At 36.2% G+C, this 55,639-nt stretch overlaps 2 protein-coding genes across 2 annotated transcripts; one reads left to right on the forward strand and one right to left on the reverse strand.

The window, feature by feature from the left end:
- Positions 1-1,964: 1,964 nt before the first annotated feature.
- On the forward strand, positions 1,965-34,361 carry LOC144445437 (nuclear receptor-binding protein-like). The gene is made up of 13 exons (XM_078134982.1): positions 1,965-2,197; positions 9,168-9,290; positions 11,789-11,890; positions 12,577-12,707; positions 13,488-13,582; positions 21,063-21,146; positions 21,645-21,805; positions 25,775-25,907; positions 26,477-26,585; positions 27,183-27,233; positions 28,559-28,748; positions 29,694-29,813; positions 31,544-34,361. The coding sequence occupies exons 1-13, from the start codon at positions 2,084-2,086 to the stop codon at positions 31,628-31,630; spliced, it is 1,500 nt and encodes a 499-aa protein (XP_077991108.1). The 5' UTR covers positions 1,965-2,083; the 3' UTR covers positions 31,631-34,361.
- Positions 9,284-46,597, reverse strand: LOC144445438 (uncharacterized). The gene is made up of 5 exons (XM_078134983.1): positions 46,324-46,597; positions 44,407-44,597; positions 42,972-43,143; positions 12,555-12,624; positions 9,284-9,298 (listed from the first exon to the last, which is right to left on the reverse strand). The coding sequence occupies exons 2-4, from the start codon at positions 44,584-44,586 to the stop codon at positions 12,614-12,616; spliced, it is 363 nt and encodes a 120-aa protein (XP_077991109.1). The 5' UTR covers positions 44,587-44,597; positions 46,324-46,597; the 3' UTR covers positions 9,284-9,298; positions 12,555-12,613.
- Between the last annotated feature and the right edge of the window lie 9,042 nt (positions 46,598-55,639).

The following is a 55,639-nucleotide window of genomic DNA, read 5'->3' on the forward strand; positions in this document are numbered from 1 at the left end:
GTTTACTGCTCGTCAGTGTTTTAACTCAAAATTTGCAATGATGTCTTGCATGGTGCACTAGTTTTGTCGTCGTAATTAAGGCAATGCGCAGTGTGTATGTTTCCACTGCCCCGCTGGCCAATTCGCAAAATGTCGGAAAATTGGAGAGCCTTTTTTTCAAATTCAAGTTCATTATACACCGGAAGAGCCTGGCAAATTAGCCAACTTTAGAATGCCAAATTGCATATTTTATCAACGTCTACAAAAAAATCATACATCGAGACCTTCCAGTGCAGTGATATTTCTTCTCTGTTTCTTTGTAAAACTTTGTGTCAAAATTGATTTGCAATCTTTGTAGTCATTTGTAGCCTACGTACCTGTCAGCGATATTCAAAATAAAAATATAATGTCAGTTAGGATGGCAAATAGCGTAGTAGGGCTAGTCCTTCGAATCTAAAGGTAGGCTCAGCATAGAGTAAGTCATACAATTTACGGTAAAATGCATGTACACATATACAGGGGACAACTTTCCCTGAAAATAAAAGTTTTTAATACTCTGTAAACTTTGCAATGAAAGTAGTGTATAACGTAGTGTATAATTAGGAATCGGTCGACTTCGTCAGGAACTAGACTAACGCATAATAAGTGAGTGGCACTGTTTCAATAGTGAATGTAAATAGATTTAATTAATTGGGGTGTCTTATTTTTTATGTTGTATGGTGATACGACATTCTACATTCGAGTGTAGATCGTGTCATTTTCTCTGTCGCCAAAATATATAACATATGCCCGTTTTTTTCGACATCCGTAGACCACATTGCTGTTTGACAGTCGATACACGTATATCCAGAATTCTTTTTAGTGCTGTCCGGTCCTGTGAATTCAGTGGTTGTTGTGTTCAATATAAATGAAATTGCACAGCGTGTTGCTTTAAAACTGATGTGACCCCCGGTTGGTATTTATCAAATTGTTTCTTGCCTAGTTGTAAGTGGATTTGACCCCCCTCCCCCTAGGCAACCATTGATTATAATTCTTGGTTGTCTAGGAAATACCGATTTCCATATACTATCGTTACAAGCACATATATTCCTGTTTCATGTGTTTGTTTCTGTCAGGGACACGTGGACATATATATATATATATATATATATATATATATATATATATATATATATATATATATATAATTCCTGTTCTGACTATATACTGATCGGTGGTACTCTATTCAAAATGACGAACGAATGACATTATTTACACACATATATTGATATGTGGTATTATATATATATACACTGAATTAGTATATATATATATATATATATATATATATATATATATATATATATATATATATATATATATATTTATTTATTGTTTATTGTTTTGATCAGGCTCTAGGCCCATATTAAAAAAATACACAAGGAATGAAATAATACTGATGTAAATCCTTAAAACTAAACTATCCACGGAAAAAGAGACAGGCTAACACCCATAAACAAGTAATGGCAGTAATCAGTAAAGAATATCTCTCCAGTGCCTGCACTTGAGAGAATCATTGGTACATACATGAATAAACACACTGTACATAAACATTGCTACTATCTAACACTCTCTTAAAACAAAATTGTAGCCACTTTTCCGGACAAGTTCACCGAAAGACAAAACCTAATAAGAAACAAACATATAAGTTATACGTACACCACCACCTGGACAAATTAAGAAAGTTTCTAAACCAATTATTACACGCAACTCGAACTTAAAATCAGACCACAGATGACAACAGAACAATATATATATATATATATATATATATATATATATATATATATATATATATATATATATATATATATATATATATATATATATATATATATATATATATTATACTCCCAACTTTCACTATGCAACTGAAAATCACGGTCGGCCTGGCCCTTTGAAATTGCGCATGCGTACTTTTCATTTCCGCTGGGTCGTTACGTCTGCAGTTGTGTTCAGTGTTTTGAAAAAGACTTCATTGAAAAGGCCTTCGTCCCAATATTTGAATGCGTGGCATATTCCTGTGATTTTGGACTTTCTGCTGGGTATCACCCGGCTTAGCAATATGTCGAGTGAATCAGAAGACAGAACAGTTAAGGACAGCGGTGATGAGAGCGAAGATGAATGTGAAGTTTTGGAAGAAAGTCCGTGCGGTCGTTGGCAAAAGAGACGGGAAGAGGTAGGGCACGATTGAATCACAGACTGTTGTGTTGGGGTCCCTCCCCAGCGTTGTCGCTATCTTTTAGTGACTGAACTTTGGGTGTAGATGACTAAATGACATTGCGTAAGCGACAGTATTTACTATGGAATTTGGTCATTCAGAAACTGTAGCATTTATAGGGAAGTCAGCTGAACGGCATTCGTGAACATGATGGGGGGATTGACGATATTTGTCTGTTGAGTTGGCTGACTTCCCCCAGTCAATGGGCATGTATGTACTTTCGTGATGTTGTTGGTGTTGATGCTGTCAAAATTTAGTCAAAAATGAACCAGAGCGTGTTAAAACTTTCTTCTTTGTTACTAAAAAAGTGAATTATTATCAAATTAGTGATATTTTTTCAGTACAACAACTATTTTTCAAAAGTCGAACTTCTCCGCCATTTTGACCTACACTACACGTCTACAGCGGTGTAGCTATAGCTGTACATCATGTTAGCGTCGACCGCATGACCGTTTCGCCAATGAAAGACACCCATTGTTGACTAAAACACTCCAACACAGTCCAGTATCTTGATAACCACGCGTTGAACAAAGAACAGGAGCTGCGTTTGTCCGATGTCTTGTAAGAGTGGGGCCCAAGTACAAAGACATAGTGCCAAAAACACGCCTTTCAGAGCGTACGATTTCGATCGTCACTTTTCACAGCTGTTGACGATTCGATATGTTTACATTATGTTCCTTTGACATTGTGCAGTATACACATACCCTAGGAATTGGAAACGGTGTGATTTTGAGGTATTATATTAGCCAGATAAACATTTCAGGCCCATACTTCGAACTAAAGAAGCGATTTTACGCTGTGATATATTTTTATAGGGCTTTAGCGTTTAACAAGATCGATCGATCTGCATACATGCATATTACAGTACACAGTACATCATACTTGAGTATACTCTGGGAACATTGCCAAAATAGCGACACAGTCACTTCATTATCCTTGCATAGTTAATTGACTTATATTAACAAATATACAGAGGGCAGGGATATTTCTCCTGTTTACACACTTCAATCAGAATCATTGATATAAATATTACATAAACTGTAAGTTACTCTGTAAGTACTGTGATGATGGAAAATGTAAGGGGCGTCCAAGTGCTAATAGGTTTATTGGAAATGAGTGCATAGCGCATGTATAGACCATGGAGGTATACATGTACAGTGTCAGTATACCCTCATGCTTAGACATTGGAGACAGAATCCAACATCTCAGTTGCATGTAAACCGGTATTAACATTGAATTTCTCATACACTCATAATTATTAAACATACTGCTGCAACATTTCATCAGACATATTTTCATCGGGAAACAAATATACCATTTGCACTCATCTCCCCTCAATATGCCACTGATGTGCATTTTAAAAATGTCATGTGTGATGTAGTAAAATTTGTTGTGCTCTTATCCCATACAATATACATTATATATACAATGTACACCCAGAGTATGTACAGAGGGAACACTTGTTTTTTTTTATAAATCATTTTGACCTGACAAAATTATATGTCTTTGGTACAGCTAGACAGTCACTAGCCAGTCTATAATAACCCCCCCCCCCCCCCCCCCCCCCCCCCGTAATGTTGACTTGCAGATTTGTACATGTCAAGTGAACAAGCAACAAAATTGTCAGTAATAACTGTACTACATGCACTGTAATCACATTGTATATTAGTTATGGAATTACATCAGTTGAAAAATTAAATTTCACAATGTTCATTAAAATTTCATTCACAGTCTAGACACATATTGGAATGACTAATAACAGACCCCAGTGTTGTTAATCACTAATCAACATTTACAGTATCTTGTATACCAACTCACAGTTCAAAGTTGTATATATATTTTATTATTACCAAGTTATTACTATTTTGAACTCTGCAAAAAAAAACAAAAAAACAATAAAAAAAAAACCACTCAGACTTTCTGATGAACACTCAATGAACTAATTCACACACACACACACACACACACACACACACACACACTTTGTTGCTAATGATGTGTGTTGGTGATTGATTTTTTTGTGAACAATTTGACATTGATCAGGTCATAGGCTATTAGCCTTTTTTAGCTGTACATTACTTTGATATGATATATAATGATCTTGATTTTGTTTTGTCTGATTTTTTTTTTTTACAAATGAAATTGTTTATTTGTCCTTGTTCGATAAGATTTTTATCCTTTCCCTTAAAAAAATTGTTTCGCCAGAAAATTTAAAAAAAGAAAGATTATTGATTATACAGTGATTTTCATCATCAGTAGCCTTAGGCACATGATATGATACTTGTATTAAGTCTTTCGGAACCAGGTGCATACCAACGTTTTCATTTGTCCATGTAACTAAATTTACAAAATTAATAACCTGGAATCCAAGATGTCGTATTTCAGAAGAAAAAATGGAAAGATGTGAATGATTTGAAATTGGTACAGACTGAATGAGTGCAAGCAGTGTCTGTGTAAAAATCGGTGTCACGGTACATGTACATGGATAGACTGTGAGATACACCTTGTCGTTCCACCATCACCGGCCTCCTCTCACATGCTGACTGATGTGTGAGGGTGCCTGTCACTGTGTACATGTACATTTACCTTACAGACTAGCACATGGATAGCCTGAGAGATACATCATGTTGTTCAACCATCACCGGTCACCTCTCACACGTTGACCGATGACCGATGTGTGAGGGCACGCCGTCACGGTGTACCTTACAGACTAGTACATGGAGGAAGAAGAGCTAAAAACAAAAATTAGAAAAATGAAAAATAGTTCCTTTTTTTTTTACTCTATAGGCCTACATGTTGTTATCGTCAAGACATGAATGCTGACAGTTAGGAGACTCCTGTAAAGCTGTATTGTGTTTTCATGGTTTGCACATGTAGATGATTCACTATACACGTGATGAATGATGTTACTATGTGGGATGATAGATACAGGAATAGCATACACATGAGATCATATTATCTGTGGTTTTCAATATCAGGATATCTCTTTTGAAACCACAGATAGCCTCTAGTCTAGAATATAATTTGAATTGAAACACAAGTAAAAGGTGTACAGTTTAGAATGTAATGTCGTTTCTGTTTTATTTGGTCAGTTCTGAAAAAATTAAGTTCGTGAGTACATGTACCAGTATCTTTGGTCACTATTAGTCTAGTACTGTCTGTGGCATTGAATCTCAAGGTCTCTTAGTATGAGATTCAATACCACTGATGGGTAGATATAGTCTAGGTTATGTATATAGAATAAAATAGAGTCTTTATTGCATCCGTTTAAGAAAACTACATTTCTTCATTGGATTTTCTGCAACAAATGTTTGGTGCTAAAACAAACAAATAAATATATAAACTAGAGTAATAATAGTTCATAAGAAATAAGGAAATAATGTTTATGTGAAAGTGTATGTATATATGTAGTGTTGGAGTTTGGAGTAGAAATCTACATTGTATTTGTGATGCCTGTGTACCCTTTGTAATACCTAAAAACAGTGTTATGTAATGAAGTATGTGGGGTATGTGTACACCTGTACATAGACTTCAGAGAATTCTTATAGTCCAGGCCTGGTCAGGTATGATGTGGGTGCATTTGTATGTGTTCACGTGGCATTGGATGTAACAACATGATTGTCAGCTAATTAATCCTTGCTAACAAGTAACTCAATTACCTAGAATAAGAAGAATGTTTCCCCCTGAAAATAAAAGATTTGAGTTCTAAGCATAGTGATTAAGTTTAAAACGTGACTGCTGGGTCTGTTCATTATTTTGTTATTGGCCAGTCTACACAGTGCTGGTCTAGGTTCTAGGTGTGTGCACAGCTTGTAATCAGAGGACAAAGAAGGACTACTTTAGAATTAGGTCCAGACTTCATCTGCAAGTAGGACTAAATTGATCTCTGCTAACAAGCAACGTAATTATCTAGAAATAGTAGAAAAAGAATAAGATTGCTCTCTGAATGAAACTTTGAAAGATCGGATTGTGGTAATGTAAAACTTTGGGACTGGATCTGTACATTATTAAATGTTACATGGTGAGCCTGTACAGTACTGACATGCCATAAATGTACACATGTAGGTTCTAGTTTTGTGCACAGCTTATAATCATATAGTACACAGCAGGACTATGTTACTAATAGTACTATAGAATTGGGCCCAGACTTCATCTGAAAACTGGACTGGACTAAATTAATATCTACTAACAAGCAATGCATGACATCCCATCTACCCATCTACCGTTTTCAGGGTGTACTCTGATATACATGATAGACTAACTCCCTGAAAATGAAAGGATAGGAAGTTCACAGAGATGTAGATAAGAGCTACCTTCAAAGATCGAGGCATTGCTTTTGCTTATATAATGTATTAGTAAAAGTGGACCAATGACTTGATCTTTAAGAAGGGAAAGTGGCAGGCAAAAACAACTGGCTATTCCAAATTTCTTTTCGCCTACCTTTCAAAAACTTGTGTTTATGTAATATGGTTTCAACCACGTTACATGTACATGTACCAGTATCTACTGGCAGACCGATGATTCATGGTTTCCCTTCTAGTTATGTATTACTGCTTAATTTTTCTAATTTTGTTTTACCAGCAAAAAAGTCACGACTGGACTCTAGGCCAAAAATAATATAGATTATGACTTAGTCATTCAATCACAGAGACTATCCTAACAAATCAAATCAATGCTTTGAATAGGGAGACTGCACACATCTTTAAAAATCCAAACAGATTTCAGGCAATTTCAATTACCACTCACAAATTTATGAACGTTGACATGGGTATTTAAAATGAACAATAAAAGGAATGCCATCTGATCACATCGTGCACTGCATGAAAAGTAATTTCAAACTACTGAGTTTTTTTTCCACAGATGATTTTAGTATTCACTGCATACATGTACATGTACTCTGTGAACCTTGTAAGGAAAGATGACATGGAATTTTTGTAAAAGTTAAATTTGAGTCCTGTTACATTTGAGTCCCGTGTGACTGTCTGGTCAAATGCAACCGTAATCTGGATGCCAACATGGTCTTTGAGTGGAAGTGTAAATCGTAATTTAAAGATACCATACAGGAACTAGACTAACGTAATCGTCAACCGCTATACTTTTATCAAATCAACCTCTCGATACTATTCAATGGAGATTTACTGGACTGTGTTGTTTAACTAAAAAATGACAACTTTGTGACAATCTTGCTCTTAAAAGAATTTTCCTTTGTGCACATTCCCCATGATGTTTAGTACCACTAGTAGTAATGTGCTCTCTAATGATAACCAAACTTGTCGCGAGTCAAAAACTGTGATTCCTTGTGAGTCACCACATAGTAAGAGATAGAGGAACATCAAATTTTGGTGTGTCACTAGTAATTGTACAGGCACTCAAATCAAGGTTATGGTTTTAAAAAAAATGTTAATGTATATAGTAAATATTTGTATGTATGTATGTATGTATGTATGTATGTATGTATGTATGTATGTATGTATGTATGTATGTATGTATGTATGTATGTATTTATTTACTTACTTTAAAAAAAAAAAGTATACATTTTAACAGAAAAACCATACACACTGACTTGATTGCCTGTGACAAATTCATTGTGTGCATCAGTGTCACATCAAATTGGCTAAATTTAGTTTAGTACATACTGTTTAGCACATACATGTAATCTGGTTAAAATCTGATCAAACAGGGTGACCCTGTGTATAGAGAAAAAATAGTCTCAAAGGACAAGTAAAGTACACATAGATGGGAATAAGGTATATACAATGTACAACATGTACAGCAAAAAGGAGCCTTGCTCAGATTGTAATCAGATTGAGTACATAGAAATGGTTCAATATGTTACAATTATCAGTCTGTACACATCTGCACAGTGATATGAGTCAGTCAGTAAGTCTAAAGACTGTATGTCTTCTAATCAGTTTGTGTATTTAGATATTATTCGCCAATATTTTTCTTTGTTCAAAATATGGAAAATATGAGTGACCTAAGGGAGCCTTGTTACTACTCATCTAGGGACTTGTAGTGATGGACCCTTAGATTTATAAATATTTTCTGGCTGAATAAGTAAAATATTGGAGGATGAATAAATTATACCTCCTCAAGCATAATTAATGAAAAATCAGTGAACGTAATGATGATTTGTAACTTATTTACTCGTGTCATATTTTGAGCATTCCAAAACTGATGATGTAGACACAGGTTGTCGCAATGTACATTTGTAGAATAACCGGGGTATATAATCCATATTTTCTGTTCAAAGACAATAACTTGGCTTGAGTATGCTATAATAATTAAGAGGATACTATTCTACAATATAAAGATCTCTTTATAACAGAGTGTATAAATATATATCATCTTAATAAAAAGTGTTTAAGTTTCCTAATAAAGTCTAAAAAAAAACACAATTGTTTGGTTCTGGTTACTTGACCCCCACCTTGTTTTTCACTGCTGCCCTGAAACTTTTTTTTTCATAATATTCAAGAAAAAAAAATAAAATCACGAAAATTGTGAAGTCTCGAGAGAAATAGTGGATGTGGAAACTGACAACTTAAAAAGACAATATAAAACTGTTCTTCCAATCTAATGGCTGTACATCTGATGAGAAGAAACCAATAACATGGAGACTACATGTATATGGAAAACAACAGAAACATAACTAATTGAAATTGACACTCACACATAAAAAAGATAAATATGAAAAAAAATAAAATAAAAAATCTATCTACCCCAACTATAGACTACAATTGAGCAGAATCGGAACCACACAATTTTTTTAGGCCTACATTTGTAAGTATAGCGTATCTTAATAACAGTACATATATTTCATACTAAGACAGAATACAAATTAGCATAACCTGGAGGCGTACCATAAAGAAAGATAACTTAGTGCTAATGCAGATATCTTATAATTTGTTGTTTGATGTTTACATTGTAGGTAACACAACGTGATGTACCTGGTATAGATGTTGCCTACTTGGCGATGGATACAGAAGAGGGTGTAGAAGTAGTCTGGAATGAAGTCCAGTTTTCTGAACGACGCAATTTTAAAGCTCAAGAGGTAAGTATCTGCATGTAAATGGAGGACGAAAAGGATTACATTGATTCAAACAGAAAATACAGGATTTATTTTCTTTTTGTTCAACATCATGACTTTGCTTGCATGTATTTACATCATTGTTCTGTGGTGCCTGAAATAGTCATAATGTTCATATTCACCATTATTTTCCATATTTTTGTGAATTTTTCTTTTGACATATTTCCTCTGTCAGTTGGAAAATCTTTGAGGCAAGGATGTGAAAGTGATATTCTATCTATTAGTATTATCTGAAAATCTTCAGATTCGTTCGGGGTTCAAATTTCTCTTCTATGCTTGAAAGTCAGATTTAGCCGAGCGAGCTCTTTCAGTTACAATTATCAGTTGATTTTTAGCACAACTGAACTTGTTCAGTAGTGCTATAGGGATCGCCCGGCGTCTGTCTGTCTGTGTGTGTGTGTGTGTGTGTGTGTGGATGTGTGTGTGTGTGTAAACAACTTAAAGTCAAAAACCGCTGAACCGATTGCCACGATATTTGGTGGGTCCATTACTTTGGGTGTCTAGTTGGGAAATTGTTCAAATCAAAATGATCGCATCACAGGTGTGTGATTTGGGTCAAAAAATGTGATTTTTGGTCAAAAAACTTAAACTCAGAAACTACTGGGCAGATTGGTGCGAAATTTGGTGGGAACATTCTTAAGGGGGTGTAAAGTAAGATTTGTTCATGACGGGATGATTCCATCAGTGATATGCAAATTAGGGCTAAAAATGTGTCTTTTTGGTTAAAAATCTATAATTCTAAAACTACTGAGCAGATTGGGCTGAAATTTAATGGGAATGTATCTAGGGATGTATGGACGAAGAAATATTAAGCATACCATGATTCCATGAGTGATATGCAAATTAGGTGTAAAAATGTGAATTTTGGTCAAAAACTTATATCTCAAAAAGTACTTGGTCAATTAGTCTGAAACTTGGTGAGATGTTTCTGAAACTGTTATTCTGCAGATTTTCTTAAAAACATTTTGACAAAATTGGCCCTAGCGACCATGACCACGCCCTTTAGCAACAACCAAATGGCAGTATATTTTGGTCAAATAACAACATCATCTGGTAAGCAAGTGAGTAAACATTCAAAAAATGTATGCAAATACCCTAGCAACCATGACCACGCCCATAGCAACAGCCAAACGGTGGTGTATTTCACAAAGATAACAACAGGGTTTAATAGATAATTGAATAAACATCCAAAAAATGTATGTAAATTTGCATAGCAACAAGACCACGCCCATAACAACAGCCAAATAATCACGTATATTGCAAAGATAACAACAGGAATAGAAAGACAGATGAATAAACATTCAAAAAATGTATGCAAATACCCTAGTAACCATGACCACGCCCATAGCAACAGCCAAACGGTGGTGTATTTCACAAAGATAACAACAGGGTTTAATAGACAATTGAATAAACATTCAAAAAATGTATGTAAATTTTCCTAGCAACAAGACCACGCCCATAGCAACAGCCAAATGATCACTTATATTGCAAAGACAATATCAGGAATTCATACACAAGTGAACAAAAACATACACAAATGTATGCAAATATATCTAACAACATGACCACGCCCATAGCAACAGCCAAATGATAGCATTTATCGTAAAGATAGCAACATGGTTGGATAGGCAACTGGATAGTTATTCAGCAAATAAACACCTATTGTTAGCATAGACTAGCATATGGATAAACATTTTTAAAAACTACAGTTGTGCTACAACGCCATTGGCGGTATTTTTATCAGACTACTGCCTTATAAATGTGGTAGTCTGGATGCAATGTGTACTAGTCTGTGTGACTACTGTTACATGTAATTTTTGAGCTGTAGAATCCCAATGACTGTTTCAGCTACAATTTTCTATAGATTCCATTGGACTAACAGACCACCACCTTGTAAATTTTGATTGTCTAGATAAGATAGTACAACTGCAGACATCAGACCATGGACAAATGGAACCTGTTACAAACAAGGAAAGTAAACAAATGAATTGGATTAATACCACTCGGCACAGCAGGCTGGAACAACAGAGACTTGTATTACATTTCATGGTTTGATAAGAACAGTGTTATGGCCTCTTTAAGTGTGCATGAAATGTCAGAGGAACTCTTCATTTGTTTGTGGACGTGAACTATATTAGGCCGTACAACTGTTCTTAATGATGAAATATAATATGAGTCCAACATGCTGAGCCAAGTATTATTCATGCAATTCAGTTGTTTAGTTTACCTGTGTGTAAAAGGTTCTGTTTGTCCATGGTCTGATGTTGACAGTTGTATGTGCCCTGCACTACATGTACCATTAATTTTGAGCTCTGCATTGTTGTTAGTCTAGAGGCTATCTGTCGCTTCATATCTCCATCTTTCCTGTGAGAAGAGATTCAAAGCTTCGGACCAGGATAGCCTAGACAATGTTGTTGTACATTTATATCTATGTATAAATACTATTTATTTTACTTTGACAGGATAAAATCAAATTGGTATTTGATAATCTTATACAGTTAGAGCATGTCAATATAGTCAAATTTCACAAGTACTGGGCTGATGTCAAGTCAGAAAAGCCAAGGGTAAGTTTAAAAAATGGCTGTTGATAATTAACAGTGATAATTATAATTTTCATATAGCACTCTCTCATACTGTGTTCACTTCAAAACACTTAGAAAATTACTATTTCTATAGCAAGAACCTATAATCACACAATGTCCATTTATAGTTTCTTAACTTCATTGGGAGCATACAATCCATTGCAACCTCTGTAAGTGCTTAGGATTAAATCATTCGCATTGCAACCTCTATCCTATCAGGTCCCAAAAACCATATTTCGTAGTCTTCCTTATATTGCTTCAAGCCTTGAGTTTTAAAACAGTCGTAAACAACATTTGTAGATGCCTCTGTGTTCTTGATTCTTATTCTATCGAAACAATAGTATGATGGCTATCTATGCCAGACAGACAGACAGACATGATAGTGTCCTATTTGGGTTCTCACTTGCCACTTACTACAACAGTCTGTATGTAAGCCCTAGTCTGTCTTTGATTAAAGAAATAAATGCCATGCAGTACAGTAAAGTAGAAGACTATTCTTCAACTTTGATTCTATCGAACAATGCAGGTTTTCCTCGGGCACTTCGATTTCCTCATGCACCAATACTGAACCTGTGTGGTCCATACTTTAAAGGTATTAGTCACATGTGTAGACTTTCTGACTGATGTCAAAGGTCAATAAATATACGTTGCACTCTTGTTTGTTTCAGGTCATATTCATCACGGAATACATGTCTTCAGGTTCTCTTAAACAGTTTCTGAAAAGAACAAAGAAAAATAAGAAAACTGTCAATGAGAAATCGTGGAAACGATGGTGTACTCAGATCCTATCAGCTCTCAGGTTAGTTATGTAGCCACAGGGTTGTAGGAGATTTATAGGAAAAGTCTGATCAGGTATACAAGAGTACCAGTACATATGTGTAGGTGTTTGTATATATATGTACAATTTTCCAAATTAATGTTGTTGTATGTGGTAGATCGCAAAAGTTGGTGACAGTGTTCCTTGAGGTATGTGGATGTAATAATCTTGTAAATCACACAAGTGTAAACAATGGATTAGATTGAATGTGCAGCCATGTGTTTGAAAACTTGTTATCAGAGCCTGAGATGCCACCGTAATTTAAGTGTTATTACATCAATGCCTAATTAATACGACTCTGGTAATCCAGCCTTCGGTTTACTAAGAATAGTAAGGCCAAACGAGATCTATTGTTCTTCAATGTGGTAGATTTACACAAGTTGGTGATAACAGTTTCTCTGCTGTGCAACTATAATCACCCTGTAATCAAGATAGTGTAAATTATGGAAGTCCCAAAAGAGTACGCTGCAAGTTTATCTAATAAAACCCTGAGATGCCTCCCTACTGAGACTATAATTAAACCAACATCCATTCAATAGCTTATCACTGTTGTATCAACATATATTGCAACAATAATTTTAGTTTGCAGCTATCTTAACAAACAGAAAGCACAATTACCAGATAATAATTTATAACAACATGTTGAAACAGCAGTTCTAGTTAGTGTCTGTCTTAGTTAGTTTGGCGATAGCTTGATTTCCGTAGTAGGGAGTCTATGAATATGTATAATAAAACACTGTTGACTGTTTTGTTTTGTTGTAGTTATTTACATTCCTGTGAACCACCAATTATCCATGGCAACTTAACGTGTGACACAATCTTTATTCAGCATAACGGACTCATCAAAATAGGATCAGGTAAGAAGGCATATCTCTGTCATGTCATTGGTCCACACTATGGGTCAAATCATGTCAACAGTTACATTAAGCATTTTGATTGGTTTGTATTGTGTTGCACCTGTTGAGTGACCAATTAAATAGTCCAGTCTTGTTTCTTGATAAATGTTCAACCGATTGATGATGATTTACATGTCAAATTCAAGTACAAAAGGTTGATGTGGCATGGCGTTCCCATTTTACACCTTGTAGGCAATGTTATACTGTGTTCTGTGATTACATTACAATTTGTTGAGCAGTTGTCACTATTTGGGGAAATAGCCTTCAACATTGTGAAATGTATGTTGCAATGGCGTTATTTGCTCTCATGAATGGTAAAAATGATTGTACAGCCATTCTCAAAATCCTGTTCAGTTCCAGTGTCTGATAAGAGCCACATTGAACTGAGTAACATCATGAAAACTAAGATACGTACCCTCTGTTCAATCAGTGCAAGTAATAAAATATGATAGGTGGCTTCAATCTGACTCTTAATACACAAAGAAAACTTTTTGAATGTGAAATTCAACCAGTGAGCTAAATATCACCTGAGCTTAGAATGAGCATTTCATGCTCACTGTTTACATGATCAGTCTTGTTGTCATGGTACAGAGGGTAAACATCTCTGAACATTGCTGATGTTACTTGATTGAATGTAGATTATGTTGTGTCACTCTGCACTCACTGATGTGCGCTGTCCATGAAACTAAAGGGGTTGACCGATGTGTGAGGGCGCCCTTCATGGGGTACCAGACTAGATTGAATGTGGCTCTTATTAGACATATTTGATAATAGGAACTGAATGGAATTTTGAGAATGGCTGTATATGAATGTTTGTCCAAAAGAGATTTATTACACACACACAGTAGTAGTTTTTGTATCATCTGACTAACCTTCAAATATCTACAAACAGATTTCAAAAAATTATGTCACCAAAAGTAATTGCACACATAGTCTGTATATTATCATGGTATAGACTAAAGTGTACATTTTTCCTTAATAAAGCCTGTATATATTATTTAGTCCATGATGTGAATTACAAAGTTTATAATGCACTAAGTGAGTTTGACTAACGTCTTGTAAAATACCTACCAGTTATCAATTTACTAACACAACCTTTATCCAAATACAAAAAATTCTCAAAACTTTGCTGACATTCTCAAAACATTGTAGACATTCTCACAACTTCGCCGATATTCTCAAAACATTGCAGACATTCTTAAAACTTTGCAAACATTCTCAAAACATTGCAGACATTCTCAAACCTTTGCTGACATTCTTAAAACTTTGCTAACATTCTCACAACTTTGCTGACATTCTCAAAACGTTGCAGATATTCTCAAAACCTACAGACATTCTCAAAACTGTGCTGACATTCTCAAAACTGTGCTGACATTCTCAAAACTTTGCAGACATTTTTACACTACACTACAATATTCATGTGTTGTTGTTTCTCAACTATAATCCCCAGGCCCCTCTAAATTTGAAGCTTTTTTCAGCGATGGTAAGGCTTACATGGTAGTTCTATACATACTAAGTTAACAAGTTTTCTAATGACTTAACATATGTTGAATAACAAACTAACAATACTGACAAGATATATGTAAGTGAGGAAAAGTGACAATTTAACGATAAGTGAAATGTATATTAAGCCTACCTTATTGGAATCTAGTTTTTGAAACGACTTTGACTACGTAGCTTTCGTCTGATTCCAATAAGGTAACTTTACTGCTACTAACTACTATACATATGGAGTCAAGTATCACTTTCTATTCTACTAGAGTAAGCTTGTTTTAACTTTAAGTATTTCTGACAGAGTACATGATAAGAAAATATGTCTATCCACCCCATCTTTCATAAGATTTGGTATACGGTAGTCTTGTTGTACTGTGCTCTAGTTATTTTACATAAAAGCAAAAAATGGGATGGGGAGGGATAGGGGTTTGGAGGGGGGGGGGGAGGAGAGAGTGAAATGGGATGGTATGGAAGAGAAATGATGTGATATGGGAATGTTATTTGAATCTACACAATTTTATATCTTTGTATCTGTTATCTGGCATCCCTGGCTTAACTTTGGTTCTTATAAATACATTACTTGGGGTAGAATATTTGATATGCTTTGAGTACTGGATGAGAATCAGATCATTGTATGGTGTTGTTGTTTCCCTTAGAAGTGGTAGATACAACAGGGAATCAACAATACATTGAGATAGTCCATTGATCAGTTCCAAGATGTACTACTGATTGGCTGTCAGTGGCTAAGTCTGTAAACTACTTTTAGCCTCTTATACCACTGCAGTTTGAGTTTGAGCCGTACTATGGGTTTGATGAAATTTACCACGCTGTAAGTCAGAAGAGTGTTGTTGAGTTTGACTCTGTCGAACAGTGTACATTTAGGTTTACCCCAGGTACTCTGATGTCCTGCACTATCACCGAACCCATGAAGGGCAGCAGTACTCGCTGGTCTTCTTGGGAGACAAGCATTGATATGCTTAAAGAACTATCCCTGCAGTTTAAATTTAAAAAAAAAAGAGAGAAGATTTTTGAATCTTGGAGGACAGAACATGTGCAGTTTTTTTGGAGGGATAAATTGGATCTTTCTTACACGTGTGATGAAATTACTATCAACCAGTGTACAACAAGTGCAGATTATTAGCTGGGTTTAGCTCTTTCAATGTGTCATGCATGTAACATAAAGAATTAACATAAAGAATTACCTGGGGGTATCATGTGACTATACAAAACACCATAGTTTCAGTTACCCACCATGCAGGATATGTTTAATTATTCTTGGAACTGGTGAATTGACTATGCAGTATACTGCTATAAGTTCTATGCTAAGTTAGTACAACTCAAAAAACAATTGCTTGCTATTTCCTTATAGAATGGTGGTTGGCTTAGTTGAAAAGTACCTTCCCAGCCAATCAGTCAATATCACCATTTACATACACATTTCTGTAATAAAGTGTAGATGACTGGTATATCTTCACAATCTCACTGAGTGATCCAAAATCGAAAGGCTACATGACACAGGCATGTGTGCTTTGCTATATAATATAGGTCCCCATTAGTAGACAGGAAGACATTGTAAAATTTGACAATTTCTGTTACATGCCTATGTACATATTGCGATTTGTCAGTGAACAGTTTGGCAAACTTCAGTAGATTTTATGTAATTATCAACTGTGAATGAAACACACAAGTATAAATGTATCGATGTGTGGTTGCAAACTGTAGGTACATGTACATGTACATGCTAACTAATAGACTATGACATCTTCTTTTGCATCTGCTAAATTGGTGTCTGTGTGTGTGTGTGTGTGTGTCTGTGTGTGTGTGTGTGTGTGTCTGTGTGTGTGTGTGTGTGTGTGTGTCTGTGTGTCTGTGTGTGTATATATATGTATGTCTGTGTGTCTGTGTCTGTGTGTCAGTCTGTCTTTCATACATATGTTTTTTTTTTAGCAATGTGTGGATCGTTGACTGTGTTAATTTGTAGACTCCAGTACATGTATGTAAACTCTGCTGTATGTAGGTAGAATCCCATTCTGATTTTCTCACCTAGTTTCCAACTGATGTTAAACTGAGTTAGCCTGATGTTAACATAGGGCTTGTGCTGGTGTTAACACTTCTAAATTCTAGTGCTTAACCCTGTCAGTTGCAACACATGCTGATGAGATGTCAGTGTAAGCCCCATGTTAGCTCTACACTAGCGTTGAGTTAAAATAGGGCTGCTGACAATATAAACCTATCCAGTCACTAACACATGCTGGTGAGGTGTTCGGGCTAGCCTAGTGTTAGCACCGAGTTAGCCAGCCCAATGCTAACCAAATTGGAAAGTGATTCATAAGGTGTACTGTGTATTCAGCTATGGAAGGGTACATGTAGGAAGAGGGGTGTTGTGAAGGGGAAAAAAAATGCCATTTCAACGAAGCAATTATTTGGCATGGGAAGAAGGCCATTTCATCTAAGTCAACTAGTGTGTAGCAATACTAACCACTATCTCTACCCTGTGTCATCATGTATAAAACTACTAGTACTAAACCCATTCTCCATAACAAATACACACTGTGTCTGTGCCTGCTGCCTTTAGCTGTCTCATTGTTTATTTTGTGTAATATATATATATATACGTTTTATGTTGCATTGTAGGTAAGTCATTTCCAGCAGTAATACAGTAATTTTGTCTGCTAACCATACACCCCTCCTCACCTCTCCTCTGCTTTTCTATCTCCCGTAATTAGACTTTCTAACTCTAGAAAAAAAGTACAAATATCTTATAGTGTATAGTAGGGTATAGTTAGTCTGCTGTAATATCTAGATTTAAGTTACAATTTTCTCTTAAATCTTCATCAGATTCTGTCCCATCATGGGGGCATCTAACGTCACTTTCCTTCTTTTTGATCTCCCCTATTATTTCTTTTCCTTGTTTACGTTCATGTGATAGTTGGTTACTTCCAGAGGAAGCTCTTGAAGGGTGAGCATCTTGTTATGCCTTAGTCTGATACCCTGTGCTTGCTGTAATAAGGGCCATAAGGGCACTAGATTCCATGTAGCACGCAACCTATTCAAAATAGTGAAGGGTTTTCTGTTAAGGGTATTTTTTTTGGTTGTGTAGTGTTGGTTTTTTTCGCCAGTGTATTTCACATTTTTCACCTCTTTAAAGCTTAAGTTCATCGTCATGGTGATGGTTCCATTTCATACACATCTTATTCTTAGCTCATTTATACAGAGCTACTATTCTCATTTAAGTTTATTCTCTTATTCATGTGTGTTTTATCTTGGAAGGATGCATCAATACACTGATTTCCATGAAATATATTTGATTATAGAACATAGCTACAATGTACATGGAAGCTCTCACCAAATCTCTCTGTAGTTGTTTATGCCAAAAAGAATGGGATGTATAAACAGAGGGATTGGTAGCTTACGCCCTCTAGTGATAGATCATGTGACCGATATCGTTATGCTAATTTATGTTAATCATGTGACCCCATGACCTGGCAAAATGTATTAACATTGATTGTGTCGGTTCTCACACTAGACACTTTAAGCCAACTCAGAGTCAACTTGGGTCATATCCCAATTTAAGAAAATAGGCATGAAAAGTTCAAAGGTCATTATGCAGATTAAAATCAAACATGCAGAATAGATCATCAGATGCAGTGTGTATGGTAATACAAATGAATTTTGTCATGATGATACTTGTCAATTATTTGTACGGATAAGACACCAGACTTAAGTGTAAGTGTAAGTTTATCAATGATGTAACAGAGTGGATGGCTAGTGGATCAGCATTAAAAGGCTGGCGTTGTCATTTTGATACCTTTTAATTCATAACTATATGTGTTTGCCTGACTCTGAAACTACATTGTAGGTGCAGTGTGCTAGATAGTGGCGCATTTAGTACATGTAAGTCACGATTTGAGAAGTTTGATAGGTTGAACAACACAATGGTATCTTAGAGTCTTAACCATATATTATGCATTATTATTAGTTATGCCAAAAAGAATGTAATATCAGGGATGTATAAACAGGGATTGGTATCTTAGTGATAGATCATGTGACCAATATTGTTATGCTAATTTATGTTAATGTGACCCCATGACCTGGCAAAATGTATTAACCTTGATTAATACATCAGATGTAGAGAGGATTGCTTGTCCTGATTTCTCCCAAAATGGGTATTCCGCCATCTTGTCATTTTTTGAAAGCTCTGTCATTGCTGATAGTTCTGTGTCCTTGTACTGTAGTTTTAGAGCTGTGTCCCACCCTAGATAAGAACACAAAGTGTGTAGTTTATGACCATGCTGAGAGTTTTAAAAGCTTTGTTCTGTGTCTCTTAACTTTATTGTGTCCCACCCTAAATAGTAAGTTGAAGTAGTGTAGACCAGGAGTACGTTTCTGAAAGATTTATCGTTGTTATTAGTTAAGAGTTCTCTGCTTGTATACTGTATTTAAGGAACATGTTGCACCCTTAATAGGAAGTTCAAGTGTGTAGTTATGGCAAGGCATACATTCCTGAATGCTATTGGTAACTTGTGTCTTTGTCTCATTACTACATTTGTAGAAAGTGTCCCACCCTAAATAGAATGATGTACATTTCTGATAGTATTGTAGCTTCTAATAGCTCTGTGTCTCTATATTAAAACTCCTTCTCAATAACTTGGATGGCCCTCTAGTGGTAGACAGATTACCAGTGGTGAATCATCATCAGTAATTATGCTAATTCTGTTGTTCAGCCATTTATCAATTACTCTTGAATAGTATTACCTCTAAACCAATTTGATACATCACTGACTTACAGTAATTTCTAGTGACCCACTAAAATTTGGAGTGGCCCTACCCCTTACTATGTTGTGAGTCATCATGAGCCATCTATAGCCATATTAACACACCAATCATATGTAGCTATTTCTTGTAACCCATCAACATTTGGTATACCCCTGTATCTTACTGTAAAGTGACTCACAGCAAACCCAGTCTTTATTGTTTTGGCTCACAACGAAAAACATCTTTCATTTACAGAGCTTCTGTTTCTGTTTTTGTTTCTGTTTATTTGATAATACTAATAAGTATCTCACCAAGTTTGTAAATATGTACTTGTGTAGACATCACTAGTGATGGTGAAAAGAGTTCTTGTGTTCTAACTCTTGTCAGTTTGTGGTGGATATTTACTAATAAAAAGCTATATCAACATCAGCCAGACAGTTGCTAAGCCATCAAGGCGGTTGTTTGCCCCCAACGGCATTATTACAATCATGTCATATTTCATAGATCTTTGTACAAGATTTTGCTATTAATTATGGCATTTAATTAAAAATTCAATGTTTTTTTTTAAATTCTAGATAAAGTTAATGAAAAATAAGTGACTTTACCAGTGTAAAATCTTCCCAACAATTTGTTTTGGAATGGCTTGTTTATTGTAGATGTAATAATATTATTAGTTAGTACCATGTCAATATTTCCTGTAGCTATGATAGAATTTTAGATTTGAATACCAAATTCCATTCGCTTTGACATTTCCGTAGATTAGAACGCAGTATCTTGTTAAAATTAGTTTAGAGATTTTTCTAGATTTAAGTAGAGTAGAGTAGAGTTGAACTTGGCCCAGAGTAATTATAGCAGTGTACTATTATGTATGCCTATGAGTGTATGTAGAAATTATTTATATAGAAAAGTAAGTGTTGAAATTCACTGGCACATTGATACAATGCTTGTAAATATTTTGCATATTCCAAGCCCAATAGAGACCTGTTATGTGTGAATTTGCATATTCATGCTGCTAGAAACCTGGTATGTATGATTTGTAGGGTTTGTAGCTGGTGTGTTGTTGGCTCACATGTAAATGTCAATATCTTTGTAGTGTTGTGTGTAAAAAACGAAATCTATATGTTCTAAAAAGTGTCAGTATATCCAGAGATAGTATAAGTACTGATCAGGTATCTTTTGTTTGTTTTTAAAGTGGCTCCAGACACGATACACAACCATGTGAAAACATACCGAGAGGAACAGAAGAATATGCATTACATTGCCCCAGATTATGTAGGTGAGTTCGAACCAGACAATTACAAGAAGGTAGTGCTACAAATATATACCTATACCGTCACCAATTCATAGTTATGTGTAGAGGGACATGCTATGTATATTTTGACCATGCAGAAAAATGCAAAGCGTATGTTAACTTAGATGTAGTTAATTTGAAAAGTAGCTTGTAAAAATTGAAAAAAAACCAGTAGGCAGCCATACCAATGATGGAAAGCCATGAATCAGCTCAATAATGGATATATATAATGGTTGAAGCAAAGAATTATTAAATGCAATTTCCTGTTAAAGTAGCTGTAAAGTAATGACAATTTTGAACATTTTGACTCATATTTCGAGCTCAGCAGAACCAGTGATGTAGACACATGTTGTCATGACATCAACACACATTGCTGTGACGTAGAACGACCAGAGTATACATTCCATATTTTTTGTTGAACCTGTCTTATTCATGGTATAATGTTCTTTCTCTTCATTTTTTTTTTCATGATACTCTATACAGGAATGTCAGGAGAAGTGACTACAGCTGTGGATATCTATGCATTTGGTATATGTGCTCTAGAGATGGCATGTCTAGGCCTACAAGGCAATGGAGACAGTTCTATTATTACCAAAGAAACTATCAATACTGCATTAGCTAATATAGAAAACCAACTTCAGGCGGTATGTACAATTATTTCAAAGAAACTATCAATACAGATTAGCTAATATAGAAAATCAACTACAGGGAGTATGTACAATCACTTCAAAACTTCAGGACCCAAATTTAACCTTAACATTTCGTTGTCAGCTTTAGCCAAGTAAATCATTTCAATTTCCTATTGAATTTCATTGGTTTGTCAGACCACCACCTTTTAAATTTGGTTTTCAGTTGGTTAAGTAATTTACATGTCCTAGACTATTGCTAATTCAAGCCCTGAGTTACATCTGGGCAGAACTCATAGTTTATTCAATTTTTGGGAAATTTTTTTGTATGTGAAAAATTTGAGAATATTTTATTAAATATGTAAAATGTTTGTTATTGTATGCACAATAACAAACTTGTAACACTTTTTTTCATCTTTTTTGCAATTTATTGAGTTACCAACAAAGACTTGGTATACGTTGTTTCACATTGATTTTTCAAGTAGAAAAACATAGAAAAGTTGTTTAATAATATAAATTAAGATTTCAGAGTAAATACCCAATTCTAATCCATATGGCCACTTTAACATTAGGGCAATATGAGGTCCATGTATTTACACTCAGACCACTAAAATTCTTTGAGTGGTCTTAGATATACAGTGTAGGTGTTAGTCGTCTGTGTGGAATTCCTGACTGATGTCAAAGTGTATTGAATAAAGATAGATAAAAAATCCTCACATATTTTGGACCCAGTGGCCATTGGCTCGCGTGTTTCAATTTATTTATCTGATTTTTTTTATTATTTGCCGAGGAGAAGCATTACAATATCTTCGACAGGCATGGCGTCGGCAGCATATTATAGCCCACTATACTCGACTATACTCACTGATGTCGCCTTTTGAACGGCGCATTTAGCAACAAAGTAAACATATTTATCTTGAATAAATATACTAGCTATTAGATTGCCATATCATCAGCAATAAAATTGTAAAGAATTGAGGAAATTTCGTGAGTTTAGTGTTGTCATTTACATGACTTTAGCAACTCGTCTGGAAGAAAACTTGTATGGTTTCCCTTGTTGCGATATCACTTAATTTAATGCAACAATGCAACATGACTATTTAATATTCATTAGAAGAATTCTGTAACGAATCATGGTATTCGAAGTGTACAGTTTAGGAAACCAACAAATCAAATATCGCGATGTGTTCATGATATCAAATACGATTGGACAATATTGACGTCGGCAATCAAGGTCGTGACCCCAGCACATGGTTATGAAAGAAAGCCTGCAACTAGATACTTGGCTAGCCACGTCCGGTCCCGTTTCTCAGGGTTTGTTTTGAAGTTAGAGACGTTATTTCTGTACGACTTGAAGAATTTTACAATATATCTGATTGAAAATAAAGACGGCATTTCAGAAACATGATTTATGTAGGGAAATGAGGTAATTCAATTAAAAATGTGAAAGTTCCTGAAAAGACTTAAAGGTGATTCAAAATGCTCACATTCACTATCGCTAATTTGCTAGACGACATGTTTGTGAAATGCATTCTGGTTTTAAAACTTTTCAAAAGCGTCTGCAAACACCTTAAAATGACCCTTTTTCAGTCACTTCCCTTCGGATTTACTTCGAGAGTTTTCGGGTATTTCCGGTCCCACCTAGACCACGGGATTTTATGACGTCATAAAGAGACATGGATAGCACGTAGCCTATGGCGAGCGTAGTCACTAGGTGAACAAAACTCAACAGCATTGTGAAAAAATACATTGCTAGTGGTTGTAACAGACATCAGTAAACAAAAACTACACTCTACATGTCTTATTAACCAACATTTACCGATATTTACTCACATTTTCTGACTAATTGGCAGTGTCTGTGGGTATAAATGCTAAAATATGATCTCCCCATATTATGGCAAAATAAATCAAAAACGGCTAGACTAGATATATATAAACACTTGTAATGTCGCGTGTTTCACATTCATTGACTTTTATTTATCTGATTTTTTATTATTTGCCGACAAGAAGCATTACGATACCGTGGTGGCGTTTGACGGCATCCCCGGGCCAAGGACGGCATATTTTAGCCCAATCGTAATCGCGTCGCCTTTTGAACAGTGCTTTTAACAACAAAGTAAACATATTTCATCTCGAATAAATATACTAGCTATTAGAATACCAATGGGAAACTTCAAGAAGGCGAATCGGGACATGTGCCACACTATAATTGTTGGTCCCATAATACACTAATTGATTCGATTTGCTCCGAGCATATGGAAGTACGCTCCGAGTCATTGCATCATGTACATGTAAATGGAACTGTGACCTACCTAATTTTGTTGTCCATATATAAAATGAGACTGACCTGCAAATTTTTCACAGTTTTCGTTGTGGTCTTGTATTGTCACATGTTTGGCTTGTGAACACAAGTTTACATCTATTATTGTCTAGGGCGTAATACTCTAGTCCGAGTCTCAAACCCATATAAAACCTAAGAAACTCGCATTCGGATCGGACAGAACAGAAGTAGGTCTCATCGACTTGTTGGGGACTCAAATTATTGCTTGTTTTTATCACGGTATACAGGTGATTATTATATATCGGTAGAGGGGTAGTGTTGTCAAGTTTTGTGCAGTCACCGCGGCCGCGGCAGTAAGCTCATACTAGGCCGCCGATCAAAGCTGAAGCAGTGTATGTACAATGTACGTATGGAATCGGGAGAGCACAGCGCACATTCGTGTCGGGTTAAATTTATCCACGTGTTGATGTAATCCATATTTATCAATCAGATATATTGTAAAATTCTTCAAGTCGTACAGAAATAACGTCTCTAACTTCAAAACAAACCCTGAGAAACGGGACCGGACGTGGCTAGCCAAGTAGCTAGTTGCAGGCTTTCTTTCATAACCATGTGCTGGGGTCACGACCTTGATTGCCGACGTCAATATTGTCCAATCGTATTTGATATCATGAACACATCGCGATATTTGATTTGTTGGTTTCCTAAACTGTACACTTCGAATACCATGATTCGTTACAGAATTCTTCTAATGAATATTAAATAGTCATGTTGCATTGTTGCATTAAATTAAGTGATATCGCAACAAGGGAAACCATACAAGTTTTCTTCCAGACGAGTTGCTAAAGTCATGTAAATGACAACACTAAACTCACGAAATTTCCTCAATTCTTTACAATTTTATTGCTGATGATATGGCAATCTAATAGCTAGTATATTTATTCAAGATAAATATGTTTACTTTGTTGCTAAATGCGCCGTTCAAAAGGCGACATCAGTGAGTATAGTCGAGTATAGTGGGCTATAATATGCTGTCGACGCCATGCCTGTCGAAGATATTGTAATGCTTCTCCTCGGCAAATAATAAAAAAAATCAGATAAATAAATTGAAACACGCGAGCGACATTACAAGTGTTTATGTATATCTACACTGTAGTCTAGCCGTTTTGATTTATTTTACCATAATATGGGGAGATCATATTTTAGCATTTATACCCACAGACACTGTCAATTAGTCAGAAAGTGTGAGTAAATATCGGTAAATGTTGGTTAATAAGACATGTAGAGTGTAGTTTTTGTTTACTGATGTCTGTTACAACCACAAGCAATGTATTTTTTCACAATGCTGTTGAGTTTTGTTCACCTAGTGACTACGCTCGCCATAGGCTACGTGCTATCCATGTTTCTTTATGACGTCATAAAATCCCGTGGTCTAGGTGGGACCGGAAATACCCGAAAACTCTCGAAGTAAATCCGAAGGGAAGTGACTGAAAAAGGGTCATTTTAAGGTGTTTGCAGACGCTTTTGAAAAGTTTTAAAACCAGAATGCATTTCACAAACATGTCGTCTAGCAAATTAGCGATAGTGAATGTGAGCATTTTGAATCACCTTTAAGTCTTTTCAGGAACTTTCACATTTTTAATTGAATTACCTCATTTCCCTACATAAATCATGTTTCTGAAATGCCGTCTTTATTCCTTTTCCAGGATTTTATCCGCATGTGTCTGATTGAAGATAGACAAAAGAGACCCTCAGGAAGAGAACTACTGTTTCATCAAATCCTGTTTGAAGTCCATTCTTTAAAAATGCTCGCTGCTCATAACTTTGTCAAACATGAAAGTAAGTTGGTTTTTGTCGTATTATATAGTTTGTCCAGGGAATAGTACGGAACTGGATGGGATTGATGGACTGTTTGTAATGATGTACAACTGCTGACATTGAAACATTGATAACAGGAACCTGTTACAACCAGGGACAGTAAACAACTGAATTGGATTAATAACACTGGGCTCAGCATGTTTGAACAGCAGAGACTTGTATTACACACCATTGTCTCATAAGAACAGTTTTTATTGCCAGTTTATATGTACATGAAATACCAGAGAAACTGGAAATTTGTTTGTGATCATGAACTATTATGTAAAGAGACCATAAAACTGTTCTCATCAAACGATGGAATGTAATATTTGTGTTTGTACAATAATATTATTGTACTTCCTGAAGCATAAGTTATGAAAAAAAAGAATGGGTAAAAATAACGGTGATTTGAAATTTTTTGACTCGTATTTCAAGTACCGCAGAACCAGTGAGGTAGAATGACCAGGATATATAATCCATATTTTCTGTTCAAGGACAATAACTTGGCTTGTGCATGGTGTAATGTTTGTTATTTTGTGTTATGTTTATAGGACTACTGCCAGAGAACTTAACAGATGATGCCATACAAGAGAAAGGTGATTTAGACAAAGTGATGGCAGATATTAGGCATACTGATGGTCGGGAAGGTGTGCAATGGAAGTGAGTAGTTCAATCAAGAATATCTAGCTTCAAATGATAGAATAATGTTTGTTGATACACAACCAACGCGCACTCTCTTCTTTGTCTCTGTTTCATCAACAATATTGTTGCCATCCTCGGGACAAACTGATGATTACAGCTGTTGAAGGCCTGGGTTTTAGTCCCAGGTTCTCACATTGGTGTTGTCTGATCAGTGTCTCCATAAGGACTAAATAGAATTATTCATTTGTTCTGGACCTACCTGTTCTATAGCTCTGCCAGACAACTGTTTGTTACATCCAGGATTTAATCAAAATCCAAGCCTTTAAACATAGTCAAGATGGTGGTAGGATTAATGATTTGTCCCAGATGAGCTGAAACTCCCCCCCAACCCCCATCCCTTTTAATCACCAAGTCTAGCTGATAGACCTTGGGCTTTCTTCTTGAAGGTGCAATCGAGGGTGAACACCCCAACTGGGCTATCGCCTTCACTAACAACCTTTGGTCGCCTTCACAGTGAGCAGAATAGCCCGAGGGGTCTAGCAACAAGACTACCCAAACAGTTGCAGTAATTTCTTTACAAATTATGATCATGTGTGTGTGTGTTGTACATTTCAGATATTCCCAGGTACCAACATTACAGTTGGAGAAGTTTTTAGAAGATGTCAAGTAAGTATATGTTGCTAGGCAGTGTTCTCCACGAGGGGTTTTTGAGGGCCCCTCTGTTTTCATGGACCACCCCTCTGTTTACAGAACCGCCCCTCTGTTTGCGTTCAGCGCCCCTTTGTTTTGGTGTGAACGTCTTCAAGAGATTCTATTCAATGCCGTTAATGAAGGAAGTGAACAGCGACACTGTGTCTATCATCATTTATGAACTTATTTATCGCCTTGATTATAACAATGGTAGCCGAAACAAAAACAGTAAATGTAGTACCATCATAAAGTAGAAGACGGTACGTTGGTAGTTTCTATGGCTGGGTATATCAAGCCGGTAATTTCCAAGCCTTCCCGTATACGCAATACAGTACGCATACGATGTACGATGTCACGACAATTTTCGCATTGTATCGATAAATACGAACAAAATCCTAAAATTTATACATGTTCTTTAGAAATAACTACTCCGGTACGGTTCCATGGTAAAATTTATGTCCTAAATGATCACGTTTGGATGTGAATCGCGATCGTAGTACCACGAGGTAGCTCCGATGTGGCAGCCATGTTTGTTACTGTACATTTGCACTGAACGTATTCGGTTATTCTTAGCCCAAATTCGTCACATTAAAAATGTACGTATTTCCGGCAAATTTGGATGAAAAATCATTTTCCATTCATGAAAATTAAAAGGATATCAAATTTTAGAGAAATAAAGGGAAATGAATTGTTTTCAATTAATTTTTATGAATGACATGCACATTTACAAGGTGAAACCAACAACTCAAAACTAAGTGATAGCTAGCCTAGAGGTGTCCAACAATGCCATGTGTTGTCACTCCTGTGTGTAAAACATGCTTGCCAACATTACTATAACATCATTTGTGTAACTGTCAACCTCCTTCCTGAAATTTTTACATTGTGAATTATGTTAAAGGTTTGGATATTGGTGATCTCAATACATTTCAGTGCATTTTAGTTTGCTGAATGAATGAAATAGGAGTTTTTGATTTTGGAAACTTTTTTCACTTCCTAATATTATGATCTGGAAATATGCTAATGATATGCAAATAAATATGCAAATTAGGGTGCCCTTTATTTTTCAAAATTGTGGAGAACCCTGCTAGGGCTATGCAGCTGTTGCTAGGGTGATGAATACTGTTGCTAGGGTTATGAATACTGTGGCTGTGGTTATGTATCTGTTGCTAGTTTATGAACACTTGTTTCTAGGGTTATGTATCTGTTACTAGGTTATGGACACTAACATCTAAGGTATAGGTGTCTCCTAATATGTGTAATAATGCTATATTTGAAGTGCCATTTTTTTTTCTTTTTTACAGGAATGGCATTTATCCATTGACAGCATTTGCATTGCCAGAGCCATACCCTACCAAACCAAGGCCACCAACACCAGAAGTGACAGAATCAGTAAAAAGTACTACTCCTGATCCATCGGATGTGGAACACAGACAAATCTTACAAATACAATGTAATGTCAACACAGACGAAGAAAGCAAACCACAACTCCATGTAAGTTAAAGCACTGCAGTTGCCTGAGTCATATATGTTTTGTTTTGGGATCCCATGCTACAAAACCAAGCCTATAACTCCATGTAACTTAAGCACTGTAGTTGCCAGAGTCATATATGTGTGCTTCGGGATCCCATGCTATAGAACCTAGCCTATAACTCCATGTAACTTAAGTACTGCAGTTGCCTGTGTCATGTATGTGTGTTGCGGGTCCCATGCTACAAAACCAAGCCGATAACTTCATGTAACCTAAGCACTGCAGTTGCCTGAGTCATATATGTTTGTTTTGGGGTCCCATACTACAAAACTGATCCTATAACTTCATGTAAGTGAAAATGCAGCTGTCATCTGTGTCATGCACACAGGGCTTGGAGTCCCTGGCTATGAACACTCCAATAGTCCATGTAAGTTAAAACATAGCAATTGTCTTATTCACATGTGTGGCATAAAATCCAATGCTACAAAAACTTGCCATGTAAGTTAAAGTGCAACTGGCATTTGATTCACACACCTTTGCCTCTTGGACCCATGCCATGAAAACCTAACCAATATGTAAGCATTACCTAAAACTGCTATGAAAATGTACCCAGTAAGTAACCATTACCTAAAACTGCTACGAAAACCTAGTCAATATATAAGCATTGTCTGAAACTGCTACGAAAACCTAACCAATACCCAACAGTTATCCAAAGCACACATTTATGCCTTGACTCATGTCATGAAAATCTAGCCAATATGTAAGATGAATTCTAGCATTATGCTTATGTGGTGGTCAGAACTTAGGATGGTTGAGAGTTTATATAGTGACTGTGACGAGAGACATCATGTTTCTCAATAAATGAACAGTACGCTGATGACCAATGAACTTTGTTATGATATGAAACTGTCCCTCCGTTCCTATCTGAAACCCATTAACCATTTCACCCCTATTGTGTTTAATTGCAGTTGACAATTATACTTAGAATGGATGATAAAATGAATCGTCATCTCAGCTGTGATTTTACACCTGATGATAGCGGAATGAAATTAGCAGAAGAATTGGTCCATTATGGATTCATCAATTTGGTAAGCTTAATTGTCCAATTACATGTATGTCTTGGTATCGATACGTAGAGAGCAGATTTGGTGATTGCAGATAAAAAAAATGTCTTGTCATACTTAAAATTTAACCCTTTCATTCCTAGAGACGACATTGGAATAAATAGAAACTTGATTGTAAGAACATTTTCTAAAATTTAAGAATTAAAAGTGGGACAATGTCGAGTAACAATGTTTAAATGCCATTGCCGACCTACCTGGGGATGACGAGTTGACGTTGACCCAACGTCTGTCTTCCCTACAGTTTCGTCCTCCTGGCATGCTGATGCCTCGACTGTTGGGGCTGCATCGACCGAAACTGTTTCCCCTTCAGCTGGCTTCGGTATGCGTAAAAAATCTGAGAGCAACCGCTGGCGTTTCGCCATTGCGGCCCTCAATAGAACTTAGCGTCTGTAGCTAGCCGTCCATTTTGAAAATGAAAAACATGTGATTTGCACACGGCACGAAGTTACACGCTACCTGAGATGCAGACTAACGTCAGCCCGATTACCCGGCAAGCTTTGCAGTTACATCGTTTATATGCATTCGTATAGATACATGTGAAGTTACAAAGAGGGATGGGTAATTAATTTTCGGTATGAGGTATATTACGACGAGTTTCGAAAAGCTTGTGACCTGTGTCAATGTTGTACACAGGGCAGTATGCGGACTCCAAATTGTTGCGCCCGAAAAAGCGCACAGACTTTAGAAATAGTGGCCAATCGGAATTTTTTAGCGCAAATTGCGCAATGGCGCGGCCTAGATCGAACACTGAGAATATTACTTCATTGGGAAGTAATATTTCTTGAATTCTGGTCTAAAATAAAGTTGATCTTTTTCCAGAAATTACAGAGAAACAAGAATTTTTGTTCAAAAATTTTGGCGGGAAAGTTTCTAGTCCTGAAAAGGTTAAACCCTGATGTTTGAATCCAATGGTCTTTTCATTTTTACTATGTTACCATTGAGTTGTGAGAATGGAAAGATTCATTGACTTCTTCATCTGAAGAACACTGCAATATGAGTGCAAATGAGTGCGAGTAGTGGTCACACTGGTACTCATAGTGTATAGAGTTCTATTATTATTAGTAAGACAATTATATTTTGGCCAACTCAAAATTATTGGTCAATAATTTGGTCATTTGAAAAAAATAATGGCCATTATTTTGGCCAAAGTTAAATTTTAAACGATGATCAGATTCAACAAAATAAAGAGGAATATAAAGAATAAGTAATATTAGGACATATACATTCTGTGTTAAGTGCTTGATTTGCCTTGAATTTTGAAAAAAATATATGTTTTCCAAAAGTCATCAGATTTTTCAAAATAAATCTGAAGCGTGTTAATATATTGCATGTTTAGCTGAAACATCAAAATTCCATAACATTATACTGTGTGTTCATGCAATTCTGTGCACAAGGAATGATCATGCACAAACAGGTGTGCAATAATGTTTTCAGTTTCACAGCAGTGCAAACCTGGTTTCTCCATGCTGCTAAAGTTTGGTAACCGTGGTAACAGAACGGATAAGTGATATAGTTTCCCCATATTATTCTATCTACCATTACTTGTTTTTGTGAACCCTGGTAAAATGAGATGTGAGCCTTGGTAGATTTGACCTACTTTTACCCCTTTAGCAAAACACCGCCTCATTAGTATACTTGTGCACTGATGCAAGTCTCAAAAAACCCTTCATCTGATTTATATTTTTTCTTCACAGAATGATCAAAGCAAAGTAGCTAATATGATCGAAGAGCAGTTAAAGCGTCAAACGCCAGTACCATCCACCATTGCTGTCCTGTCATAGCACCTTCAATATCCACCCATCTAGACTCTTGATGACAACAGAGATAGAAGCTCATCATTGTTATCACCCAGTGTTGTCATCAATTTATTATTAAGTGTCATATAAATACAATGATGTTAATGTCATGTGTATATATACATATATATATATTAAGCAGTTGACAATGTGAATATTTCATGCAGCATAACTTGTATGTTGTCTAGAATGAAATGAGAAAATAAAAACTGCTTCTTGGTGCTTGTCACAGTGTTTTCAACTGTGTTTATTATAATCAACTAAACTGCCTTTTTTTTTTCTAATTCTCTGTAATGTTATGTTGACAGTTGTTAATATTCCATTATTTTATGTTACAACTTTGTTAGACAACTCTTTGTCTGTTCCTTTATGTATTATAGTCATGTAACTGATTTCTTACTTCATAGTTACATGTTATGTTTACAAAATCCTGCCATGAATCTCTGGATTATAAACGGATGATTACTGTGACAATCCTAATGTTGTACTCCCTTGAATAGCGCCCTCTTTGGTGGTTACTAGATTCAACTTGCCATGATGAATTGTATAGCGCCCTCTGTGACAATTATATATTCACCTTACCTCACCATAATAAGGTGCCAGTGGTCATTTCTAGACTCTAGATTCTGACACATTTTCATCAATGAGTACTTGTGGAGTTGTACTTTTACTAGCTCGTTTTAGCTAGCTAGTTGAATGATTAATTGGCATAAATTTGTACAGATATGCCATGCTCCGAATACACATCTTCTCACCAGTTCAAAAGTAGTGTCACAGGGAAAAAACTAGGGCTAAGATCACATAGCAGTATATGTAACAGTCAACATAATACGGCTAAAACAACTCATTAAAATTATGTGTAATATGTCAGACTTAGCAAGTGTTTGACTGGTTTGCTGTGCCATTTTCAAAGGAGGGTTTTGTACTCGACTGTCACATGACCCTCTCTTCTGGTCCAAAAGAACAACCTAGTGGCTAAACTACAAAATCTTTTGTTTTTCTGATAACTGCAATATGGCGTACTGTGCTATTAACATAACTGTAAACCTCGATATTTTCACAACTAGAAATATGTTGCAATTTTACAGAGTTCAGCTAGTTCTCAAAGACTAATTTTTACTAATTACCAGATAGGTGCATTTTGTTCCTATACAATTACAAGAAAGCATTTTAGTCACTATGTATTTATGTATTTTGCGTTTTTTTGTTGTTGTACAGCAAAATAGGAAAAAAAATAAGTCTTTAGGGAAAATTTCCAGGTTTACAGTAACTGCCTGTACAACATGCATAAATCCTTGGATCTAATCAAATATATGGTAATAGTACTTTATGTAGACCAGTCGATTTTAATAGTCACAGTTAGCAAACTTGTCAGTTTTTGCCATTTACCGCAATAAAGTATTAAAGAGTCTGTTTCCACTGCAGTGCTGAAAAATGCTACATACAATGCACAAACCAACACTAAAATATATTACAGCTAAAATGATGTAGGTTTGGTGTTTCACGCAACATGACATTTATTACACACCCTGCAGACAACTTCTGATGCAAAAAAAGAAACCATTAGATAGGTGCATGCTGTGCACAGTGGGGATGTAGAAGTAGTCAGGTTGAAATGTGGATTATCAGTTAGAAAATAAAGAATTGCAGCCATTAAAATCATCAAGTCTATGTGTAATGTTTTCATTAGAAGTCTGTTTTTACTGCAGTGTGAAAGAATAGCAATGCCTATCAGCAGTCGATGTGATTGGGTAAAGGATCCTGCTGTGTTTATTGTGTCTCTGTTATTGTTAGTCTAGAGATGAAATATATATCTTTGCGTCAAGATATGTAATGTCCCATGATTTGAAACACCAAGCCCACATTATTTTTGCTGTATTTGTCTCTCTTGTCAATCTTCATGCAGTTAATATTGATCAGTTCTAGAGTCAACACCGAAGGGATGGTAAATTTAAATTTCACAAATGCATCTTCAAGGATTCTTGTTTTCACAGCTTATAACCATTTGGGTGTGTGCTAATATATAGAGCTCCCAATGTTCCAAATTCAAAGGGGAAAATAAACTGCAAAAAAATTCGTTGATTTTTAACAAATTGTTGCCTGGCTTGACAAAAATCTAACCAAGATTGCATCATTCTCCTTGCGCAAGTTATCTTTGTAGATTATTAAAATGTTATACACTGTAACAATGTATACTGCATCAGGCATGTTAGTGAATCAAAATATGACAATTTATTGTACTTCCATATTGTGGAGCCAGATTTTGTTGAGTCAGACAAGCCTTGCCCTTTTGTCCCAACCAGATGATAAGATGTAGCAAAGTTAAACCTTTTGTCCAGCCAGCCAGAGATAAAATGTAGCATTGTTTACAAGATTTTTGTGTAAGCGCTAGCAGGCGATAAAATGTACCAATGTTAATTTGACCCGCCAGTCAAAAAGGATGTAAGAATGTTATGACTTTTGTCTAGCCAGAGATACAATGTAACAATGTTAAACATTTTGTTCAAAGAGATGCATGATAAGGTGTAGCAATGTTGACAAACCTTTTGTTCAGCCAGACGATAAGATGTTGCAATTTTAGTAAGATATTTGTTAAGCCAGACAACCTAATCTAGCAATAATTGTATGCCGCCAAGTCAGATGATGTTTTGTTTCTACTGTACTTGCTTCCAATAAAAGTGAAATCTAGACCCTATGAGTATCCATTACGCACAAACATGGCTCTTTTCAAATTTAATTCTACTACTCTAATACTGCACTGTCACTCAATAGCAAATAAATTGTAGCCATTCTCCCTAGTGATTAAGTATAAGTGTGTGCTGTTGTGAAAGTTTATTTATTAATCCTCTTTCTACCATCAGGGTGTTTGTTTATACACAAAAAACTACAAGTTGGAGAAAAATAAGATTAACGCTCTACTTTGATCATTTATTTTAGCACAACTGAACTGTTAAGGTTCAGTGTGCTGTAGGCATGGCAAAGTATCTGTATGTATGTATGTATGTATGTATGTATGTATGTATGTATGTATGTATGTATGTATGTATGTATGTATGTATGTATGTATGTATGTATGTATGTATGTAAGTGTGTGTGTGTGTGTGTATGTATGTAAGTATGTATGTATGTATGTATGTATGTATGTATGTATGTATGTATGTATGTGTGTGTGTGTATGTATGTATGTATGTAAGTATGTGTGTGTGTGTATGTATGTATGTATGTATGTATGTATGTATGTAAGTATGTATGTATGTATGTATGTATGTATGTATGTATGTATGTATATGTATGTATGTATGTATGTATGTATGTATGTATGTATATGTATGTATGTATGTATGTATATATGTATGTATGTATGTATGTATATGTATGTATGTATGTATGTATGTATGTATGTATATATGTATGTATGTATGTATGTATGTATGCGTGTGTGTGTGTGTGTCTTTGTGTGTAAACAACATAAAGTAAACAACTGCTGGACTGATTGCCATGATACATGGTGGGTGTATTACCTTGGGTGTCTAGTTAGGAAATTGTTCAAATCAAAATGATCTTACCACTGGTGTGTGATTTGGGTAAAAAAAATGTGATTTTTGATTGCAAAAATATATGCAAATATCCCTAGCAACAGGACCATGTCCATAGCAACACCCCAATGGTGCTACAACACCATTGGCGCTATTTTCAGTATAACTGAACCGAGAATAATTTTATGCTGTAGGCATGGTAGAATTTTTCCCAGTAATTATGAAGTATGGTAGTGTGTTTGGAAAAGTTGTTGTTTTCAAAAAAAGGAAAATAAAGATTGGCTGATTTTATCTTAGCTGTATTTCATAGTTGTTAGGAACCTTAAAAGTCACCAATTCTACATTGCATAACCCCTCTATGAAAATAGATTTTTTTTTTAATTGGCAAGTGAAGATGCCTGTTGTACACTTTGGCGAGGCATTCTGGGAAACAAATTAAGCTTGGAGCTTCTAACCTGTATGAATATCCTTGGTATTGTTTTGGCATGGGTTAAATAAATTAATATTAATAAATACTAGTTTTGTTTCCAAGAATGCCTTCCACTTTTAATAGGAAAAACAAATTTGCCAGTGTGACTGATAAAATTTGATTTTGTGCTCAACTCAACCCCCCCCCCCCGTGCAAACACGTAATGTATATAATAATGAAACCACAAATATAATGCATGTTACGTGAATATGCAATGATTGATAAAAAATAAAAGATAAGCCATGTCGATATGTCGCCTTATAAATATTTTTTTACGCAATCACAGCCCAGAATACAATCTGAGAATACCACACACGCCATGGGGGGTCTTCGCACCCACACATGAACACAGATATGCAAACACATGAAATATAAATACAGCCCCCTCCCTCCCCCCCCCCCGCACACTTATACGCTAGTAACGGGAAATAACTGAAAATGTGTGGACACCTAATCATCATAACACGGAACACCTCGTTTATTTAGATGAGAAAAAGGGGAACAGTTTAATGCAACGTGTAATACTAAAGTAAAGCACTTTCTGTATGTGCTACACTAGTTTATAGCATTCATATTACAAAGAGTAACACTGAAGTAAAGCACTTTCTCTATGTGTTACATTCATTTATAGCATTCGTATCAAGAGTAAAAGTATACTGTTGCAATTGGTTTATTTACAAGCCTAGCATGTGGCCTTTCTAACCGTGAGCAATTTGCAAATAAAACAGTATACTTTTATACTTGATACGGATGCTATAAATGATTGTGGTACATTCAGAAAACATTTACTTTGGTGATTTTAGTACGAATCACAGGTAGGGAATATATCATAATTTATTCATAAAATTTGTCAATTCTCATTTGTTAAATGCCAAGGGGCATACAGAGCAACAGTGTGCATGCACTTACCTACCTACCCTTTGTATATTTTAATACTGTAATAACTACAATGCAGTAGCCCACAACATATGGTAATCAACATTCAAATACGTCATTCATTTAGCCAGTCTGTTACATGCACTGATTGTATAAACCACCAACCCGGTTTTCTCTCTTATCTCTGTAAATTCCGGTATCTACAGTCATAATGTTTCTAGCAAAAATGATTTTCAACCGATTTTTTCCAAGCGATCAAAAATGTACAAATGAATCCAGACAGGCTGGAGATGGACCGGTAAGTGTCGTTACCAGAATATCTTGTCCCTTACAGCTGTATAAAGAATATTATATTTTCGTCATTGCAAATAGTTAAAATTCGTGGCTTTTGATGATTCTATCGTAGTGACTGTTCTTGGAATCTGACAGAATTAGACTTGAGATCCATTCTGACTTACCTCCTGTGACACTGACAATGGTTCGGCTTTAGGACGGTACGTGACATAGGCTACGAGAACGAGTAAATTGAAGTGATACAGTATATACAACTATATTGATGCTACGTGCCCTGTTGTGAGTAGCATGTGGTGACTTCCATTTATTTGAAATGTTTCGCAATCTGTGTGAGTTTTCATTGTGGAACAGTCGTGCCACGATGTAATACAATGTAGATCCTGATTTGATTACATATTACATTTATTTCGTTATGCTTACAATATTTGAAAAAAAACCCTCAAGTCCCTTCATATGCAACGTTGGCCAACTCTGGCAGGTAGAATTGTGCATATATATATATATATATATATATATATATATATATATATATATATATATATATATATATATATATATATATATATATATATATATATATATATATATATATATATATATATAAACACACACACACATCATATTTACGTTGATCACTGTAACATTAAAATGTTATACGTGATTTTAACCTTATCGATTAACCTCACTTGATGTGGAATAGACATGTCCGACACATAATACACACATGTCATTTCACTTGATGATACAGTCTATATCTAACTCTGATGTCTTTTTTTTTAATTCGTGTATTCCATAGCCGATAGATTGATTACTTGAATATTGCGTGCGAGTTTTTCAGGGGAAAATATGGTTAATACATGTAGTGGTTGTCTGTCAAATTACAGAAAATAATTGAACTGAATTACATTGTATAGAATCTTTGAGAGAGACAGATGAATATATATAGAAACATTGCCAGGGAGAGATAGAGAGGGGAAGACATACTCAGAGACAGAGTCAGACAGAGAGATATAGGCAAATAGACTCTGAGAAAGTAGACATTGAGAAAGAGATAGAAAACAAAATACCGCCAATTAGTGTTGTAGCACAACTGCAATTTTGAAACTTAAATACTAAACTGTAGCTGTTACTTTGTGGCCACATCCAAGTGCTAGGAAGAAGAGCACAGCTGTGTAGCAACTGTGTACCTCACAGCCCTGTTACAGGATATATTTTTTCACAGCCCTACTACCTGTTTGTGAAAAATACTATACCTGTTGTATGGATGTGGAATACCGCCTCTGTGCAATGACTGTTTTGCACATACCACTGCCTTAGATTTGTACTGCACACCTAGCTCACAGTTGTGCACACACATGTAACAGCCCCTGGTAACAGCTATGGTCTGACTAGCATTGCTCACACAGCAGGTACATGGCTATGGGAAATACCTATGTTATAGCTATGCTAACATAGCTGGTACATGGCTGTGTGAAATACCTATGTTATAGCTATGCTAACATAGCTGGTACATGGCTGTGGGTAAAAGCTCTTGTACATTGATGTTGTAAAAACCTATGCTGCATTGCTATTTTTCACATCCATGTTACATTGATGTTGGCATACCAATTACACATCTGTCAAATATATGTATGTTACACCTAGTGTATCGGTCAGAGCTGTTTCAGGGATAATGTGCACATAGCTGGTACAGTCCCCGTGGCTCCACTGAACTGGTACAGCTATGTGCACAACCCTGTTCTAGGTATGTGAATGTTACAGGGGTGTGCAAGGTTCGCTGTGTAACTCTATAGTAAAGATTGACGATTCTCTTAAACACGTGACTACAAACTCCAAATTTCTTTCATTATTTCAAAAGGACCAAGAATGAGAATTCATTGGATCAAGTTTTGAAAAAAATGACGAACTTTCATTTCAGGGAATTTTATCGGCGAAGTGCATTCTACCTTACGATGGTGTCCGTTTGACAAAAAAATAAACCCGGCCTGGATACGTCTACAATGTACCTTGATAATGTACTGTAATTCTAGTGACGTCATAGTAATACAAATAATAAACTTGAATATCACATACCAGCATATACGTAACGAATATTCCCCTACTGTGGTTTTACCTTCGCTTACAAATCAAATGTATTACAAGTACAGGTACAGGCAATGCAGGCTTCCTCATAATGTATGATTACTGCAACTACACCATGATTCAGAAATCAAAAGTAGTGTATAATGGTGGAAAATGATCGTCAGTCGGTTTACTGTATCTTTTAAACACATAAAAATACATTAAAATGAATATGATATTGCTGATTTGTTAACGTTTTATTCGAAAACATCAAAACCAAAACTGAAATACAAGCATAAAAATCTCTCTAGGGACATGTGCAAGTCTTGAGGTTTCCATGTAAACAGAAAAAAAAACTATCTATCTTATTGATCTGTGTCGGTTTATTATATCATGTAAACACATAAAAACGAATATGATATTGATTTTTAACGCCTGTAGTCAGCAATATTTGACTGACAGGTATAATATCCATTGATTATACAATGTAACAAAGTTTAATGAAAAGAATAGACTTTTCCGATTTGTTGCGTACTGTACCGGTGAGTGCCCTGCTGAACCTATCATTGAGCTATCGATTGCATGGTTTTAAGTCGAGGTTAATTTCACAATTTACATTCACACAGAGCTTTGTCATTCACGATTCATGCATTTAATTACTAAGCATTCACCATTCACGTTTGAAAATAACGATTATTCACCAATAACACAATATCAGTAATAATATGTCGTAAAAATCCGTACTAGACAATGAGTAATTCTTATTAGTGTAGGAAATAATCAGAAAAAAACTACCTAAGTATTAGTGGTAGAGCCAAGGACCTAGAATATAGAGTTTGAATTTTAATCATTGTGCTGTATTTATTCATAATATTAAAAAGTCGCATAATTTCCAAAAGCTACTCATTTGGAATGTCCATCAGGCATTTTTGATATTAGAATAGCATTATACATCACTGGTGAAAATATCGTTTGGTGCCAGTTTTTGGTACCAATCACCCTGTCTGTCTCATGGACTATCAGCATAGCTGTAACATAGGTATTTCCCACAGCCATGTACCAGCTGTGTCAGCAATGCTAGTCAGACCATAGCTGTTACCCGTGGCTGTTACATGTATGTGCACAACTGTGTGCTAGGTGTGCAGTACACAGCTAAGGTACTTGGATGTGCAAAACAGTCACTGCACAGAGGCGGTATTCCACATTCGTACAACAGGTATATTTTTCACAAACATGTACCAGGGCTGAACAAAATATACACTGTAACAGGGCTGTGAGGTACACAGATAGTACACAGCTGTGCTCTTCTAGATCTTCCGAGGATGTGCACATCCTAGGGCTAGGATGTGTAAGGTTCCCTGTGTATATAGGTTTAAAATTTTACAACTCAGTTTACAACAATAGTTTTGATTAGTGTCTATTTTAGTTGGCCTATAACCTCATTTCCGAGCTAATATGTTTAATTCTCAGAATAAATTATACGGTTTCTTCTTTTAATTTCAGAACCAATTATCGTACGACAATCAAGCGGCCGTCATCAAAGTTGTGAAAGACCTATTCCTGAACGTATCCCATACTTTCGGCATGAGTATATATCGAACTTATTCTGACAAAGTTCCTTCAAACCTCACAATACAAATAGACGATTCTCTATTCGCGGTCCATCGTAATATTCTAGCAGAACAGAGCGACTTTTTCCGAGCAATGTTTGCATGTGCAATGCAGGAATCTGACGCCGACCGTAACGTTATCACTTTGAGAGGTCCTGTCCCATCAAGTTATGCCTTTCACGTGCTTCTGCGATATATTTACAAAGGAGTGTTGCTATGTCGGAATTCCAACTTACCAGATGTTATATTAGCTGCAGATTATTTACAAATGCATTCGTTTTTCGACATAATTGAGAAAATCATAAACGTTGGAAATGTTGAACTACTTCTAAAAATGTCGTCAGACTTGCCGCATATATCGGACAGAGTGGCGCACTTCATCGCCTCTCATTGGCAGTTCATTCCTCGGTCAATAAGAGAACATCTATCTCAGTGTACCATATCTATGCATGCAAACTTCAACTACACCAACACACCCTTCATGAGCGAAGTGTTAGCCATCTTTGGTTACCATGGGGATGAACCATACAGTGCACCAGGAAGGAAAAACCTGATTTTCTACAACTGGAAAGAAAGAGTTTGGAAAGTACTGCCATTAACACAAGAAGTTCCGAGTGTGGCATCTCTTGGCAAAGTACTTGCTACCGGTTCCTTTATTTATTTTGCGGACGGTATTCATGAGACTAATACATATTATATTGAGCTTCGACGTTTTGATACTAGAACAGGTATTTGGCAAGGTTGCCGACGTATGGAATTAAAAACCGTCCCTTTTCGACTTCTTATTGTGTCTAGCCTACACCGTGAAGGTATCTATGTATTTACCAAATCAGAGTGTCGGACTGATACCCTGCAATGTTCGTACTACGACCCTGTTGACGATCAGTGGCATACATTGAAATCTCCGCCAAGGTTACCGAGACACTGTTGGGAAGTAGACATATGTTGCCATAACGACAAGATTTTCTTGATCTGTGCATCTTCATACAACGGGACAAGTACTCTGTATATGTACACATACGATGTATCGACTGATAGCTGGATGGTCCAGCCACACTTTCAGTTGGCGTCGTTGCCGGGCTTTGCAGCTCATTTAGTCCTCGATAGTATTGGACTGGTTTCCTGCCGTGAACAACTTCTCGTTTATTTGAAGTTTTACCTGGCTCACGGCGATTGGTATGTACGGATGTTCGTCAACTATGACCCAACAACGCACACAGTTCACCATCTCGTCTCCTCTACTGAAGAAATCGCATGCCTTGAACATTTTACATGCGTACATGATTTTATTTACATCACCGCAAGAAACAATGTGGCGAAGACGAAAGTGGACAAAGCCCTAAAATTAACGGTAAAAAACATGCCACCACTTCCAACAAATTTGATCCCAATTAGTGTATTTCCTTTGTATGTCCCGAATCATCTGATGAGAGTAGCTGCAAACCTCGAGCTGTAGATGCCAAAGTCGACCAAAAACACCTTCGAATAATCTAACTTAGGTTTTTATATTTTGTTGATAAACATGCAATACTTCAACCTTGGAAAAACAACTATTGTTTTGGAGTATTTTCACTTGAAAAATGTAAGTTTTAAAGAGATAACCAAAACTTGAATATTAGGATCATGTTAGTTTTTATCACATTTGCTAAGAAGATAAAAACCCTAAATAGACCCTGAGGTGTTCAAAGCTTAATGGTCGATATTTCACCTTCTCTGTCTATCTGTCTGTCTGTCTGTCTGTCTGTCTGTCCGTCCTTCCGTCTGTCTGTGTCTTCTTGTCTCTGTCTCAGACAGAGAGACAGATAATAATATGATGTTCACTCTTCTGCGATCATCAGGTGGCTGAAACAGTTCGTCAAGTGAAGGACTGTTTGTATACTAAATATTTCTCCTGGCTATTACATGCTTTGTATTTGAATATAGGTGACGAGTTCATGTCCTTAGGCAATCGTAGACCAGTTAAGTAGAGCACGCTGGTTTTGACGATTACGAAAGCAGATGTAACGTGCCCTCAACGACGAATACAGCAGGCTTGAAGTTAATGCAAATAGCACCTGACATTGCAGTACGAGTAAGTGGATAGAATCGTACACGTATCTTTCCATACGTATCCAAAAATACTGCAAAAACGCACAAACTTAACATAATATATATAAGCTAAAAAAGAAAGGAAATACCCTCGCGTCGGTCTTTTTTTCGTGTTTGGCTAGCCCATGCAATCTGCAGATCTGTGGAAAACACAAAAATAACCCTTCCCTCCTTCCTTCAGTGAATACAACTGCAGAGCCAATCGCGAACAAGCAAATGACATCTACCCCACATACACACTTGCTGTAAAGTACTAAATAAAAAAGAACAGTACGTAACTGCCATAAATATAGATTGACTTTACACAGAGTATCCTGAAAAGAAACAATGCTATCTTCTTCTTTTTTGTCAAATGCACTACTTCACAATCTCACCCAAATCACTGTACGTACCTTGTATCATGTGCTTGACACAATCACTGCAAGGCTTTCGAGATACGTAGAGAGTGCTGCCGTCCAGACGACGTCTGTATTTCAGAATTAAGGAGACCACAGCATGACAATATTCTTTACTATAGTCAGAAGCAAAGAGTAACCCGCCCGCGTCTATGACAATCACACCAACCTGAAAAAAGCACAAAGGTCCGAATGTGTTACTAAATTATTAATTTCAAAATATTTATTCCACATTAATAACTGTAAGTGTGATAATCTTCAATAACAATAATTTAATATAAGGGTTGTATTTTCCACTAGACCGTTCACATCATTTAAGAATATATAATGACGTGGTAGTCAAGACAACTCCTGACTTTTAAATCTTCTACAACACTTGAATGTGTATAATACATTACATTGCATTACATTACATTACATTACATTACGTTACATTACATTGCATTGCATTACATTGCATTACGTTACATTACATTATATTACCTTAAAAAAACATTATACTATATTACATTACATTACAGTACATTACATTGCATTACATTACATTACATTACACTACAGTACATCACATTACATTACATTTTATTACATTATGATACACTACAGTGCATTACATTGCATTACATTACATTACACTACAGTACGTCACATTACATTTTATTGCAATACATTTCATTGCATTACATTACATCATATTAGATTAGATTAATTACATTACACTATACTACACTTCATTGCAATGCATTGCAATACAGTGCATTGTACTACATTTCATTACACTACATTACATTACATTGCATTGCATTGCATTACATTACATTACATTGCATTACATTACATTGCATTGCATTACATATTATCATCGGTAGCTTACAATATGTCTTGTGTTGAATATATCTATTTTGATGTTAAAGTTGCCATGTAGGTGAGTATTGGGTATTTATTTTCGATTTTTACTTTATAAAACAATTTTATCATGGCCTCCTACTTCAAAATCAATGTGAAACAATATTGACAAAGTCTGTGTTTGTAACTCAATACAGTGCAAAAAAGCTATTAAAATATTTAGAAACGTTGTTATTGTACGCGCAATAACAAACATTTTGCACATTTCTTAGTCTTTTGCAATTTATTGAGTTACAATAACTTCGCATATGTTGTTAAACATTAATTTTCCAACTAGGAAGCCATTATAAAATTGTTTTATAAACTAAAAATCCAATGAATACCCTGTCCTGGTCCATATGGTCCCTGTAATGAATGAATGAATGAATGTATGTATGTATGTATGTATGTATGTATGTATGTATGTATGTATGTATATATGTATGTATGTATGTATGTATGTATGTATGTATGTATGTATGTATGTATGTATGTATGTATAAGCACACATATAATATAAACATAGCGAAGGTTTCTTAATTATAACCTTATTGAATGGTTCATCAACATCAGATTTGGACGTTGGTCGAACTGGTTTGCACGCCAATGGATGCATCTCCATCAACATCGCCATATACATTGCTGTATCATTCAATGGTAATCTGGTGAACTCGTGCGCATGATCAGTTTGTGTATCTGCGTCTTTACCTTTCAACTTAGACTCCATGCTTGTGGTATCTGAAACATGGAAACATGATACGTGAAATATCTCTCGATCGGGATAATGATCCTGTGTGAGGATAAAAACTTAGCAGTTTACGTGATATCTCAATCGGCATAAAACAACGTTTGAATTACATATATTCAAATAGTTTATCCCGGGAAAATCAGGTGAAATTATTACAGATAAAAATGGTTTTCAATCTCGTGGACTGAAAAATTGCCCTGGAATAATTATGCCTGACCCAAGGCTTTGATGTCGGTCCTTTAATAAATCATGTAATATTAAATATACGGGGTATACATAAATAGATATTACAAAAGCATGTGTATCTGATTTCTAAGAATATTATCCAGTGTTTTAACACTTTGATGTATAGTTAACAGCCGTTTAAACTTTGAATAGAACAAGAGTCGCGTGTTTGAGACAACAAATTAATGAGACAACACGATATGTCATGTCATAATTATACAAATCTATGTCATGAAATACAACTTGGACACTCTAGGCTGCTATAATTCTGGGGGCGTTTTCTAAAAGATATCATTATGTGGAAAGGAAACACGCTTCTCAAATTGGTTGAGATAAGTATGATCATTACCTTATATGTTTTATGAATTGAATGAAATGTGTGATGATTTTAGTTTTACTTGAATAAAATGTGGAAGAAGTATTGTAAAGAGGGGTTTTAGTTGAAACAGTCTCAGTTGGAGAGTGTGGAGCGATTTGTTAGTTTAGTTTGGACGTTGCAAGATGTGGCAGACAAGGCAATTACGTATTGAAAAGGGCGTTGTCATTGCCATTCTAAGTGACACCAAAGGAACTGTTAATACAAATAATTTGTTGCATACGTTCATAATACAATGGCGCACGTGTCTCATAAAGCTTATTGATGTGACTAGCTTTAAATGAGTCATTTGCATAATTAATGGCTTTCAGTAATTAGGCTATATCTTAAGAATGCGTGCTTCAAACTCAACATAATTTGGTACGTACGTCAAACATGACAAAGCACGTGTCCGGAAAAGCGTGTTGATGTAGTTTTTAGCTTTAATGAGTCATTTGCATAATTAACAATTTTCTGTAATTGAGAAGAGTGCAAGCTTCACTGATGTTCTGCCTCCAAATACGTGAAGAGTGTAAGCTTCAAGTGCTATATAATTTGGTACACACTTTCATAATACTACGGCACACTTGTTGATTAGCTATATGGCTGAGCAATTATTTAAGTCAAGTTTGCTTTTTTAATGAAGATAGCAAGACAAAAAATGTCAAACACGTTGTTATATTTACCCCGTAGAGAAGGAAAAACAACAATTTCAAGAATGCTACACGCCCCTATGACCTTATATTACGTTTATCCTCAGAGTAACGTTAACAATAGCAGCAATCGGTACAATGCCCATTGTTTACTTTTCAGCATATTCTATTATGACATCATAACGTGTAAAGGTACCAGACATTTAAATACGTCGGACATTTACATGTATAAAAACCAGTCAACAGCAGTCTAAATCAAATGCGTTCCACGCATTGCATTATTATTCCGTTTCCACCAATATCAGCATTTCCAATAAGAAATGAGGCTATATTTGGCTTAACGCATGTACAGTTACAAATTATAGAATTTAGTTTTGAAACCCATTCCTTCCGTATTTCGGTGTAATTGTATACGGCAATTGTGATGTTATACAGCAAAGTTAAACATGGGCGCTATTGTGCAACATAAAAGTTAAGTTATACTTCCAAACACTGCAAACTTCTCGTCCTCTCGTCCTTCTCTAGCTGATTGGAATAGTTCCCCTTCAAAAGAACTTCTCGAAGGTATTCCACGTACGACGAAATGCGTAACAATTATATAATGGCGTACATTCAGCAGTCGTGCGGTATGCCCTGTCGTTTGTTGGTGTAACGTATGTGCTGTCACTAGTGGCAACTTGACAACCCAGCATTATTCACTGAGTTCGTAGCACAGATAAGTACAAATGTAGAATGCACAGGTAAGTGTATCCTATCAACTACAGTGATATGGTACGACAAACTTTTCAACACAGATGGACTTGAGTATGACATAACTTGAGTTTGAATAAAAGGACAAGTCCAAGTCTGGTTAAAACTCCCGTTTTATTAGAATCCCAACGTTTCGACTGTGCTCAGATAGGCTTTGTTAAAGGCCTAAAATACAATACAACACATTGCACGTGACTTGATTCACTCTTCTCGTCCAATCACGCAATAACTTTACTTGATATTAATACAATAAAATACAATACAAGATTTCCAATACAATAGAAACAGAGACTACCACAGGGGTCCCGACTTAATTCATTAAATTTACGAAAGACAAATAAACAAACAAAATAATGTATCAAGGCATCCTAAACAATGTATCTGTATAATATGTACAGACGTGACAGATTTAATCACATAATCTATCACATAATTACCAATGGTGATATATGAGAGAGAGAGAGAGAGAGAGAGAGAGAGAGAGAGAGAGAGAGAGAGAGAGAGAGAGAGAGAGAGAGAGAGAGAGAGAGAGAGAGAGAGAGGGGGGGGGGAGGCAGACAGACGGACACACAGACAGACAGACAGACAAACAAACAGAGACAAGAAGACAGACGGACACAGACAGAGACAGGAAGACAGATAGACGGGCAAGCAGACAGGTAGGCAGGCAGACAGACAGACAGACAGACAGACAGACAGACAGACTTTAAAATTGAGAGATATACCTTTGCTGAGTTAGATATGTTTATCCTCAAATGAGCGATGCTTGGTTGTCAACAAAAATAAGTATTGATATGCAAATTACGTGTTGACCTGCTTTCGCTAGCTAGCTACGTTGTGATCAAAAGAAATGCATACAAGATTAATTTAGTAGTAGAAACAGATAAAATTCAACAGCGTGGTATCCATAGTGTCCTATATAATTGTAATTCAGCAAAATCTTTCAAAATGTACAATATTATAAAAAATAGTCTTCATCAGAATCGGAAAAGATTACGGATTGTCTGCAGCGTTTTATAATGTAAACACACTGACTAGAACTTTGACTTTGAGAGATCAAGCTGTTTTCGGCGACATGAAATGTGAAATTGAAAGATCCACCGCTAAACTGTGTGTTTGAAAACATTCCGCGTAACTGTGGGAATTGGTTGACTGCGTTCTGGCTGGTTGATAGTCTATGGTGTCCAATCCATGACAAAATTACAACTCCTCATTTTGCTATTTTTATTTCAAATTTACAACTCAAATATCTATTTTTCTGTTCTATATAGGTGCGTGACTAACGACGTCCAAGTGAAATCCTAATCTATCCAGAGATGATATGATTCGTTTTTTGACGTAATTTCAAACCATGAATACGTGTTTAAGATATCAACATTTAAAATGAAATTTTTACAACTCAACTTTCCATTTTTTAATTTTGTATTCTATTTTCCATGTTTATTTCTGTATTCTATTGTACAATGCGACATTCGATTACTCTGCTTCCTGTTTCATTCGACTACTCATTCTTCTAAACCCAATTTCACAGTTACACATTTTTTGATTTCAGGGTTCCACTATTCGACATTCTATTTCACAGTTCAACATTCTATAATCTCAGTTCAACATTTTGATTTCACGGTTCTACGATTCAACATTTTATCTTACCGTGGCAAATCAACATCACTACCTTCAATCTTAGTGTTCTAAATTTGATTTCACAATTAACATAACAAATTTGAATTTGGATATTCGAAATGCGCTGATACACTTGACTTACAGATTGAATTTGACGACTGCGCATTCGCGCATGTAGAATTCTTTCATTCAGAAATGGCACCTTTGTACAAACATCAGGAACGCTGGCGAGAGCGCAAAATTTGTGTGTCCAAGTTAGTGGTAGACTTACTGGACGTAAATTGCGCAAGTTTGACGCAAGTCTGTTTTTTTTGCTGTTCAGGAACTGGAAAGATTTTGTCATCTGGTTTCGACGCGATGGCGTAAACATTTCCCGCAGGTTTGTGTCTACCGTTGCCTGAGGTGTACCTGTATGACCACTACTACTAGTACACACAGAGCTGCCGCTTGGTGTAGAGCCTGAGGCAGGACTTTCTGCGACCCGATCCACGGGACCGTCATTCAGGATGCGTGCCGCAAATGAGGTACCGTCTTGCTCTGTCAAGTGATGAGCGAGACGTCTGCCCGCCGCTGCTTCCTGGCCTCACTTCTTTGCCGTCACATGCGAGGCTAGGGCTTCTCGTGTCACGTGAGAGTATGTCCCATTGCTAGGTACTAGTAACTACGAAGACTGTGACCTAATTTGTCAACAACGCTCTATGTTGTTTCGTATACAAACCGTCTTGTAGAACATATACTAATCTCTAGAACCTTATTCTTCCAACTTTGATGTAATTTTGAATGTCATTGCAGAAATTCAGATAGTGAGCAATTAAAAAATGCTCGACGATATAAGTTATAACACTCTCCTTGTTAAAAACGTACCATTCTCCACTACACTAAGAGGCACAGGTACTCGAATCAATGTGTAGAAAAAAAATGTATTGTATATAAAAGATTGTCTTATTTACATACATATTTTTTTTTTAATCATACACATTGATTCGAGTGCCTGTGCTAAGAGGGCTTCTCGGTCCTTATATTCGAAAGGACTACCCTCTTTAAAGTAAGTTAAATACACAGATAAAGTAGATGTCCTTTGCACATACCCACCTTCATATGTTGTCGGGTTGCCATATACATAATGTAGCCTAAAGTATCATTTTCTCTTACTGCTAGGAAAATATATTCACCAGGCACACATACAGAGACCCTCAGAGCACTCAGCATTGATTGCAAGTCATGCACTACTGCAAATACACGCGTTAGGAGTTTAAACATACACAGGTTGTCAAAGTTAATTTGAGGACAATAAGTTCATGTTTTATTATTCATTATAGTGGCCCACTCCTATACTATAGGCCCTGGATGTGAAATTTTACTTGTGTGCGTGTATGTACGGGGGAAACCAGCTGGGGTCTCTGTAACCGTGATCACACATGTATTTGAAGGGCGCCATCACGCGATCACGGGCATAGGTATTTTACACGGCGTTATTCAGAAAGTTGGAACCCGGAAGTAGTGAATGTCGACTTTACGCCAGCGAAGGTGACAACGACAACGCCGTTAGGAACATCATGGCCCAGACCTCTGTACTCCGCTGACCTGTATACATTATTTATACTTCTATTAATGCGCAGACACTTTCTTGTCTGTGATTGTCGTAGCCTACACTACCAAGTCTTCCTCATAATCATCGTATCATTGAGAATACGAGTACGACATTGACGGCAGGAGTAGGCAGACATTCAGAGCGAACAGAGTTTCCAAATATGGCTACTGGTGGAGACGGATGTGGTGTTTCCACAGACCACAGTTCTACAGATACTCCCACACTACTAGACCCATTGACCGACCTTCTCTATGAGATATCTGAAGAAATTACTGATGGTAAGTTCAACGTCAACACATGTACACTTTCACCGCTTTCACGTTCGAACCCGCATTGTTGGGTCAGGGAAAAACCCAGTGCGAATTTCAATCTAACACAGTAGCGCAGCCTACATACATGAACGTCTATCTCGAGACCAACGTCATCTACTATTTTAGCACTGCTGAACAAGTTATGGTAATAATAAGCAATACCCCCCGGGGGTGGGGGAGGGTGGTATACCAAGAGGTTTTAAGCAGGGAACTCAATATAATTTGCATAATAATACCGCTGCTTTCAAGACTTTCGGCCTCAACCATGAACCGAACGTCGTGCAGCGACTGGATTTATATAATGAATAAACAACCTGTTTGACTCAAGGTATAAACTTGAAGTGGTTTATTGAATACAACATGCTTCGTGTCCGGTGGACTTCGCGACTCGTTGGCGTGAGACGATAGACATGGCGGCAGGTTGATATTTACAATGTATTTATATTACTGGAAGTTACGTCAGTAGATTTTCGGGTTTGAGGATTTCCCTGTCGGATTGATGACTGATACTCTAGGCCAGGATTCCAGACAAATTTTTATTTAGATTAATGTTAAGTCGGCCAGTGTAAGCGCTTACACTTGCTTTATTTTTATGACAGGACAACTCACTTGCGCTTATTTGTGTTCCACTCCAGCCGAGGCTATAGACGGTACTGGAACGTACCGATCGCGTGCATGCCTTGATCTCATTAGGCGATGACTTGTACAAATACACGATAACTTGGCCGCTTTCGAAATTTCCTTCATCATTTCCCATAAAGTATTGTCTCATTGAGAAAATTCTCCACTGACAATGCGCAGAGTTCGCAATCAGTATCACTGCGGACTAAAAATACGAGTGACCTAAGGGAAAAACCCAGTGCAAGACCCAAGACGAGTAGTGACAACCCTTAGGTCACTTAGTATTTACGGGCTGAACGAAGAATATTATTGGAGAAAAACACAATTATGCCTGCGTCAGTAATATCAAAGAAAAGTTGGGGGGAAGTGATGGTAAGCAATAGTGACATAGACGCACATTGTCGTGACGTATCAGACCAGAGTATATATTCCATATTTTTTGTTCTAAATGGCTTGCGCATATTGTATTTGTTGTATGATCGGGATCTGACAGCGGATTCTCCACCATATCAAATCTCTGTGGTCAGCCAGTACTGTTGGAAAAGGATAGGCTGCATACGAGCTAATGTATGTGATGTAACTGAAACATCGACTTTATTTATCAAAGCCCTGAGTTCGGCCTCACGACCACTCCCAAAGCCACAGCCAGGCGTCTGATGCTCACAGCTCCGCGGTCAAAATCCAAGTCCTAAATCTGCGACACTATGGTCCTTACAATAATTAAATCACAATAATTCACGCACATGAGACGAGCTTCCTAAGATAACAATACGTCACGCATAGGAGATGAGCTTCCTAAGATAACAATAGGTCATGCACAGTTATGAGAGTCATGGAAATGAAACAAAGGACACTAAACTTTAACTTGAATGACATCATTAGACATACGATATTAGTGTACCTATTGTCTTGACACCCATGTGAGCTACTGGCATAACATCTGCTCGAATTGGGTGTTTGGCGACATGTATACACAGCGTCATGGCAGAACCCCAAACACAGTAATTACGAATTCATGACAATTACATGTATACACTGTCGATTGTATTCCAGGGCAATTAAAGAAACTGAAACAGTTATGTACAACGAAAATACCAAGGCGCTACTTGGATCGGATAGAAGAACCTCTTGATTTGCTCCAATATTTGCAACGTACTGGGCAGATCTCAGAAACCAATACTGACTTGCTGAAAGCGTTACTGAAAAAGGTCGATAGATATGATTTGAAGGAAAGAGTAGAACACACAAAGTTCAACTGTGGCAGATATTCAGGTATGCATGAATCATATATATATATATATATATATATATATATATATATATATATATATATATATATATATATATATATATATATATATATATATATATATATATATATACACACACACACATATATATATATATATATATATATATATGTATACAAAATACACAAGTTATGGTACGGAGCCGTTACTCAGAGTTTCACGCTTGAATGCGATAAGATCGCATTCAAGCGTGAAACACTGAGTAACGGCTCCGTACCATAACTTGTGTATTTTGTGTAATACAGCTCTACTTCTTAGTATTGAGCGCTTTTCCTTCAGTTTATGACTTACCTCTTACACTGAATTAGTATATATATGTATATATATATATATATATATATATAACATTTAATTTATACACTTTGGGTGAGCGTCATATGTTTATAGTTTTTTGGTAATATATATATATATATATATATATATATATATATATATATATATATATATATATATATATATATATATACTACACACATATATACATACACTTACAAACATAGCTACATATACATAGATACATAGATACATTTATAAAGTTGTTCATACATACATCGTACAGTTTTATGTATAGGTAAGTACTTACGTGTACCTACATAGTATTCGTACATAATATACATACATAAAGAAATATGGAATGCTATAAAGTCTATGAAAATTTATAAAATCTGTGTGACTTCCTAAAATTAATGGTATTTTCATTTTCCATTTTTCATTTACAGTGCCGTTACCACAAGCTATCGACTGGTTGATTGCCCATTTGAAAGATAAATACCAAAGACGTTTGGCAGAGTTCCAACCATTGCCATGGAATAAAGACTTCATTCTTCATCTGAAGGGCATATTCACAAGTCTCAAATTCGTCGGTCGAGACAAGCGAGGACGACTGAAGCCTGATGATGTCATAAATACGACATACACAGAACACGACCTATTTGGAGAATCAGAAAGTGGTTTGAAAACCAGAAGAATAAGAATCGAGGGTCCCCTCGGTATAGGCAAGTCAATTTATTGTAGGAAATTAGCATATGATTGGGCCAGTGGTTCTCAATCACTGTCAAATTTCAAATTATTGTTTTTATTGGAAATGAGACATGTAAGAAAGACATCAATTATTGATGCAATATTTGAGCAGTTACTTCCTGCAGATGCTGAGATAACTAAAGATGAGCTTTCAAATTTTATGTCAGCTAATGCCGATTCTGTTTTGTTTGTATGTGATGGACTGAATGAGATCAATAAAGATGTTAGGTGTAATCTTGATGTGGTGAAAATTATCAGTGAAAAACTATTGACCAAATGTTCAGTTGTTATCACATCAAGACCACATGAATGTGATAGTGAGTTGAATGGGTGTGATTTACATTTTGTTATCCAGGGATTTACCCAACAGGCTTGTGTTGAATACATACATAAATATTTCCATGGTGATAAAGACAAATGTCGTGAATTTATGTCAAAGTTAGAGGGACACTTTAGATTATCCTTGAAGCAACGTGATCAGAAGGGTTTGAAGCAGCATGGAAGTATTTTTAAAGAAATATTTACACCTTCGCAGTTGCAATATGTTGTAGATGTTGATCCTAATAATGTAAACCGTGAATCGGGGAGAACACAAATGTTAAACGACCCTAACCTGTTATCCTTTTTTATGAAAATGACTCCGTCATTATTCCCTTCACTTCACGCCACAAGATTAATGCTCTCTTTGTTTACAAATATTGATAATCGCACATTTTGCGCTATTATGTCATCAGTACAAAACACAATTAAGAATAGTGACGATTTTATCCTTGACAATCCTTTCCTCTCAAACCCCTTGCATCTTTCTATTCTCTGTTTACTATGGGAAGATAGAGAGGATTGCCATGATCAGTTTCCATCCAGAAAGACAGAACTATACAATCAAATATTCGATTGTATTTTGGAAAGATGTCGGGTTAAGCATCAAAGCAATCCCATCGGTGACGCCGTTGTACAAGATGGTCTTAATAACATGGCTCAGAAAGCTTATGAACATTTCAAGACAGATACAGATACAGATTTGTTCAATGAAAGTGATATTTCCCCTGAATGGCTGCTGTCGTCTGGATTGTTCGTAAGAGATCGTGGAATTTCTAGATTGAAACCCAGGAAGCTTTGTCATTTTTATCACAGTGTGTGGTTAGAATACTTTGTAGCTATGTATGTATGCGAGCAAGTGAAGAATGGAAACGGTGATCATATCGATGTGATAAGGCATTTGATGAATGATTTGAAACGGAATACTCATGTTCTATTATTCCTTGTGGGTACACTTGGTGTTAAGTCTGACTTTGTTTTCCGGGAACTTTGTACCAGGGAAAGGGACCGAGAGCCATCTGAAATTATTTCGCTAAGTTTGCAGCTTCTTAATGAATGTCATCACTACAATGATAATATTTTAAGAAGTATCTCTAGTTGTTTGAAAGGAAAGGTTTCCTTGAACAAAGGCTATGTTGTAGAATATACTATACAAAATCCTCCATTCGGTATGGTATGTCAATTTAAGGGCACCACAAATTGTGAAATATATCAGTTAACTGACAAAGGTATATTCAGTTCCTTACGTGCTGTATTACAGTACCAATGTAGGCAGAGGAAACGTCAACCATCAATGGAATGTGTGGAATACCTTTTCATCAATAATTTGGAATTCGATGAAATTTCAGAATTGTCTGAAGTGCTAACCAACGATCTCATATCACTCATCACTCTTCACATACAGATGACTGATCTGAATACATTGGACAGCAGGGTGGTAGGAAAGCTGTCAAAGGCAATCGGTGAAACATCAGCTATTAAAAGGCTTATTGTACACATACCGATACTTACAATCGGTGAAATACCACCAGTGTGTTTTGAGTTGGTTAACAGGGCTAGTGACAATACGCAAATTGAACGTCTTGATGTTCTTTTGAACAGTTCGACGCCATATACTTGCTACAATCTACTTTCTGTTGGCTTTACCGAGTTTCCTGATTCAGTGAACTTTACTCAACTCCTCGATAATAACGTCACTTTACGTATGGTAAAGATGGTGTGTGATAGCATTTATCAATCTACATACAGAAATGCTCTTCGACTAACTGTAGGCAGTGCTCCCGTCGATGGAGCAGCTAAGAATTGTCGTATTTTGACATTTCTATTAGGTGTAGCAATGAAACGTCCGACTAGTACTCTGAGATCCTTCTCACTGTTCATATACATTCCAATGTACAAACAATTTGTGTTGTTGTCAACTCTTGCTGCAAACACAACTCTACAGGAACTCGGAATATCTCTCGACGACAGACATATTTCACATGTGCTCAAGCTGATAGAACATAACACATGTCTTAAATCACTGACCCTAGAAAGTGATTCCACTCTTTTGGGTTCGTCACTTGGGGGATTTCCACAGTCCTTGACAAGAAATAAATCGTTGCAATATTTGAAAATAAGGAGTTTAGAAAGTGGCCCTGACAATTCCTCCGATGATCTTGTAGAGAAAGTGAAAAGTGTATTTGCTACATTACTACTCCCTGTATCTATGTTGATGGAGGACAGTTCTGTAGGCCTACACATTCTAACTTACCAGT

This window comes from Glandiceps talaboti, chromosome 14 (assembly GCF_964340395.1).
Source record: "Glandiceps talaboti chromosome 14, keGlaTala1.1, whole genome shotgun sequence".
Taxonomy (NCBI): domain Eukaryota; kingdom Metazoa; phylum Hemichordata; class Enteropneusta; family Spengelidae; genus Glandiceps; species Glandiceps talaboti.

Bases quoted from the DNA above. Each gene is read 5' to 3' on its own strand.
- LOC144445438 (XM_078134983.1), bottom strand. From the start codon at position 44,586: ATGGAGTCTAAGTTGAAAGGTAAAGACGCAGATACACAAACTGATCAT. The intron at 43,144-44,406 runs GTTATAATTAAG...TGCTTTTTTCAG, and splicing joins TTGATGAACCATTCAATAAG to GTTGGTGTGATTGTCATAGA.
- LOC144445437 (XM_078134982.1), top strand. From the start codon at position 2,084: ATGTCGAGTGAATCAGAAGACAGAACAGTTAAGGACAGCGGTGATGAG. The intron at 25,908-26,476 runs GTAAGTTGGTTT...TTATGTTTATAG, and splicing joins TAACTTTGTCAAACATGAAA to GACTACTGCCAGAGAACTTA. The intron at 27,234-28,558 runs GTAAGTATATGT...TCTTTTTTACAG, and splicing joins AAGTTTTTAGAAGATGTCAA to GAATGGCATTTATCCATTGA.